Raw genomic sequence first — 72,089 nt, forward strand, 5'->3', positions numbered from 1 at the left:
ATAATCACATCTCTAGTTACCAAGTAAAATCAACTCAATAAGATAGGTATCATGGCCCATACTCATTTTTTTATGAATGTTGAGTTATGTTTTAATTTCTATGACAAGCTCTTATGTATATGCCTTTGTGTAAATTATGCTTGAATTCTTAATTTCTCTCTCTATATTCATCATGGATAACTAGCTGAGGTGTTTATGGTTATTTTATTGTCTTGTATGCTTTGTAGTAAAATTAATAATTAGACTTTGAACCATATGTTGGATATATTGTAAGACTATATCATATATATTTTGTGTTTCTAGAATAAATAATTCGTATTTTATTTATGAAATGGTTGGGTATCCCATACTTTATGATTAATGATATAATGGAAGAAATGACCTATATTTTTAGATTCCCTCTCATTTCTTAATAGTCATGAACTATAAACTTATCCGATTATTTATTTCCTCAGTCGCATCACTATGAGCTTCATTTTAAATTAATTGGTAGTGTGCATTCATTTATTTGGTCAAATTTGAGTGGATTGCATAAATAACCACCATGACTAGGGTGGAGCTTCATGAAAAAATGGGTTATATCTTATTAAAATTGGTTTATGGTCATACCCCTCTTCTAGCCTCAACATTCTAACTGGGTGAATATTATTTCTTGCCCTATTCATGCACTACCAAGTTTTAAAAGCAGAGTTTTAGACATCCATATGGCCAACTAAACTAGGGCCAAAAATAATGCATCATTAATCCCCTAGGAGATTCAATAGGAAACAAAAATAAATAACTTATCTATTGAAAGCCAATACAATTTAGCAAATGATCCTCCAAACACCTTCGACTAACAAAATACTAGAGAATCAATTACCCAAACCTTCCTATATCATCCCTAACCAATGCAAGTGACCTCAATGAGGTGTATTTTCACCCGCAAACAACACTGATATCATGATGAACATCGACCTCGGGTATCATGGGGAATTCCCACCCACAATCCCTTAAGTAAGAGCCCTAGATAATATACCACCATGGTTACTACCTCATAATCAAATGACTGACATGATAAATATGATTAGAACCACACACATAGGTAGGGTAACTAAGCCTGAAAAATCACAAGATATTTTTTAAAGTGAGTTCTACACCTCTCAAAGTAAGCCCCTTGTAACATGCATAATTCAACAAATAGCAATAACTTGAGATTGGGGATGTCAGTCCACAGGTTCTTAATGTAGTCACATGCTTAACTCTTATGCAAGAGGATCTTTCCAAAAATCTTCTAACATGAAAATGGATTTACACTCATTAGTAAATGTAGTTTTAGTTTTAGTTTTATTTCCATGAACAGTGTCCCTCCAAATCCTACTTGAGGGCTCTACCACCCTAGGTTAATGTTGGTTTACTATTATTGGAAACATCTAATAAAATTTACTAAAAATTTATTTCAGCCTATTAATTAATCAATAGTATGGATTATAATTGATATGGTGTGAAAAGAGACTCGATATCAATAAAAATGCAACTATATGAAAGGTGTAATTTCTTTTCTCATTTGATGAAAACTAGCTAAGGAAATGTAAATAATGTCTTTCCTTTTTATAGTGAAAACCAAGCCTTACATTCACTCTCAATAATGTTTTTGATACGCTCTAAATTCATAATACTAATTCATCCACTAAACAACTTATAACACAAAAATAAAAATTCTTAAATAATGCCAATGAAAGAGTACCAACAAGCACTCAAATGCTCACAATTGAGGATTTCTAAAGAAAAATCATGAACTATGGATTATCACACTTGCAAAAACAAGAAGCTCAAACTCAAATAAAGTTTTAATTTGTAGCTTAATCCAGGAACCAAAAAGAACAAACCTACATTGAACTACATGAGAAAATAATTTGGATTTTTTCAAAAACCAAACATTAAAACCAATCACAAATGCTCACTAGACCACCCATATCATGTTTATAATGTCACAAAATCAAATAAACAGTAATTACTACAAGAAACAATTGAACCAAATATGCAATCTTGACACAATCAACCAAAATTACAAAAAAACTAAGAGAACACACACATATAAGGCCAATTCAACCATATCTAGAACATATTTGATTAAATATAGGTAAATGAATACAAACCTAGGGCCCTTTTGGTAGGTCTTGCACTAAGCCCTACTGAAAATTAAATCAACAAGAAGTAGTTGGTGCTAAACAGTGGACAACAAGGGTAGCCAATCACTACAAGGACTATTCCTAGAGAGTGACCATCTACGAAATTTATTATGTAAATCAATTAAAACAAGTTAACAACATCCAAGGCTGAGATTCGAAAGCTGAATTCGATCTTAAAATTCAAGAAAATTAACCTTGTAACAAGCCGAGATAAGGTCCAAATCAGTAGAAAAATACTTACCAATGCGTACAATTTAGAATCAGTATCAAGGACGGAGCAATAAAAAAACTAGGGAAAGTCCCCTATTGGAGTCACTAGTTCTATTAGCTCTAATTTTAATTAGAAACTAAGGATCTATTGCTACAGGTATCTCACCTCTAGATCCATAAAAAAATTCAAATGAATTCTCGAAACCTAATGCAACCATATTCCATTCATCTCATTAATAAAGAAAATAGAGGCATACCTATATCTATCATAGGTTGTTAAAATTTGAAAACCATATAGAAGCTCTAGAGACCCTACTTCATTCTAAATATCCCACTCCAAGCTTCCTGATACAATCCCCTACATGCATACATCATTGAACAAGATGATGTTTTACTTTGTAGAGGGAAAGTTAGCATGCACTAGAAAAATTCAAACCATATTTGTATATATAAGAACATGAGGTATGTAGGAAAAATTTCATGATTTCTTATTTTAATCAAAATGAAAAAACTACATTATACCTTGGTATTCCAATGGGAACTTCCTTGATCCTTCGAACTACCCTACTCTCAACTTACTATAAGATTTCACTCACCACACATGCAAGAAATGTTTTGGCGGAAATCTACCAACATCATGGAGTTATACTCTCTATATATATGTGTGTGTGTGTGTGTGTACATATACATATACATATACATATACATATACATACACATGCACACACACACACACATATATATATTATTTGCGAGATATCCAAACACGTAAGTCCATGAGAAGTTAGGAAAATTCTCTAATAAATTACCCACAACCAACTCAGGAACAAGTGGCTTAATATGATCTCATCAGAAATCACCTATTCTAGATGAAAAAACTTCATTATACCTTGGTTCTTGGAACTACCCTGCCCTCAACTTACTATAATATTTCACCCATCACACATGCAAGAATTGTTTTCGCAGAAATCTACCATCATCGTGGAGTTATACTCTCTATACGACTCCCTTCTTCTCTTAATAGTATCTCTCTCTCTCTCTCTCTCTCTCTCTCTCTCTCTCTCTCTCTCTCTCTCTCTCTCTCTCTCCCCTCTCCCTCTCTCTCTCTCTCTCTCTCTCTCTCTCTCTCTCTCTCTCTCTCTCTCTCCCCCTCCCGCTCTCTCTCTCTCTCTCCTCTCTCTCTCTCTCTCTCTCTCTCTCTCTCTCTCTCCCCTCCCGCTCTCTCTCTCTCTCTCTCTCTCTCTCTCTCTCCTCAACTTACTATAATATTTCACCCATCACACATGCAAGAATTATTTTCACAGAAATCTACCATCATCGTGGAGTTATACTCTCTATATGACTCCCTTCTTCTCTTAATAGTATCTCTCTCTCTCTCTCTCTCTCTCTCTCTCTCTCTCTCTCTCTCTCTCTCTCTCTCTCTCTCCCTCCCTCCCTCCCTCTCTCTCTCTCTCCCTCCCTCCCTCTCTCCTCTCTCTCTCTCTCTCTCTCTCTCTCTCTCTCTCTCTCTCTCTCTCTCTCTCTCTCTCTCTCTCTCTCTCTCTCTCCCCCTCTCGCTCGCTCTCTCTCTCTCTCTCTCTCCCCCTCTTGCTCTCTCTCTCTCTCTCTCTCTCTCTCTCTCTCTCTCTCTCTCTCTCTCTCTCTCGCTCGCTCGCTCTCTCTCTCTCTCTCTCTCTCTCTCCCCCTCTCTCTCACTCGCTCTCTCTCTCTCTCTCTCTCTCTCTCTCTCTCTCTCTCTCTCTTCAACTTACTATAATATTTCACCCATCACACATGCAAGAATTGTTTTCGCAGAAATCTACCATCATCGTGGAGTTATACTCTCTATACGACTCCCTTCTTCTCTTAATAGTATCTATCTCTCTCTCTCTCTCTCTCTCTCTCTCTCTCTCTCTCTCTCTCTCTCTCTCTCTCTCTCTCTCTCTCTCTCTCTCTCCCCCTCTCGCTCGCTCTCTCTCTCTCTCTCTCTCCCCCTCTCGCTCACTCTCTCTCTCTCTCTCTCTCCCCCTCTCACTCGCTCGCTCGCTCTCTCTCTCTCTCTCTCTCTCTCTCTCTATATATATATATATATATATATATCTATATAGATAGATAGATAGATGTATGTATGTATATATATTTATATTATTTGGGAGATTTATAGATACCTAAGTCCATGCGAAGTTAGGAAAATTCTCTAATAAATGACCCCCAACCAACTTAGGAACAAGTGGGTCAATTTGATCTCATTGGGAATTCTCTCTCTCTCTCTCTATATATATATATATAGATAGATAGATAGATATATGTATGTATGTATATATATTTATATTATTTGGGAGATTTATAGATACCTAAGTCCATGCGAAGTTAGGAAAATTCTCTAATAAATGACCCCCAACCAACTTAGGAACAAGTGCGTCAATTTGATCTCATTGGGAATTCTCTCTCTCTCTCTCTCTCTCTATATATATATAGATAGATAGATAGATATATGTATGTATGTATATATATTTATATTATTTGGGAGATTTATAGATACCTAAGTCCATGCGAAGTTAGGAAAATTCTCTAATAAATGACCCCCAACCAACTTAGGAACAAGTGGGTCAATTTGATCTCATTGGGAATGACCTATTCTAGAAATTTGACCTCTATTGTTTCCTTCCTAATTTCATGTAGGGTACCTAGGTGTCATATTTTCCCACTTCAATGGAGTGATGGGTTTCATGATGATATGCTTGTGAAAATAATGGGATGATAAAAGTGCATAGTCAAGAAGGGAGAAGGACGAATTCAAGCCAACAAGTTAAGAGGTTGAGTTAGAGTTCCTATATTTGACATAAGGTGGGAGAAATGGGATATTATATGCCATTAATGATATGGTATTCCAACATGAATAGAAAAATATATATCATATATTTCATGAGATGGTAATCAAGATAAATATCCAAACCCCATAGGGTTTAATACATCTATGCAGTCACCCATAATTACTCAAATAAGAATAATGAAAAAAATTGATATTTAAGGTTTCTTTATTTTTTGCAAATTGTACTAGAAATTTTCAATATAATATTTTAATCTCTCCTCATCCTTGTATTTCATCTTGAAAACTTATTCTTTCATATCCCTTAACTCACAATAATCTTGGCATTTCTTCAAAAATTTGTTTCTCATCTCATCCCAAGTTTTAATAAAACATCCTCTAATCCCCATTAACCAATGGAGTACTACTTATTTTAAGGTGTTTATAAATAATTTCAACTTATATAAATTAGAAAAGTAACCATAAATTCAACAAAGAACATTAAATTTGAAGAGAGAAGTGTATGGGTACTCACTAGTAAATCCATGAAAATTGGGTAGGGAAGATATAATTTCTTCATCTAAACTAGTCCATCTAGATCATGGATAGGAATCTCAAATGTTATTGTATCCTTTTTATTACATCCTTCCACATCTTACCCCATAGTGAGAAATGTATTTATTAAGAGTCCAAGGTATTTGTTTGACCTAGAAAAGAGGTCAAGTTCTTCCCTTGGGTTCTCAAGCTGATCTTGGGTTTCAATATTGTCATGGTCATTAGTATGAATAGTTTCTAAGATACTAAAACCTATAGTTTCCTTGACAAAGTCCTTCAGGGCTTCCTTCACCTCTTGCTTTTCCTACAATTATGTTAGTGACATGGGTGGATCCTACTGCACCATGAGAAGGGCCTTAAGGATTTATAGCTCCTCAAGTCATGCATCCTAAAATGGCATAAATGCACATCATTTGGGTGTAGGTTTTATAGTAAGGTAACTAATGATTCTCCTAGACTACTACTCCCACTCTAGTGTTTTGTTCCCTATACCCATTATAAAAATAAGTAACCTATGTCTTTTGATTCTTCTTCAATAATGACATCAAAAATAATATTGTTCATATATATATTCAATTCAACTAAAAGAAATTGTGGATTTAATCTTATCAAATGAGGATTTTTAGTACTTTTGAGACATTGTGGACTATTTGTGTAGACTATGATTCCTTGTATTGGCTTGCTGGGTTCTGTTATATTCTTTCCATGACTAGCCCACGTACCTAATCAAGGGCTAGAGGGGGGGAGGTCACAGGGGGTTTGAGGGGTACTCGTAACCCCACTTTATGGGGTCTGGGGCAGCGCCTTGGAAAATTTTGATTTTGGACCCTATGTTAGGATGGGCGGACCCACCTATGGTTTTGTGCATGATCTTCGCACATGTTTTTGGATGCGATGGTTTTCGGTCCATGGTATTGGATGTGATGGTTTTTTGGTCCATGGTATTGGATGCTTCGGCATGTATAAATATGTATTATAACATAGAAAGGAAAATAATGAAAAATCAAGCTGGTAGTCCTGGTTTTGGGATCTAGGAGAAAATCTCTGTGTATATGTGTTTTATGTGTTATGCTCTCGCATTGTTTATTTTCTATGTTTTAGAATTCGTATGTAGGTAATTTCTGTATAGGGTTCAAACCTACATTTGGTATAAGAGCAATTTTGGCTTCAAGGGGATGCCTTTGTTGCTGAGGGGTTTTTGCTCGGGCCTGTGGTAGACCTTGCTCAGTGGGAGATCCATGAGATCGATTCTGGTGGTCAAAGAAGATGGCGAGCAGTGGAAAGATAGAGATCGATAAATTTAATGGTTCGAGTTTTGAGTTGTGGAAACTGAAGATGGAGGATCTGTTGGTGGATAAAGATCAGTGGATCGTGGTAGATCCAGGTACTAAACCAATGGGAGTGTCCAATGAAGAATGGAAGAAGTTGGATCGGAAGGAAAAGAGCACAATACGATTGTGTGTCTTAGATTTAGTATTGTTGAATGTATCAGGGGAAGCTACGGCGAAGGCTTTGTGGGAAAAGTTAGGGACTTTGTACCAATCTAAGTCTCTGGTGAATAAATTGTTCCCGTGGAAAAAGCTCTATAACCTGAGGATGAAAGATGGAGACTTGGTGATAGAGCATCTGAACGCATTTAATACTATGGTAAGTCAGTTAGCATCTGTTGATATTAAAATTTCAGATGAGGATAAGTGCATTAGTTTGTTGCATTCTCTACCATATTCGTGGGATAATCTGGTTATTACAATAGGTAGCAATGCAACTACCTTGCAGTTTGATGAAATAGTCTCATCCTTGTTGACGGAGGAGATGAGATGAAAAAATATGGAGAGCCAGAATGGTGATGCTTGGTCCATATGAGGACAGTCCCAGAACAGAAACAAAAATAAGTCATCGAGTGGGAGATCTAAATCTAGAGGGAGATCTAAATCTCCAGGAAAACCTATAAAGGTGGTGTGCTGGAAATGTGGAAAAGAAGGGCACTACAAAATGGATTGTAAATCTAAAGCTCCTGATAAAGGAAAGGGATTTGATGATGCTCCTTTTGTAGAGGCGAAAACCACCTCAGATGAAGGTGGGGATGTGTATTTGGCTTCTTCAAGTACACATGTAGATCATGAGGCATGGTTGATTGACTTAGGTGCATTATTTCACTTCACTCCCCATAGAGAGTGGTTGTGCGAGTATGAGAAATACGATGGTGCTGATGTCTTCTTAGGGGATGACAGGAAGGCTAGAATCGTTGGTTGCAGAAAAGTAAAGTTGAAGTTGTAAGGTGGAAGGGTTAGAACACTTCCGAGTGTTCTACATATTCCTACATTGGCCAGAAATCTGATTTCTGTAAGAAAGATGGATGATGTATGTGTAAAAATAGTGTTTGAGAAGGATACCTGCAAAATGGTTCGGGAACCACTGGTATTGATGTTGGGAGTTCAAATTTGAACTCTGTACAAGCTACAAGGTAGCACTGTTATTGATGGGTGCAATAGTTCTGTGGTTCCTGAAAGAGGAGCAGAAAATCTAGTGGTCCCTAGAGAGAAGACCATGTTGTGGCATCAAAGGCTTGGACATATTGGAGAGAAGGGCCTTCGAATACTTCATGGTAAAGGTATGGTAGAAGGTATGATTAATAGCTCTCTGGATTTTGATTTCTGTGAAAATTGTGTATATGGGAAGCAGAATCGGCTGAGTTTCCCCTCTGGTAGTAAGAGGGTGAAACAGATATTAGAACTTGTGCATAGTGATGTGTTTGGACCTATGAAGGTTCCATCACTAGGTAAGTCTGTGTACTATGTATCATTTATAGATGACTTCTCAAGGAATACATGGATATTTTTCCTTAAGAAGAAATCTGAAGCTTTTGACAGGTTTAAAGAATTTAAGGCTCTCGTGGAAAATCAGACAGAGAAGAAGATAAAGGTGCTGAGGACAGATAATGGTGGAGAGTTTTGCAGCAAGGAATTTGAAGAATTCTGTAAGAAGTGTGGTATAGCACGACAGAATACTACTCCATATACACCTCAGTAAAATGGAGTTGCATAAAGAATGAATAAGATGTTGATGGAAAGGCCAAGAAGCATGCTCAGTGGTGCTAGGTTAGGACAAAAATTCTGGGCAGAGGCGGTGGAGATAGCATGTTACCTAGTCAACAAATCACCTTCATCAGCATTGGAGGATAAAACTCTAGAAGAGGTATGGACTGGTAAGAAACCCTCTCTTTCACATCTGAGGGTATTTGGATGTGATGCATATGTACATGTTCCAAAGGAGAAATGAACCAAGTTGGATAGTAAATCTGAAAAGTGCATTTTTATTGGGTATAAGGACAGTTTAAAGGGTTATAAGCTTTGGAACCCAGTAACAAGGAAGGTTGTGTATAGCCGAGATGTGGTGTTCAAAGAGGTAAAAGATGTTATTAAACATGAAAGTCCAACCAAAGGAACCTGAGAAGATAGAGTTTGAGCTAAAGGAGGAAGAATCAGACTCTACAACAGAGGAGGAATCAAAAGATGAAGTGCCACAAATTCCAGGTGTGAGAAGATCAGTTCGAGAAGGAAGGCAACCAAAAAGGTATATTCCATCTTCTTTCTGTTCAAATTTTTCTTTATCTATTACTGATGATGATCCCAGAACTGTGAAAGAAGCAGTACATTCAGAGGATGGAAAACTCTGGAAAGAGGCCATGGTTGATGAAATGGCATCTTTGCACAAAAATGAGGCTTGGGATCTAGTGGAGTTGCCGGCTGGAAGGAAACCCATTGGCAGCAAATTGGTGTTCAAGAAAAAGACAAATGCAGAAGGAAAGGTGAAGAAATACAAAGCTCGGTTGGTAGCAAAAGGTTATTCCCAAGTGCCGGGAATTGATTTTGGTGATATTTTTTCTCTTATTGCCAAGTAACTTCTATTAGATTACTTTTATCTATTGTTGCTGCTTTTTATTTTGAGGTAGAACAGATGGATGTGAAGAAAAGGAAATATACATGAAGCAACCTGAAGGCTTTGTGGTGAAGGGTAGGCAAGAACTGGTATGCAAGTTAAAAAAGTCTCTGTATGGGTTAAAATAGTCACCAAGGATGTGGTATCAGAAATTTGATACATTTATATGGGGACTTGGCTTCACCAGAAGCAAAGAAGATCACTGTGTGTATTTTAAATTAATTGGTGACCATGTTATTTATCTGGTATTATATGTGGATGATATGTTGCTGGTTGGAAATGACAAAGAAATTATCCAGGATTTGAAGACCCAATTGTCCTCCAAATTCGACATGAAAGATCTTGGTGTTGCAAACTATATTTTGGGCATGGAAATTAAAAGAGATCGGGAAAAGAGGAAGCTTTGGTTAAACCAAAGGAAGTATGTTGAGACAATATTGCAGAGGTTTAATATGTAGGATCGTAAATCGGTGAAGGTTCCTATTCCTGTAGGTGTGAGGTTATTTGTCGAACAGTGTCCCAAGACACAAGAAGAGGAAGAGGACATGTCTGGTGTTCCATATGCAAGTGCAGTCGATAGCTTGATGTATGCAATGGTCTGTACTAGACCAGACATTGCACATGCAGTGGGAGTTTTGAGCAGGTTTATGTCAAAACTAGGGAAGGAGCACTGGACAACAGTGAAGCGAGTTTTCAGGTATTTGCATGGCACTAGTGATTATGTTTCGTGCTACCAAGGAAGACTAGGATTGGATATAATGTTGTATATTCATGGATTTGTTGATGCAGACTGGGCTGGAGATCTGGATCAGAGAAGATCTACAAGTGGGTATGTGTTTAACCTATTTGGAGGTGTAGTCAGTTGGATGAGTAAGAAACAACCTATAGTGGCACTATCAACTACAGAGGCAGAATACATGGCAGCCACTCATGCAAGCAAGGAAGCAGTTTGGTTGCAGAGATTGTGTTCAAGTATGGGGTTAGTACAGGGAGCTATAAGGATAGACTGTGACAACCAAAGTGCAATTTTCTTGGCAAAGAACCCTACATATCATTCAAAGACAAAGCATATTGATGTTCAGTATCACTTTGTGAGGGATATAATAGAAGACAAAAGGTGTTGCTGGTAAAGGTGGACACTTTGAAGAATATTGTAGATGCATTGACAAAATCTATGAGCTCTGATAAGTTGTCTTGGTGTAGAGAAACAATGGGCATTGTCGGGCTGGATAAATGACTAAGCTCTGTTGTGGCCCCTTGTGGAAAGAAAACAACAAGTGGGAGAATGTTGGGTTGTGTTATATTCTTTCCACGACTAGCCCACATACTTAACCGGGGGTTAGAGGGGGGGAGGTCATAGGGGGTTTGAGGGGTACCTGTAACCCCACTTTATGGGGTCCGGGGTAGCGCCTTGGAAAATTTTGGTTTTGGAACCTATGTTAGGATGAGTAGACCCACCTGTGGTTTTGTGCATGATTTTCACACATGTTTTTGGACGCGATGGTTTTCAGTCCATGGTATTGGACGCGATGGTTTTTTGGTCCATGGTATTGGATGCTTCCACATGTATAAATATGTATTATAACATTGAAAGGAAAATAATGAAAAATCAAGCTGGTAGTCCCGGTTTTGGGATCCAGGGGAAAATCTCTGTGTATATGTTTTTTATGTGCTATTCTCTCGCATTGTTTATTTTCTATGTTTTAGAATTCTTATGCAGGTAATTTCTGTACATGGTTAAAACCTACATGGCTATCAAAGTGTGTTCAACTATAGTATGACTAATTCTAGAAATGAGGCTTTCCTAATTATATACTAGAGAATGTTAAATACAATGTTGTAGGTGAAATTCTATTCTATTATTATAAATCAATGACACTACTATCAAGCTCCTTGTATTGATAACTTTGATCTTAAATCAAGTTTAGGGCTAGTCCCGAAACTCATATATATCTATATCTATATATATATATATATAACAATATCTATAGGAGTCATCGAATGGGTGACCTCCCAAGAAGTCTTGGTTACTATGTGCAAGCCCCAAAGGTGATGATTGATGTTGTGTGAGTTTTTTTGCTACTATCAATCCCACTTCTTCACCCTTGTGAGCATCACTCAATGCAATGAGTGCTCTGTGTACTATTCAAAATCATGAGAAATTTGGTCAGCTGAAAACAACACTCATGGATATGGACATAGTTTAATGACTTACTCTACATAGTTAGTTAATCTTGAAAATTATATCTAATATTTAATATATCAAGTTATCATGAACAAGACTAGAAAAGTGATTAATATATTAATTGATAAAGGAAATATATTATAAATTCTAAGTTAATAAATAAAAAAACAAGAAATAATTATATGCTTTAAATGGACAATTGCAAACAAAGGAATACATCACACATAGGAAAACATATATATACATCAAGGATGGAAGCTTAGTACTTATGGAGTTCTCTATGACTCCCTACAACTAGGATGCCTAAAAGCATTGATTAAATTCAGTTAAAATATTCTTTAAACTTGTCACAAACTCAATATTTGATTAACAAAGTGATTTAATGTTTTATAATTTTATTTAGTAGTAAAAATGCATGTTTAGATCAAATTTCAACTTGTCACAAACTCAATATTTGATTAACAAAGTGATTTAAGAGAGAGAGAGAGAGAGAGAGAGAGAGAGAGAGAGAGAGAGAGAGAGAGAGAGAGAGAGAGAGAGATTCCCTTTTTAGAATAAAAAAATAAATATATGAGTTTAAAACTAGTAGCAAAGAATATTGAATAAACACCCCTATCTTCTTATTATATTTTCTAGTGTTAAGAGGTTCAATTGGCTACCATAACCCAATCCACATTTTCTAGACACAATTTAGTTGTATCTAGTTCAAGTACAAATTGAAAATTGCATCAATATGCAGAGATCAACAAACGAGTATCTAGACTCCTTGTATAGTTATTACAACCAATGTACATGATTATTATGGAGTAAACAAATGGTTATAACTATCTAAAATATATTTCAAAGCTTCCTAGTATTAGTTCAAACACTGTAGGTCACATACCTCTTTATTAACCTAATCTCTAGACCATGGATTAATTGATAACAAGGATCCATTTATTCTATTCCCAAAAATTAAGTCCCACACTTATTCACATCCTCCAATACACTATTATAAATCCTAAACAAAATCAATAAAGAGAAGTCCATCACAACTAATAAGCAAACTACCAATAATTATCCATTTTATAATCAATAAGTGGTCTTTTGTAGGGTAAAACAAGGCCTTTAATAGGTTAAAATTGTACCATATGGGAATCCCATCACTAACATCCTAGTAACTTTTCATTTTTGGGACCTATCATTTCAAAACTATAACCTTAATTGGTAGTGAGGAATCAATTCCAATCATGTAAGTACATATGGAAATATCTGTCCAAGACATGGAAGGAGAAAGAAGAGCTAAACGGTGCCATAAATTTATGAAAGGTATTATTCAATATGGCAAACCCCTTCAACTCTACATAGAAAGATAAGAACTCAAGATGAAAATGAGGCCTTGGAAAAGCTTTAGAATGATGCATCTAGAGGAAGAAAGAATATCTAGATAGAAGAAGCTAAAAGAAGATGAATAATAGGACAAGTGAAAAGAAGGGGAGGAAAATAAATGAGTAGAAGAAGAAGAAAGAAAAATAAAAGAGGAAGAAGAGGTAAAAAGAAGAGAGGAGGACCTAAAGGTGGAAACAAATTCTTAGGAATAGCAATAGATCAAAGTTGAGAGAACAATGCATGTTAATGTAGTAAAAACATCATTCCCAACTATCACAAGAGGAGACCTCCCTCTACACGAAATGGGAATCACTTTTACGAAGTCTCCAAATTTATCCTATAAGTTGTAGAACTTCTTCAAATGAACCACTGATTTAGGAATAACATTTTTAGGTTTTGGTTTAAGCTCTAGAGAAGACACATTAATTGTTTACTATGTTGATGCTCATTAGTGATGTACCCTTTGTAAGTATCCTTGTATGTAAGGAATTTTATAAATTTTTCATCATCATTAAAGGCCCTCCAATTTGTGTTATTTTCCAGAGCCAAGGGGCTCAAAATCAATTCAACATAAAATCTATCAAGATAGATAAAATATTGAAGTAATTTAGAATAAATGTTTACAATAAAGTAAGAATAAACATTGTAATAATGAGGTACTAAAATAATGTTAAATGTATCAAAATTATGGATAAAGTTCCATGCATCATGCTAATACTTTTCAATTTGATTAGACATATAATGTCTAGAATTTTTTACATGTTTTAATATAATTTCATAATCACCAATAACTTTCAATTTTTTAATTTTAAAATCATTTTCATTTCTAAGACTTTATATGAGTCCCTCATACTTCGCAACATGCAATGAAAATCCAATATGTATTCTATCATAGTTTTAGTTTCTTTAGGATATTGGAGGACACATTTCATTCTCTATTTTAATGTACATGTATAATACTTATACTTCCTCATTTACCTTCTTTAGTTTATGATATTTTTCTTCTTATTTTTTTATTCACACACGAATTAGATAACTAAAGATGGGATTCTACCTATGTAGAATCTTGATAAATCACAGAAGTGTATTTTTTTGTAGTATGAGTGAAAGTAGAGAAGTTATTGTCCTCTTGTGGTGATATTTCTCTTTTATTTTCAACAGTGAAAGGTGACTCCTCCTAATTGGTATACATAGCCTCTATATAATCATATAAAACTTGTTGGTGCTCACTAAACTCAAGTATTGATGCAGTTTGAGGAGTAGATAACTTGGTTCTTAGTCTTTTTGTAACTAATTTTGAAAACACTTATTTCTCTTTTTGGTTATTTTGTTTATTATTTTTACTGAGCCTTTTGGTCATAGCTCTAGTGAGTATCCTCTCATATGTAATCGTTTCCTTTATATGCTCTATATTTTGTTTTCTAGTTATTCTTCTTGGCTCCTCTAGTTGTATAGATATTTATTGTATCTCTTCTTTAGAATTTTCAGTTGTATATGTTGTAGTAGTGTCTATGGAAACTCCTTCAAAAAAATTAAATGTTTCCAATATACTACTCTTTTGAAGCTTTTGCACTATGATCATTTTTATTATTTCATGATGGTAAATAATTACATCCTAATTTTTGGGATAATTTTAAATGTATTTTTCCATATTGGTTAGTATTCCTAACAATTAGTAAGGAATATGGATAATGATATATAAACTATGGTGGATATTCCAATAGATAGTTCATCACAATATATCTGTTAAATTATAATCTAAAATCTACAGTATGAGAGTTTACCTCTCTTTAAATTTCTAGATATCTAAATCACTATGAATTTAATATGCATGAAAATTATAATTATGCATAAAATATAGAATAGTGAAATAAAAAATCACAAACCATGATTGACCCAAGATATAACCTAAGAAACCCTTTCAAGCAAAAATCCAACTGGAAGGTGAGGTTCTTTTTCTCTCTTTCTCTGAATAGAAAGTGTCTATAAGTATAAATAAGTAAGGAATATGGAATGTGTGCTACTAAAATGAAAAAATATCCTATATACACTATCTCCCTATCCCTATTTAATAATATACTCATCTATGGAACAAATTCACTTGAAAATAATGTAACCACTTTTCCTCCTAGTTGCCCAGTAATAACGCAACCCCATAGCCTACTAGTGGTTAAGTTTGACTTCTTCAACTCTTAACTTAAGTTAAAACACTGACTCTTCTTGATTACTCTTCATTATTGTCACATGGATAGACCGTTTTCCATGAGTATGGGGCTAACATAGCATCCTATCAAACTATGGTGGCTAAAACAATAAGGTCAAAATTTGAGTGGCATAAATTTTGCATTCAAACTTAGATTGAGGTGATTCTTGTGTTGTTGTAAATGTATCTATGTGTAAAATATGAAAATTATGTGTGGATCTTAAGAGATAGATTCCTCCCCCCCCCCCCCCCAAAAAAAAAAAAACACTATTTGATGCCTCAAAATGCTCCTAGAAGGTTTCTGAGCGGAATTTGCCAAATTGGGTCTCGCCGATAAAAATGGCCATGTAAGATGATTGCCCCACTTTTTTTCCTTTAAAAAGATTGTTATGGATGAAAAACAATACCATTATCCAATGTGGATTACACCTACCCATTTTGGAAGGATTTTGTCCCTAAAATTATATTAAATGAGGTGAGGAAAATGTTTCTCCATCTTTTCTGGAGTGTACCATTTTGTGTTTCCAAGAAGTTGTCCTTTCAACATAATCTACCAAATGTCATGTTTCCCTCATCTTGTAGTTTTTGACCCCTTCTGTAAAATCAAATATTGTGTCAACTCTGCCTGAGCATATGGTGTGAAATCCTCTACATAAGGTATGGCCTATTACTCTTATAGATCTAGCATGGAAGGCTCATAGACATTTAGATTATTTACATTCACAATTGAGTAAATGGGCATGTAAGGGGGTGGACTGATTCTATATGCATTATCTCCCACATTCTCCAGTATCTTAAAGGGACTGTACCATAGAGCCTCTATTTTCTTACTAGGATCCTGTAACCTCTCCTTGTTCAACCATAACCATACTTTGTCTCCCACCTTGAACTACTTATCTATTATGTGCTGATCATGCATGGCCTTGCATCTTTCTTGTGACTTCTACAATGTCTCGTGTACTTATATATGTATTATCCTAATATTTTCTAGAAATAATTATGCCCTTATTGCATCCCATGTAAGGAACTCCATCTCTCTTCCTTAATACCCATATGAAATATCCGAAGTTAAAGGCGGAAAATACCCAAAGTTTCAAATAGGGACTCACCTGTAGAAGTGTGGACTACTCTAATATAGGAGTGTGGTATATATATATATATATATATATATATATATATCACAGGTCTTAGGGTTCTTATAACTGTAACCCCTCAAAATATACACCAATTTTTTGTTGACTATTTTTATATACCAATCTATTTGTAGATGGAATGTTATCGACATCTTCAACTTTGTGTCCATCTTCTCCCAAAATGTAGTCGAGAATGCACTAAGAAATCTTGTGTCCCTATCTGAAATTATGCTCCTTGGTATCCCAAAGTGCACCCAAACCCATCCAAAGAACAAGTTTGTTTCTTCCTTCCAATTGATGTTCTTTTTATAGGTAGTCATGTCCCTTCTTAAATATTGGTAAACCTAACACAAATTCCATGGAAATGTTTTCAGAGGGATGAGTGTGTACATGTAATGGATGATATAGGACCTATTTCTTATTAATAGGCTTGCTTGTACAACAAGGAATGCATCCTCTTATGAACCTAGATATTTGTTCTTGCATCTTGGGACAATACACATATTTTTGCAAGTTGGGAACTATTTTCCCTACACCAGAGTGTGTTAAACCTTGGAAGGAGATTTATACCTTAGCGAAAGTTGTGAATAAGTGGAAGCACTATCTAATGGGAAATGAGACAATAATCCACACATCATCAACCACTAGAGTACCCACAGACACATAGTAAGCTATAAAAAACTAGGCACTACAAGTGGATGGGGTTTCTAAAATAGTTTCATTTAGTGATCAAGTACAATATGGGAAGCACAAACATGTTGGTTGAAATTCTTTCAAGGAAAACCACATAAAATATCAAAGCATTGGGAAATTTGATTCACATGGAGCCATTCACCAATGATTGATACAAAGAGGCATATTAAGAGGATGATGACTTCAAGGGAATGTTTCAATAGATGTAGAGATAGAATCATGTGCATGATCGTGACAGCATCACTGACTACCATCTCTAGGATGGATTACTATAAAATCTATTAAATTTATGTGTTCCTAAAGGTGAGTGATTGCAGTTCATTAGAGAGGTTTTCAGAGGTAGGGTACTTAAAAACTTCTCCATGAAATAATTTAGAATGGTAGGATATAGGCCTTCCTCCCTGCATGAAGACTTATCGCATAGCATATGCGCTTGCATCTATCTCCACTTGAAATGGTTTTTGCAAGTTCGGTAATGTAAGAATTGGTGCTTGACTGATATTCTTGTTTAGATATTTAAAGGGCCTTTGCTAACCCTTTCCCCACTAGAAACTCTTGTCACTTTCTATTATGGCATGGAGTGGTGTTACTACCACTCAAAATAAGGCTATGAATTTCCTTACGTATTATGCTTCCCAAATGAAACTCTTATCATTAGAAACTTTAGTCGGAACCAGTAGCTTCATGATGGCATCCATCGTGGTAGGATATGTTTTCAAATCTCTTCCAATTATCACATACCCCAAATACACCAAAGGTTGTTGTCAAAATTCATAGTTCTTTAGATTTACTAGAAGTTTGTGCTTCTTTGAAGTCTCCATCACTTGCATCAAATCTGAGATGTGCTCCTCCTAGGTAGAAAAGTATACCACTATATCAACCAAATAGGAAATAAAAAATGAATATATAAAAGGATGAAATACAACATTCATTAACCTCATAAATGTAGTTGGTGCATCTGATAGGCCGAATGACATGACTAACCACTCATACAAACCTTGCCTAATTTTGAAGGTAGTCTTCTAAGTATATTCTTCTTTGACTTGAACCTAATGATATCTGAACTATAAGTCCATATTGGTGAAGTATTTCACATGCTACAACTAATCCAACACATCATTTATCGTAGGTAGGGTGTACCTATTTTTTATCATGATCTTGTTCAATTCCCTATAATTGATACACATATGCCAAGTCCCATCCTATTTTGGCACTATGATGATTGGTGAACCACATGGTGATGTACTCAGATCAGTAACACACTATTCCAGAGTTTTTGCAACTTCTTATTCACCTCACTTTCTTCTATAACATACTATATTTGCATCCCAATGTTTGGAAATCAAGATTCCACCAATAGTTTTATATCATGCTTCACTTCCCTCTTCAGTGGTAACCCTTTGGGATCTTGAAACACATCCTTGTACACCTATAGAAACTCTTCTAGTTTTTGTTTTTGTTTCTTAGTACACTTCTCCAAGGATTCCTTTCATAGTACTAATTCTTCCACAAATAAATTCTATCTCCAAAATACTAAAACAAACTTCATGCTAGAACTCATCAATTTCCTAATTTGGTTGGCACTTATCAGCAAATGTTTTGAATTAATTTATCTGCATTGATGGTAAACAATTTTCCATCCTTGACTAGGAAATATAGGTTGGCTCTCCACATGAATAATGCATCCAACATGTAGACATAGGAGCTTCCAAACACCACCCCACATACATCAAGAGGAACTACATCTAGTTCTACGTCATTTATAAAACAAACATTGATAACAAATCTAATTTCACACTATTTTGTTATCTTTAACTCTCTAGATTTATCTACCCATCCCAATTTGGTAACTAGCTCTATTGCAATGATATTTTCTACATATCCTAAGTCAAATAGAGTATCAATTTTTTTCTTCTTGACCTGTATCTTTATACGGAATAGTTTGGTCATTTATTTATCTTCCTCTTGTTGAAGGCTAGTATTGTGGCATGAAAACAAATCTCAATTTATGTATTTATAAAAATATATAATGGGGACCCTTATGCTTTCAAAAACTTTCATGTCATGCTTAACCTTTTTGAGCTATTTACTTTTGGGTCAAAACCTTTACAATAATTTGATTCCATATATATATATATATATATAAGCCTTAATATGTGGTCTATATGTTCCATTCCTTTATTCTAACATCATTCAATCTGCACATCCCTAGTGAATCCACTAAAGTTACATCACAAATATACCCAGATCGCACAACCAAGAAATACAAATCCCTATGTTAAGTGTAAAGAGCTCTTTCTTCAATTGATGGAAATATTGTCATCGCATCCATAGGTCCCCAACCATGATCCTCCAAAATAAATTTTCAAAGCTAGCCAGGGTTGTGAAGTTGAAGTTGTTCAGTCCTCCAACAACTCCATGAAACATTCCCATTGGTAAATGAAAATATTCATGTTGCATCCCTGACTCATTCTCTTTTCAACATTTGTTTTGTTTAGAGTAGTCAAACCATGCATTACATATGTCCCATGTTTACCGACTTCTAGTTCTTCCCATCCTATAAAATGTGACATCGTAATCTTCTTTGGGCCCCTAACCCATTATCATAATTAAACTTCATGCATAGCTAGGGTTGTGAGACTAAGATAGGGTTTATCACTAATAATCCAATGTAATTGATAATTAATCAAATAATTATGGATAATCTTAGTATTAAAATTCCTTCATGTGAAGCTCTCATTGAAATGCTAGTATTTTCATTTTGATAACACACCACTTTATAAAGTAGAATCAAGTTGTTTCGTAAGCAATTATCATTAAACTAATAAGTGCATGTTCGGATTCATCAAAGAACAATTATTACTCTTCAGGATCTCATTGGTTTTCTTGCTTATCAATTCCATTTTTCTTACAAGTATCGCATAGAGAATCTTCTTTAGAAGCTCATATCATGTGGATAAATGCTAAAAAAATTACAAAATCCCAAGTAAATGGAGGCAAAGTCCTCATAGATGGAGGAATTGGCTGATAAGAACCCAAGAATAGCGATATTCTCTCATAGTACATTCATATTTGAATCCAACACCCTATCATGGAAGGATTTATACAAATTTTTTAAAGAATAAGGCCAAGATGAGTTTGTATAAGATTAGGACAAGATCGGAGGAATTGATATCAATTTGCATGACAAATATATTTCATCTCTCCATAGAATAGTGGCTAGAGCTAAAATTATTTCCTACATAGACATGGTTCAATGAGCACTAGAACATGATGACCTACCAATAAGGACCATATCTAACCAGAGGGGTGATAATTTTGATTCCTTTAGACTAAATGACATTCACAATATGTATCATCTCCATAAAACCAAAATTATTTATAATGTTGAATTCCTTAATAAGTTTCTTGAGGATGAATGTGCTCAATATGAGTTGGATATGCATCAATTAATAAGTTAATGGTGGGAGAAAGAAAGAAACATTAAGGAAGAAACCTCCGAACTATATCTTATAGCCCCTTGCAATCAAGGACCCGAGTATGTTGCAATGATGCTATGTAGGTTATTTGGAGAGAAAGATTCTACTCATTTCAAACTAGATTAGGTATGAATCGTGCATAGAACCCTTACCAGGTATGTCTTAAATTATGGAAAATTTTTATCACATAACATTTATAGGAAAATTGAGACCTATAGGAAAGTTGGGTCTCACTTAGGGATGCCTCCTTCTATATGTACGCTTATATCTTGGACACCATTTGCCTTTTCACTCCATTTACTCAATTATGTTTTCACTATACCCAGGAGATGCAATAGCCTATCCATATATACCACTTAATAATAAGGGAGGATAATGTTGGAGAAAATTTCTATTAGATTTTTCAATTTGTAATGGACCCACTGTATCAACATCTTTTTAGTTGCCTCCTAGGTTTTACCAATAATCGAAATAGAGTATTGGGCTAGTTGTGGATTGATATGTTGAAGAAACGTTCTCTTATATTTGGGTCTATGGGTTTTAGTCCCCTCCTCACGCCCTTCCCTTGTATGCATCGGTTAGGCTAATTTGTATGGAAGTGGCTTATCAAAAAAAAAAAACATATTAATATAATTATCTAAATAACGCAAGCATATTTGGCCATATTCCCATATAGGTTGGCCCATATTGTATTTCTAATATTTTTCATGGTGCAAAATAATCTGCAACCCTCTCTTTTCTTAAGTTGTCTTGTATTGATTTTAAGGCTCATGGCCCCTTTAAGATTTTATCCAAGCATTGTGTACAAGTTTACATTAGAAAGTATGTATATGAATACTCCCCTTTTGATGACATATTCAAAAGAGAAGATACTTATTTAGAATTCTAGCAGAGGATCAAAGAACTCCCTAGGAGTCACTATCTAAGTTTCTAAATTTTCAAATAAATCAAAGAATATTTCTTCGTACCATCTTGCAAAACCAAGGTATATATCAGTCCAACTTGAAGTTTGTAGTTTCTTTACTGATCTAATTATCCAAAATATTCCTAAAGAAAAATATTTATGAAGTTTCGTAATAGGTGTCTTCTAATTCTAAGGAAATTGTAAAGGGATTTCTAGTCATTGTTGAGCAAGTTGTAGAGGAATTGGTAGAAGAAATACTAAATAAATCAGTTGTTGACAAATCCACCATTGTGGTTGAGAAGGTAATATTACAAGATGAGTGGCTACATTTTGAAAATATGCAAGTAGATAAGGCACAAGAATATTTTCTTCATCATAAAAATGATTACATATAATTGCTCCTATCATTAAAACTCCAATATGTCTACACAATTCTAGAATTTCCCCCTTAGGAGTTTTGTCCAAAACTCTTCTTATTTCAACTCCAAGTGACACACCTTAATATAACATCATTGTTTCTTATCTATATCCAAATAATTTTGAGGAAATAGCCCCTTTGGACTACTTCTTAAGTATAAATAGAAGAGTCATTATCAAGGGGAAGTAGACAAATAGGAAAGAAGATAAACTAAAGGAACTACAGACCCCACACACCATAGTCTAGGATGGTTCTAAGCATAATTATGAATAAATGGCTAGGAATTAGTTGATACAATGGGTGATTTCGGCTCAACTAATTTGTTCTTTTTCAATAATTTGATGGAAATACTTAAGCTTAAGAGTGAAAAAATTGTTCACTTACAACAACAATTGAGAATAAAAGAGGACATATGCCAAGAAAAAGAAAGGCTAAAGTCCTTTAATGATTAATAATGACAACGAAAACAATAGTTCAATAATCAAATTGATAAGATTCAACATGACATTATAATTTATGATAAAAGAAAGGATGTGTTGGGTAGCGGAGGCCCCGCGTAACAGTTTTGGGATCCAAAGTCCACAATTTTGGGGAAAAAGTATGGTAAAGACTCCATGAAGTGCGCAGAGCACGAATTGTAATGAGTCAAGTCAAAGGGTTGTCTGCCAGAGAATAATGTAAAATAATAAGAAGTGAGTCAACCTACCCATGGTCCGCGGACCATCGGAATGTATAAATAGAGCAAGGCCCTATGGATAGAAGTTAGTTTTGGAGAAGTATTTGTCTTGGATCTTGGTGTTACGGTTGTGTGAAGATAGTATTATCTGCATCTGTAAGTCCGAGTCAAGGGTGTTGGTAGATAGATAGAGTTTTTGTAGCTTTGTACGCAGAGGCCTGGTAGAGTCTGTAGCTGTGTGCATGGACCACTGCAGCTGAGTGTGCAAGGCATATCTAGTTGTATTGGTGAAAGATTTTAATAAATATAAGTGGTTTCTAAAGTATCGCAGATCTATTGTGTTCTGATTTATGCACATGTTATATGAGTTTATATCTTTTTATAAATGGGCGCACTGGGTTTTATTGTTAAATGTTTGCTTAAATACTATAATCAGAAGATCAGATATATAATAACATCATTAAGAAGGACATACTCCTGCGCGGATCTTCGCGGAAGACTGATAATAATCCAGAGTAGTGCGAGGCCATAGAATGGTTTGCAACCCCTCTAGACCACATCAAGACATCCCAAGGGTGTGGAAACCTCGTTCCAGCACCCTCCCCTACTACCTTGAGTGAGACCTCAATCCATGCTCTGTGGACTATTGCCGAAAGGGCGAGTAGCCGTAGGATTTTTTTGGCTAATAACTCTTCTAGACCTAGGTCAGGGCCCAATAAGCCAACAAATGGTTCCGTTGCTAGGACTGAGATCTGCCTAAGGGATGTCTGATGTCAGAACATTGGAACCCTACAAAGAAAGAGCTTGAAGATTGGTTAGATCAGAAACTTCATGAGTTCATGGTAAAAGAAAACAGAAATCCACGGATATCTGAGGAAAGGTGGTTAGATCACTATATATACATAGAAATCCACGAAATCTTCTTTGCATCGTTCTCGATAGAAATGTATGAGTGGATTGCAAGGCTAGCTGACAATCTGGGAAGGTGCAAACTTGATCACCCAATAATGTGGACTCCAGAGCTGGTGCCAGGCTAGAAGCATATGAGGATAAGATCACGAGGAAGGTAGATCATTGGCTGGATCGGGTAATAGGAGGGTTCATCAATGAGTTCACGATAGACACCACTATAAGTTACAACAAAGCGAAAAGGTGTTTCCTCCAAGGACCGCAGGGTAAGTACATCAAATCCTTGAATACTTGGGCTAAAATGTTGTTATGTGAGAAATGGGTTATGTGAATCCATTGATGTCTAGGGTAATGCGAAGCGGAAGAGGATACTAAGGGATCAAAGGATTAGAAAACAGTCCCCTGATTTCACAGTCAAGAGAAAATGAAGAGGAGCTCGCTAGGTTCTCCCCAAGAAGGGCAGTCCAGTTGATAAACCAGTGCATTCCACTATTACCACATCCACCCACACCATCGCCCACTTCACCTATGTCAAGCCTGCCTTCATCAACCACCTCTCCACCTACCCCACCCCCACCACCTCCAAGGGTTGGAATGGTGAATGTGATCAAGTTTCCTGTATTTAGGGGCATAGGAAAAGAGTTGCCAGATCAATACTGTTTCATGGCAAAGGCAGTATGGGAAGCCCAAGGCATTACGAGTGATAACCTTAAAGGACCCACTTTGGTGAGCGCACTGCAGGATCGCGCACTGACGTCGTATATAAAATACTCTAGTGATCACCCGAATGCGAGAAGAGATGCGATTTAGGATGCGCTGAACAAAGAATTTAGCCAACCAAAACCGAAAACGCAGTCGATCATCGGGTTCAAGGAGATCGCGATGATGCTTGGTGAAACCCCGTGGGATCTGGACTAGAGATTGAAAAGTACAATCCATGAGGTGAACACGACGCCAAAGGATTTGTAGCACTGCGCATGGTTCGTGGCGTCATTGACACCAAATCTAAGGACGGTGTTATCCCAGCAAAAGATCTCAACCCAAGCTGAAGCACTGGAGACAACGATGAGGTTGCATGAGACTCCAATACAGGATCCAATGTTGGGAGTTCAGCAAATCCACATGCAACTACAAAATCTATGCTTGGAAATGAAAAGCTTAAAACAAGAAAGGGCACCCCGACCGGAGGAACGTACAGAAGTAGGATGCATCAAATGCAAAGGTCAAGGGCACAACAAAGACCACTGCCCCATATTCACGAATTATTTTGCGAGAGGGGGGTCGATGCCATTAAGGCTGGAGGTACAAGCAAGACCAAGTGTGGCACCTGCCCTATGGTGTGTGATTTGTCAAGTAGGAGGAAAGCACACAACAGACAACTACCACTTGTCGTAGAAGTATACCCAGACTTCGCAGCAGTTGTACTGCAACTTCTATAAGTTAGTAGGTCACAACGAGCGAAGTTGTCGAAGCTACAAGCTAATGATGGAGAGGACCCCAGCCTATCGAATGAAAACTGAGGCACGGGATTTCAACCCAACCACGGGGCCCCATGGGGGATTCGAAGGACGCGGACAAGGAAGAGGAATGGGGTCTAGAGGGGGCCACAGGCAGCTAATCTATTATAATTGTGGCGGGTCAGGGAATTACGCTCATGGTTGTACTAACCCTATGAGAATCTCATGTCCATACTGTGAGCAATTTGACCATGAAATGGTAGACTGTCCGATGCTAATTGCCTAGATGCATGAAAAGGGGTATTATAGACCACTCCAACTCAAAATTTCCAGATGATGAAGTCAGAACTGCACGAAGAGGACCCCAGCATAAACATGGTACTGAGTGACACAGCTACAGGGGGAGATGCATGGAAACAGTTTGTAGAAGATGAGAGGGGTCATGATGCCCCTACAAGGGAACCTGACTTTGAGATGGAATAGATGAAGAAGACGGCTAAGGAAGCTTAGAAGAGCTTCACGAAAGTCTCTACTCCAGGTAGAAGGGATCTAATTGAGCCGGGAATGGATCCCTCTATGCTTACCACCTTTTTAGAGACATGTATGAAGTTGCTGCGCAATAATGGAGCTGTTAAAGGACTGCAAGAGCTAATCACTAAGTGCGAAGGGTCAGGGGAGTGTAGCATAGTCCGGAAACTAGCAAAACATGCTCTATGCACCGAATGGGAGATGCGAATAATGGTGAAAATCAGCTAGTACGAGATGGACTAGGTCATTCTGGATTTAGGGTCGGATGAAAACATGTTGCCTAAGCAAACGTGGGAACACATGGGTAGGCCTACACTATAGTGGTCTTCGATTCAACTACGGATGGCCAACCAGCAGAATATCTTACCGATGGGAAGATTGCAAGGGGTGACAGTGGACATCGAAGGCGTCAGTATGCAAACAGACTTTGAGGTGATAGAAATTGTTGATGACAACAATCCCTACCCTGCGTTGCTAGGGATAGATTGGGCCACGGACATGAATGGGGTCATTAACTTAAAGAGACGAAAGATGACATTCGAGAAATAGTCTCTACGTGTAGTAGTTCCATTGGACCCCGCTGAAGGCATGCGCTACACTGAACCTGTGCACAAGGAGGACAGCGATGATGAACTGGACTGCATCTACTAGATAAAAACACAAAACCAGGACACGGTGAATCCAACAATGGTCGAGAGAATCTCATGGGAATGCGACAGTTTTTGCACCTCAAATTTTGATGAAGAAACTAAGCGATGGAAGAACTAATTGCAAGAGGTCACGACATTAAACTGTAATATGATGATTAGATCACTGCGACACGTAACATCCCAAGCAAGGGAACTGCCAACTGATGAGGGCACCGTGCGCATGGAGGAAGCTATAGATCACTGTGAAGAGATGCGACTGGAATGGACATGGCATGGTGCGCAACTAGGGGCGCTGCACGCAACAACTACACTAGGGTGGAATACACATCAAGAGACTTGGAGGGCTGGGCATGGATATAGAAGATGGATGCATGTATGAGTTAAAGGACAAAACATCCACCAACCGCAGGGGGTGCAGATACATGTTGTGTGAACGCCCACCCGACCAAGAATTAAAACTTTGAGTTTGCCATGACAGCAGGAGAAGTGACACATTCCAGTTGTTCGTGCCAATGCAATCGGGACAATAGGGGGAAGCATGCGTAGCATTCGCACAAGAAGACAAGCCCATGAGAACCTGCACATGACAAGGGTTCGATGGAATTATCAGACCAACAGAAAACAAAGGAGGGCAAAGGTGATGAGATGGGATGAAACCGAGCAGACTGAAGCAACTTCCACGATCATAACATTTAAGAAGGTTAGGGATGAAGCAATTCAAGGGTTGCTTGAATTCATTCGGCATGGCAGCAGAAGGCTTCGTGAAATTAATGAAGAATGGGCATGGCTAGAGAGGAAAAGCGCAATGCTGGATGAGGAGATTAGCAAAATACAAATGGTAGTCACACAAATAGGCAGCGCGAATGTGCGAATAAGGAGCCTGGACCTGGATAGCCCTCCTATGATACTAGAACACGCTATAACCCTGCTATCATGGTTGCCACCACACCCTACTCAACAAGGGAGCACGGAACGTGTGGCGTGACTTGCTTCAAAGGTACGCGAAGGGTGCCTGCAGCTCGGGCTAGCAGGGAGACGAAAGGCTCGCACGTGGCATCCGACCACCTGACTGTCTGTAGGAGGCCCAGTCTTAGTGCTCCATGCAGTTGGAAGAGGGTGTGAGACTATAAAGAAGTCTGTAGACAGGTTGCACAATTCGGACGTGGCACACAGGGATAGTAGGAAGCAAAGAACGTTTTTGCGTACCAGGGACTATGCCACCACGTGGGACAGATGGAAGGTGACCATTGCAGTTACTACTCATGATAATATGTCCCATTTAAGACACCGAGGAGTGGATGACGGACAATTAAGGAATAGGGGTAACCACCAAGATCGCATTAATGATCGACAAATAGGGCGAAAGGCCGAATTTGAATTCAAAATCGTATATAACAAGCAAGTGAAGGGGCACACAACAAAGCTTGGTCTTTCAAAGAATAGGACACCCTAGGTTCAAACTGAGCAGAGCAAGATGAATGAAAAATTGATGAAAGAAAACCCATGGTTTCAGGAATTGCTAAAGGAAATACAAGATTTAATACACAGGTCGATAACCTCCACCAAGGAGGTTCCACAGAATCCTACACCACAGGCAACCAAAATCCCTAAATCACCCAAGACGTCGCAGACCAAGAAGGACCCCCAGATACCAGGACCAGTAAGGATGTTGCTGCAAAATCCACGATTTAGAAAGCTCACAGTGGAAGAAAATAGCAAATCTGTTACTATTGAAAGCAACGAGGAGGACAAGGGACCTCTGACCTATTTTTGAAGAAATAGCACCAGATGAAGAAGGTGAAGAAGATATCCAACCAGTAAGATGACCCAAGTATGTTCCTCCAAGAAAAGGGAAGGCTAAGGTCCCTACAAATTTGGATGACGTTGACAACATACTCATCACCCCGTCCCTTCCTAAAGAGGTACCGCTTGAAGGATCGGTGACCGGCCACGTCGCGACTATGAAGTTTGAAGACTGGGACCTTGCAGATACTGATAAGTTTCCCCATTTGGCAACCAATGAACTAATGAAACAAAGTGTGGAGGGAACTATTACGACACTTCAGCCAAGGAAGTGGCTGCGAAAGGTGGAGGAAGCTGGGTTACTCTGTCTCCTGTCCATTCCACATTTTCAATGGCCCCCCATCACAATATTGGCCATCCAAAAATTGCTCTGTTTAGTACATGATGGATACTTATGGATAACAAACCCATTCCCATCACGGTTGAACTTATTCACAAAATCATGCAGCTTCCCTGTGAAGGTAGGGACCCCATGGAAATAGTTGCTATGAGTGGCTATGTGATGATGACGGAAACCTTGAAAAAGAAATACAATTTGGAGAATAAGCAGCGAGGGTATGCTATTGATAGTATTCTAAACAAAGGGGTTCGTGTTGCTACCCAATTGTTGGCAGGAAAAGTGATGTGGAAATTTCATGCCAATGAAGTCCCACCAACAGTCGTCGCGCTAGCGGAGCAATGCACGGAAAGGGAACGATTCAATTGGGCGTAGTTTGTCCGCGATGATTTCCTGACCAATTGAAGGGAGGTCCAAGAGGAGTGTAAGACTTTCCACTATGCATGGTTGTTGTTATCCATCATGTTGTTTACAAGTGAACTACCCGAAGACAGCCAGTTCCCTTCCTTGGACCAGGATTGGCTAGAAGCTGCCAAATATGCGTCGCTCTAGGCGATGAGGGACACTGCAAGAATCTGGGGCATCAAGATTTTCTGGATACTAATGGAAGCAAATGTCCGACAATGGATCAACCAACAACCCTGTCTGTCTGACGAGACATATGACAGTGTAAAGAACATCGTCGAGTTTAAGGCAGACATGCACTATGTATACATTCAGGCGCACAAGGACCCAGACTAGACGTGGTCCACACTCCCCTTCATTGCCATTGACAAGGCTGTCTTTGCGGTATTGGATACCTGGCCACCAGAGTCGCATGGACCTGACGCAGTGGGGCGTGATGAGACCACCATCCAAAAACAGAAGGCTTAAGCTAAGCATGTCACACAACAAAAGAGGAACAAACAACATGCTGTAGAAATACAAGTAGCCCAGGAGGCAGCACTGGCTTCTTCAGGTAAAACACCCGTAGAAGGGGCTGCAATGACCAAGGACACAAGCGATCTAAAGGTGCCCACAGGGACCACCACGGATATAGGGACAGAAGGAATGCCTCCAACCACCACGGGTGCACCCTTAAAATGGTCACAGCTGACAGAACAGACAAAGTCGCGAAAGAAGGCCAAGGTGTCCAAATGGGATGGAGAACTGACCACATTGACTGAGGGCGACCTAGGTGACATAGGGGACATAGTTCACGAAGCCACCCAAGAAGCAATCGACAAGGCCATGTCAGAGCAACAGATTATGTTGGGAGCACTCTGCACGTAGAAACAAGAACTTGGGACACGGGCCTCGTAGCCGGGTACCATCACTACTCGTGAAGTTACGGGTATGTAAGCGACTGAGCAGCTACTAAAGGCCCAAATGGCTAATACTATTGTGATCCCAGCAGGAGTGTTGATAACAAAAAATGCGCGGACACAACTGTGGTGGGCTGGCTTACGGGGCTTGGATTAAATTTGGCTACCCTCCCACGTGAAATCTTGTACCAGCTCCAGGACAACACAACAATGGAGCTCCGTGCCAGGGAAGGATGCGTGGAGTAGGTACTCAGTGAACAGAGAATTAATTTAGAACATTTGAGCCTCCAACAGGACGAAGCAGTCACACAGAGTCAGCAGTTGGAGCAACTGGTATGGGAAGCATGTTCGTGTGCCCTTGAGTTGGAGATTATGGCCGAGTTGCCTGTTGGCATACAAATCCACAAGCTAGCTAGTGGGTTCTGCGAAACAAAGGAGGAGGCCATGAGGATTCAGTTGGCTCTTATCTTGCAGATCGCAAAGCTGAAACTCAAAGCACAACCTTCTACACCACTAGAGGTTTCTGAACAATGCAGAGGCATCATTTAATCCGAACGAGAAACAAGAACATGTGCTATGTAGGAGTGCTCCGATGTGTTGTATCAATCACTTATTACGCTCACATCCTTACACAAGGATCCCACCTTAGAATAGTTGGAAACAGAGGCACGGGAGCTACAACAAGCCTATGATAATTTCTGGGGGACCACGCAAACGGTTGCTATTACTCAGCATTTGGCTAAAATGAGGGAGGCTCAAGCTCTTAAGATATTGGCCGACGCCGCTCGACAGAAAGCAATAGTGATTAAAGAATGGCTCTAGCATTGGCTCAATAAAGTATTCGCGGTTTCCACCACCATCGAGCGAAAGGTGGCCCACATGCAGGCAAAATATGCAACCAGAGAGGCGACTAAAGCAAATACTTATGCATTGTTGGCTCGTGTAGAACAAGTACAACAGATGGCATATGAATTTGTTGCAAGTGCAAACAAAGCACAGAAGTTGTTGCATGACCTTCACAAAAAGGTTTTTGTACCATCTGAGTGACTCGGGAGTAGTCACGTTGATTGTTTTGGGGGCCTGTTGGGTAGCGAAAGTCCCACGTAAAGGTTTTGGGACCCAAAGTCCACAATTTTGGGGAAAAATTATGGTAAAGACTCCACGAAGTGCGTGGAGCACAAATTGTAATGAGTCAAGTCAAAGGGTTGTCCGCTGAAGAATAATGTAAAATAATAAGAAGTGAGTCGGCTTGCCCATGGTCCATGGACCATGGGAATTTATAAATAGAGCAAGGCCCTATGGATAGAAGTCAGTTTTGGAGAAGTTTTTGTCTTGGATCTTGGTGTTATGGTTGTGTGAAGACAGTATTATCTGTGTCTGTAACTCTGAGTCAAGGGTGTTGGTAGATAAATAGAGGCTCTGTAGCTGTGTGCATAGAGGCCTGGTAGAGTCCTCAGCTGTGTCCGCGAACCCCTGCAGCTGAGTGCGCAGGGCAGATCTGGTTGTATTGGTGAAGGACTTTAATAAAGATAAGTGGTTTCTGAAGTTGTTATAGCTCCAAACCTCACTCTTGATTTTTTTGATGCTGCACTCATGGCCTAGGGTAACCCCTCCTTCCAAACCTGGTCCAAAATTTAAAAAACAGTGTTTTATTCCCTATACGTGACATTTCCCTGAGCTAAACATGTGTGTATACAGGTCTGTGTATATCCAACCCACGTATATGTCTTAAAACACTTAAAAAGATAAATCTCCTTAATTTCGGGCAGAGATCATGGGTTTTACCTGCTAATTACCTATTAGTGCCCATGGCCCAACTGTTCCCAATGAATTCCCAACTAAAAAACTACTTTGGGAGAAGTATAAAAAGGCTTCAATGGGAAGGCCTAAGGGAGGAGAGAAGAGAGAGAAAGGTTACTATGCTGAGATTTCCCTGACTAGGTCTGAAGATCCTAGTGCCTCCTGCACTTCCCCCATTTACAAGAAACCCTTGTTTCCTTATGTGATGATGTCTATCTACTACTTGAGATATCATGGAGTAAGTCATGGAAGGAGTTTGTTAAAGGCTTGAGATTGGATGAATCCAAAGGATGGTTCCACTTGGAGCAAAAGGAACTCCAAGAGGGTTTGGACCCTGGCAGGATCTTCTCAAACAGAAGTATCACAGATCTATTGTGTTTTGATTTATGCATCTGTTATATGAGTTTATATCTTTTTATAATTGCATGCACTAGGTTTTATTGTTAAATTTTTTCTTAAAGACTGTAATCAGAAGATCAGATATATAATAATATCATTAAGAAGGAAGTACACTCACGCAGATCTTCACAGAAGCCCAATAATAATCCAAAGTAGCACGAGGCCACAGAACGGTTCGTAACCCCTCCAGACCACATCAAGACATCCCAAGGATGCGAAACCTAGTTCCAGCACCCTCCCCTGCTACCTCGGGTGAGACCTCAGTCTTCACCCCACGAACTGTTGCCGAAAGGGCCGGTAGCTACGAGATTTGTTTGGCTAATAACTCTTCTGAACCTAGGTCAGGGCCCAATAATCCAATAGGATGCTCAAATGAGTGAGCTATAGATGCAAATCAAGAGTGTGAGTGGTAGCTTAATAAACATTTAATTGTTTAAGAAAGAAGCTCAACAAGTAATGATCAACTCCTCAATGTTAACATTAAGTTTTATGGGAATTTAATCTTGGTACAAAGCTAGCACAAAATAATTGACATGGTCCTACATGAAATCACTGAAAAAATATCTTCAAGAAAAGAGCCAGAGGAAAGTATATTATAGTTGGTTTCTTAGTGGGTCACAACCAGCATTCAAATTTGAAGGTTTGCTATTAATTTTATTTGGAAGCATACATATTCATCTGACCATTCAAATATGAAAGGTTATAAAAAAAGTTGTGCCTCCATTGAAAAGTCTATATTAAATAAACCCTTCATAAAAAACTTTCCAAAATGAAATAATGTCCTTTTAAATCTTTTAAATCTTAAAAATTTAAAGAGTGAATACATTAAAATGCTATTCACACTATCCTTTAGAAGCCAAAGAATATGCACAATACATGTTACTTGGAAGAAGGAAATGTCGAGGGGAGATTTTATAGCTTGTGAAAGAAATCAAAGTAATTGTCACAGTGGTCCATGGGGTCTTGGATAGACTATGATTGGGTGTTCTATTAAGGCACTCATTGATGTGAAGTGACTAGTTGAATTCTTTGCCTCGATCGAGATGATATATTGGATATGATGGAGACGTAGCTTACAAAAAAAAATAGATTGGTCACAATGGAATTTGTAGCCCAAGGTAAACATGATAATGAAACAATGAGGCAGAAAAAAATCAACCTTTACTACATATTACTTAATTGGAGGATAACAATTCATGAAAATTACCTTCTGACTAATGACCTTTGTTATGGAGGAGTAGTGAGAAGAATTTGAAAAGGGACCAAAGCTACAAGGACTAATCGCCTCATTGGAAATAGTTAGAGTTATTTCCTAAACACCTCCCATATTTGAATCGATAAAAACTAGATGAATGATCCTAGTGTTGACGGAAAATTTTGAACTGTTAATGACCCAGGTTCAACCTAAGTTTGCAACAAAGGAAGACATTGTAGTATATCTCTTCATTGAAGTTTTCACTCCATTTTGCAAAGTAACATCTCACCCAAGGTGAGTCAGAACCAATATAAAGTGAAGGGATTCTAGATAAATATCATAATGTAATTCAAATCAAGATCAACTATCATCTATGCAACTATGTGAGGAAGGAAACATGTAGTTCTTACAAATGAAGTCATAACAATACTTATACAAACAAAAGTAAAAAATTAAAGGGGCCCATTCATTCATCACATCAACACAAGATCAACACATAATCTCCAAAACTCCATTTTATTATTAACTTCAGTCATTACATGAGAGATCAGATAGATTTGTGGGACCCTATTACTCAAAATATTACATCAACATCTAAAAAGCATATGCTAGATGTTCTGCACAAACAGAAATATCTATGGCATAGAATTCACTGATACAATGACTCATTTTTTATGGAGAATTTTTGTTGTATTATCTCCTTTATGCTTTCCTTTTTAGGAACACTCGCTTGATATGGTATTCTTCGGTAGCTTTTTGATCTTGCGTAGATTTGGTCCCTTTTTCCAAAAATCCTTGAACCATTTCCCCTTTTCATGTTGATTTCTTCAAACTGATTCCACTTTTTGGCTTCTGCAGTGTACTTCCCTATTTTTTGGCTATGCAAGTTCTAATAATTTATTTCTCTGCCAATTTTATACTCCCAGTGATCTATTTTCGATCACTTTTTTCATTTTCCTTCTGAAACTATTGTTTACTACATTTTCCAAAAGCAAAGGACCCAGAAATCCCCGACCATAATCTATTGACTCATTCTTAAGTCTATGCACTGCTAATACATCCAACTCTTGGTTTTCTTGTGCTTCATTGGATGGAATTGTTTCTCCTTCAAATGAAGGACCAATTCTGGTACTGACTGCATCACATTGTCCTTGAAACTGGTGTATACGAAAATGACATCATTCCATGTGTTCAATATTGTGGAAACCTATCTTGCAAACAATGTATTCGCTTCAGTGGTGAACTTAGTGGGTTGCAACTAAAGGAGCTATTGTAGTTGTTCATCCACAATGGCTATAAGGGCACTCAATATAAGACAATGGCATAGTGATTATGGATAGAGACCGCAGAGTACTCGCTTGGTGACTTGGGAAACATCCTCTAGTTGGTTAACCTAGTCCTCAGGTGTATTTTCTTGCACCCAATGTGTTTTCTTCTGATCTAGCTCTGAGTTATTCATTGGCCACAAGAAAATCTATTTAAGCTTCTCCCAGAGTGGATAAACAGGTTGATTTTTCTTAGTGAAGACACTGCTCTAGTCACATACCTCACAGAAAATGTCTTGGGAGTCCTGCATAAGTTGAGGAATCGTGTCCTTTAGGGTTGATGTGACAGGGATCTACCAAGAAATTTTCTCATGATACTGGGAAGATGGATCTGGAACTACCTGGGAAAGCGTAGTTACACTAATCTCCAATTCTTAGTGTTGGAATTATGGTACAGGTGTTTTCCTCGATGACAACTCACATATACGATAACCAGATGTATCCACGGGTTAGTTTAGAAATGAAAGTAACAGAGTAATGGCACAGAAGAACAGGATGATGGGACAAAGGATTACATATCAAAATCAAGAAATTGACGAAATAGAATGTTTTAAGTTGTATACATTGTTTAACCTAGTCCAAGTCACGTATAGATGCAGGTTCACATAACAAAAGTCGCGTATATGTATTCATGCAGTTTCATAGAAGGAAAAGTTCATATGAGAAGAAAAATTATGGTTAAAGAATACCAAGGGTCGATACCATGGTATTAGCCCACAATATTAAGAAGAATAATGGTTACTTGATCCCATGTAAGAATACCATAGGTTCTAAGTGTTGTTTTGGTCCATGGTATTGAAAAAGGCTCTAAGTATATAAGGAGGAGAAAATAAAGGGGCTAGATGTGCAATTTGTCAGAAAATTATATATTACAGAGCAATGGAACACATAAAATATATTGTAGAAATATAAACATAGAAAATGCATAAAACAAGAGAGACATAGATATACATGGTTCACCCAATTTGGGCTACCTCCACGGAGAAACAACCAGTCCTTCCTTTTATATTATCCAGCAAAATGAAGAGATACAAAATATCCCCTGGCGACACACATTTATGGGTAGCGTTGCTACCACATTACGAACTAGGGTCTAATGTGACGACCTCTGAATAAAGAAGATAATCAGGCTCCACACCCAACACAAGTGAAAGGATTTTTCATGAATACTTCTATCTGAAGTATAATTTGAGTTGTAACGGCTATGGTTATGATATAGATCTGAAACATCTTGTGCACCCCTAGATACAATGTTGGATCAGGATCTTGTGACCTAAAATGACTTATCATTGTATGATCTGATAATGGATAGGCTAGATCTGAGTGCTAATGCATGTTTTATCCTTTAAATACTATGATCTAGGTATATCTGAAGTCTTGAAAAGCTATGAAGTTATAAGTCATTATTTGCATATCTATACGCAGGTTCACCTCAGTGAAGGTGTGTATACAGATAGATTCGACACTTCCAATCAGTGTTGTGTTTTATTATTGTTTTCCAATGATGTCTTCATTAGATATGAAGTTAAACTAATTATATAAGAATAATGAGTATGGCTTACTGATTGATTGAGTAACAAGAGTGATCTTTTCTTCTATCGGTTTAGAACTTTGTAATATGACAGTAGATCTTTAGAATGTCTTTAGTTAGTATAATTTTATGTTTAGAAGTTTTATGGTTCAGTATCTTTAGAGGTATACACAGGTTGGGTTACATAAAGTAGCGTATACATGTAGGTTGTCCTCATTGAAGTAGTGTATACATTCTGACATAATATTTTTGAGGTTGCAGTTGGTTCTGGTTGTTGATGTAGTGTTCTGGGTTCAACTTTGTGTTTTGGTGACATTGATCTGACTATTCAGATTGATTGATTGTGTTTTTCTTTATATTTGATGGGTTTTAGTGATTGGTTGATGCAGTTGTGTTTGATGGTTGTATTGCAGTGGTGATTGATTTTGAGCTTCAATGTTACTGATGGGTCCAGTCTAAAAATTTGATGAAACATGGCCTACATATTGTGTTGATGTGTACCAAGAGTATCCAGTCTGAAAGTTTATGAAACGTGGTCCCTGAAGAAAGAGTGAAGCTGGTAGCCTTCTGTAGGCCACTGCCTATGTACTAGTAATCATATCAGCCAGTACAAGAGTTAGGGTTTTGGAGCTCCCTTCCAGTAAACTAGAAAATGAGTGAAGGCTGGAGCATTCAGTAGGTAGATTCTTGTGTATTGGAAAGAATATGCACCAGTACAAAACTTGTAAACACTTTTTAATAAGAAGATTGAATACTGAGACGACAACGATGGCTTTTCTCACATTGGGTTTCCACTTGAAAAGCCATGGTGTTCATGTGCATTCCGTATGTGTGTTGATTTATTTTGTTCTTACTACATCTGTTCACTGCCTAGTAAATGCATCACCCTCTGATTTAAGTTCAAAAGGAAATGAATTAGTTGTTTTACAAGTTTATACATTGGTTTAATTCATTATAGTGGTGGAGATACATTGTTTGGTTTCTGTAAAATCGCGTATAACGTTTGAAAAAGAAAATTATTATTGTGAAATTTTAAATAATGATTCGCACTACCCCCCCACCCTCTCAGTAGTTTTCCCAACAATTGGTATCAGAACAGGTCCTTCAAAAGAAGCTTGATATCTTAAAGGAAGATCTCTTAAGATGAGAAATCAAGAAGGAATGGCATCTATCAGACCACCAATATTCAATGGAAGTAACTTAGCATATTTGAAGATAAGAACCAGAGCCTATCTTCAGTCACTTGGAGCTGCTGTTTGGACATTTGTGGAAGGAGTATACTAATATCCAATACCAGTCCCCATAGATCCAACAAAAAAGAAACCATATGAAACCAATGCCAAAGTTGTCAATGAATTATTAGGAACTCTATCAGAATCAAAATTCGTCAAAGTCATGTAGCTCAACATAGCCAAAGAAATATGGGACACAATTGTTCAGAGCTGCGAAGGAGACTTCCAGTTAAAATGTGCTAAAATCCAAACTCTCATAATTTAATATAAAACTCTCAATATGCATAGTGATGACATTATTGCTGGTTACTTTTTACGAGTACATGAGATTGTAAATCGTATGAACAATTTGTGTGAAGAAATAAAGGAGGCTACTATAGTAGAGAAAATTTTAAGATCTCTATCTTCTAAATTTGAGTCAAAAGTATCTGCCATTGAAGAAAAGTAGGATCTACAATATATTACTATTGTTCAACTTCATGGAATTTTAACTGCCTTTGAAATGAGGAAAGGAGGTCCATCAAAAATCAGAGAAGTCGCTTTCAAAGCCTCTGCAAAGGGAAAATAAAAGGAAGATCTCAAGGAATCAAGATATATATCAGAAGAAGACGAGGTAAAATTTGTGAAGAAACTTCAACTGGGTTTCGGAAGATTCAGAGGTAAGATTCCATTCAAATGTTTTTCTTGTAGTAGAGTTGGTCATTATGCTGCTAAATGTCCTCATAAAGATAACCATGACAAAGGAAAGGATTCTGCAAAAGGTAATAGGAAACAATTTATTAATAGAAGAAGTTATTATACTCATGAAGATAGTGATGGCATGTCTAATAGTGATGAAGGTGAATCTGATCAAGATATTAAACTAATCATGGCTTATGAAAATGATAAGTTTATGGATGCCTTAGAAGAATAAGATTTTCTTGAAGAAATCACTCAAATCAAAATCTGCTTGGAAGAAAAGAATATAGTCATAGACACTTTGACACATCAACTCATGGAAAGGGAAAAGCACAATGAAAAATTAGAGTGTGAAGTAGTGAGTCTAAGAAAGGAACTTGAGAAGACAAAATCTTTGAATCTTAGATTTGCTAAAGGATCAAAAACCTTAGATGAAATCATCAAGGTTTAGCATTCTCCTCTTATAAATATTGGTCTTGGATACACTAGATAAATATCGCAACCAAAAAAGTCTTCAGCCATCACCAGAAGCTCTCTTAATGCAACAAAAACCAATCAACGATGCGTCAATCCTTAGCAAAAGCCTAAAAGTACTCCGTAGGTGAATCATGCTCATTTTACTCTAAGGGTGAACATCAATAGAAGCACTAACCAAAATGTGAACAATACCAAAATATTTTATGATCCCAAACTTATTCTTTAATGGAAAATGCTTTTCATGCCACAACTTTGGTCATAAGGTTGCTTAATGTGTTGCTTACAAAACTATCATGACTAAAGAAGCAAGAAAACAAAGGAGCGTGAGAAGAATCAAGAGCTCTTATAATAAATTTTCACCTCTTGAAGATGAAATTGAATGTTCATTTTGCAATAACTTTGGTCTTGACGACTGTGAATGCAGGAGAAAATTTTGGCCAACATATCAAAAGGAGCAAACATCATAAAACTCCAAGGAATGGAAAAAGAAGGAACTACAAACAGAAAGATGTGGATGTCTTTGTTTATAGAAGGACAAGAAAATTAGTGATACATTGATAGCAGATGCTGAAAACACATGACATGTGATAAATATAAACTCATTTCATACTATGCTTTAGAAAAGGAAAAGAATGTCTCTTTTGGAAATGACACATTGGTTGTCATTAAGGGTAAACGTTATGTTTATCTAAAAGAAAAGGTTAAAGCTAGAAATGTTATGTATGTTGATGGATTAAATCATAACTTATTGAGTGTTAGTCAAATGTGTGATCAAGGAAATGGATTTGTGTTTCGATCAAAATAATGTGTGGTTCATGAGCTTGACACGGGAAAAACCATAATCAAAGGCACAAGAACTCTACTCAATCTATATATACTAAAAGGATGTCAAGAACAATGTTATCTAAGAAAAATAGAAGAGAATTGGTTATGGCACAGAAGATTGGGGCATCTAAAATTTTATCAAATAAGAAAATCATGCAAGATCAAGGCTATTCGTGATCTTCCAGATATCATCATCCCAGAAAGTACCATCTGCAAACCATGTCAATTCGGTAAGAAAACTAGAGTTCAATTCAATGCCAAAGAAGGATCAACATGTAAGCTTCTTGAAATCATTCATATTGATTTGCGTGGACCAACAAGGAAAAGTTCACCTCGTGGAGAAGAATACAACATTTTATTCATTGATGAGTTTTCGAGAATGTGATGGATTGGGTTACTAAAACATCAAGATGAAGCATTTTAAAAGTTTAAGGTCTTCAAAGATTTAGTTGAAAATGAATTAGATCTAAAAATAAAATGTTTGAAATCTGATCGGGGAGGAGAATTCATATCAGATGAATCCTTGACTTTTGTGAACAACATGGAATAAAGAGACAGTTCTTTGTTACCAGAACTCCTCAACAAAATGGCGTGGTGGAAAGAATGAATAGAACAATTCAACAAATGGCTCGAGCTATGCTTGATGAGTCTGGAACTTCTAACACCTTCTAGGGTGAAGCTCCACATACTGCAGTAAATATTCTCAGCAAATCTCATGTACATGTAAATAGTGATAAAACTCCATATGAACTTTGGTATGGTAAGCTCCCCCCTATAAAACACTTCAGAGTTTTTGGAAGCAAATGTTTCATCAAAAATAATAATGAAAAACTTGGTAAGTTTGAACCCATAGCAAACAAATGAATATTTCTTGGTTATTCATCTAGAAGTAAAGGATACAAATGTTATAATAAGAGACTTCAAAAAATTGTTGAATGCATTGATGTTGTAATCAATGAAGCATGCATAAATCCGAAACAGGTGACATCAGCAAAAGAAGATGATAATAATGAAGATGGCGAATTCTTTCGCATATAAAATCGAAATGATATAGAGGAAGAAACCAATGAATCATCAGAAGAAGATACATTTGCCAGGGAAAAGGATCCATCCAGGTATGTCCAAAAGAATCATCCAGAATCTCAAATTCTAGGAGAAAAGGGGTCTATAGTACAAACAGGAAGAACTCTTGTAGGATATTCTAGTTATCTAGCCTTATTATCCTCCATAGAACCAAAAAAATTAAATGAAGCTAGAAAATATTAATGTTGGGTTAACACCATGGATAAAGAACTTGACCAAATTGAAAATAATGATACTTGGGAATTAGTTCCTAGACCTCATGATAAAAATGTTATAGGGACAAAATGGATATTAAAGAATAAGTTGAATGAAAATGGAGAGATAATTAGGAATAAAGCAAGGTTTGTTTGAAAAGGGTATGCACAACAAGAAGGTATAGACTTTGAAGAAACATTTTCACCTGTAGTTAGACCTGAAGCCATAAGAAAGTTTCTTGCTCTTTCAAGTTTTTGAAAATTCAAAGTTTATCAACTGGATGTAAATTCTACATTTCTTAATGGAGATATAGAAGAAGAAGTATACGTTCAACAACCATAAAGATTCATTCTGGGAAATGATGCAAATATTGTATGCAAAATCAAAAAGGCTTTATATGGACTAAAACAAGCTCCGAGGGCATGGTATTATCATCTCGACAAATATCTTCAACAACAAGGATTCACAAAATGGTCTGCAGACAACAACTTATATAGAAATATTGAGAATGATAAACTTCTAATTATTTTTGTTTATGTTGATGATATCATCTTTGGCAGTAATGAAGAATCTATGAGTCAAAAATTTGCTTCTGTTATGCAGCAATAATTTGAAATGTCTTTACCTGGAGAACTAACCTATTTTCTTGGTCTACAAGTGCAACAAAAAAAATATGACATCTTTCTCTCACAAACTAAATATCTCAAGTAGATTTTGAAGAAGTACGAAATGGAGGATTCCAAACCAGTATGTACTCCAATAGTAACAGGATGTAGTCTCAGTTGTAGTGATGATTCTCCTACAGTGAATCAACCAGAGTACAAATCTATGATTGGAATTCTAATTTATCTAATAGCTACCAGACCAGATAGCATGGATCCAGTAGGAATTGTTGGAAGATTCCAAGCCAGTCCGAAGTAATCACATCTTCCAGTAGTAATGCAAATATTCAAATATCTCCAAGGAACTCAAGACTTTTCTCTATGGTATCCTAAAGATACATATTTCACCCTTCACGCATATACAGATGTGGCTTGGGTTGGAAATCTTGATGACCAAAATATCACTAGTGGAGGTGCATTTTATATGGGATCACGATTGGTATCTTGGTTCAACAAGAAACAAAGTTCAATTGCCTTATCTACAGTGGAAGAAGAATATGTGGTTGTTGCATCTTGCTATACACAACTTCTTTGGATAATGCAAACATTACAAGATATTCAAATTAAATGTTCTCCACCCATCCCCATCCGATGTGACAATGCAAGTGTGATTATTATTTCAAAAAATCCTATTATGCACTCCACGACCAAGCACATGCGCATTAAGTACCAATTTCTATGAGAACAAGTGCTTGAAAAAAAGATTAAATTAGAGTATGTTCCCTCCAAAGATCAGGTTGCTAATATCTTTAGCAAACCTCTTCCTAGAGAAGCATTTGAATATATCAGACAAAAACTGGGAGTTGTTTCTACCTCATGTTACTGTTAAAAGTAGTTTGCTTAGATCTAGAGGATTGTTTGCTATACACAGATTTCATGAAGCAAAGTCGTGTATATACACGAGTTTCTATGCCGACAGTAGTGTATGTGTTTTTTTGATAGAAAAAAAGTGGCTAAGACTCAAAATCAGTTTCTGACATGCCTGTTCAGTCTGATGTTGATCAATATAGTCTACTGATATGTTTTTCTCATTGATGTTTATTTGATTGATGAAGATGCTTTGATGAATGAATTGTTGATAGTGTCCATGTAGCACAACTTCAAGGGGAGCATTAGCCTTCAAAATATTATGCATAGGTTGGCATCATGGTTAATGAATTCAGCTATGGTCTTAGTTATTAATTTCATTTGATGAAAACGTCATTAAAGACCTATAGTATAATGATATGTCTCTTTCTATCATAGTCTATTATGGATGAATCCTTTTGGCCACATGATGTAATTTGTACCCCCATTATGTGTTAGAAAATTATATATTACGGAGCAATGGAACACATAAAATATTACAGAAATATAAACATAGAAAACGCATAAAACAAGAGAGACACAGATATATGTGGTTCACCCAGTTTGGGCTATGTCCACGGAGAAAAAACCAGTCCTTCCTTTTATATTATCTAGCAAACTGAAGAGATACAACCTATAGCAGATCCGTTGTAACACCCTCTTTGCTCTCAATCTCCTCTCTCTTCCATATACATAGACGCAATACAATTCCCTCATATATAATGAGGGGTTGCCTTCTAGGGCAAGAAAACCCTAAATTAAACATAACTACTACCGTCAAATCATCCACCTAATGAATGGCCCAGATTGACTAGAAATTACTAGACTTTTACAAGGCAATTTTACATCTATTTTTTTTTAGCTTCGGGGGCGCTGCCCCTGAACCCCCGCAGGGGGGACAAGTCCCCCCCACATGGAGCGGTGTACAGTCTTCCCGGGGTATACATCCGGCTAAAACCTTTGAATACAGAAGATAATTAGGCTCCACACCCAACAATATCCCACTTGGAAACTGATTATAACAACTCTGCCACTGCTTCATTTGCTAGAAAATAACTCCACTTTGGACCTGGTTGTTTCTCATCTTCTTCATCATACTTGAAGACCAATTGAAACTGAGCAGATTCTTAGTTTCTCCCTGATTACAACTTTTGTTAACATATCTACAGGATTTTGGCTAGTGTGAATCTTTTCTGGCTTCAACTGTCCATCTTCCAATGTTGACTATATGAAATGGTACTTGAGTTGTATATGTTTAGTCTTGGAATGAAATGCAGAGTTCTTTGCAAGATGTATGGCACTCTAGCTGTCACTGTATAACCTGCCCAACTCCTGCTTCTTGTCCAATTCATCCAGAAACCTTTGTAACCAAATCATTTTTTTACTAGCCTCTGTAGCAGCAACATACTCTGCTTCTATTGTTGAAAGTGCAACAACACTTTGGATTTTCGAAACCCAACTGATAGCTGTTCCACCTACAGTAAACACATACCTTGTTGTGCTCCTCCTGTTATCTCTATTACCTGCCATATCTACATCAACATATCCTTGTAGAGCAATGTTTGAACCACCAAAGCATAATGCTTGATTTTTGGTACCTCTCAAATACCTGAGAATCCACTTCACTGACATTCAATGTTCTTTTCCTGGATTGTTCATGTACCTGCTTACAACTCCCACTGCATGTGCAATATCAAGCCTTGTGCAGACCATTGCATACATTAAGCTTCCAACTGCTGATGCATATGGAACTTTAGACATATGAGCCATTTCTTCCTGAGTCTTGGGACATGCCTCCTTACTTAATTTGAAATGGCTGGCCAAAGGTATACGAATTGGTTTTTCATTCTGCATATTAAACCTTTTCAACACCTTTTCTATGTACTCACTTTGAGACAATGTTAATTTGTGATTCTTCCTGTCTCTAGTTATTCTCATACCAAGGATTTGTTTTGTAGCACCCAAATCCTTCATTGCAAATGAGTTTTCCAATTTCCTTTTGAGCACATTTATTTCCTGCATGTTAGAACTTGTAACAAGCATGTCATCTACTTACAATAACAATATAATATAGCTGCCATCATTTTGCCTTTTGAGATAAACACAATGATCAGAGTGACATCTAGTATAAGCTTGTTCAGACAGAAACTTGTCAAATTTTAGATACCACTGCCTTGGAGCCTGTTTTTAGCCATACAAGCTCTTCTTCAACCTGCACACTAGTTTCTCCTTCCCTTTTACCTCATATCCTTGTGGCTGCTACATATATATCTCTTCCTCTAAATCCCCATGGAGAAAGGTTGTCTTTACATCTAACTGCTGAAGATGCAAATCTTCAGTTGCTACTAGACTTAAAATAGTTCTGATTGAAGTCATTTTAACAATAGGAGAAAATATTTCATCAAAATCAATACCTTTCTTCTGTGCAAACCCCTTCACCACAAGTCTAGCTTTGTACCTCTGTTTTCCTCCATCTTCTTCCTTCAGCCTGTAAACCCATTTATTTTGCAATGTTGTTTTACCTGCAGGCAACCTGACTAAGTCCCAAGTCTGGTTATGTGCTAAGGAGTCCATCTCTTCTTTCATGGCTTGCTCCCACTTCTTCCTAGTTTCTACCTGCACTGCTTCCTCATAACATTTTGGTTCACCAGAATCAGTCAACAATACATAATATAATGAAGGAGAGTATCGTTCAGGGGCTCTACTTATCCTGGTAGATCTTCTAACACCACTTTCAGGTGTTTGAAGTGCTTGTTTCTGTTGTGGTTGTTGTTCTGGTTGTTGATCATTATGATTTTCAGTCACCATCACTTTTCCTGTGATATCATCAAGCACTGTGTATTCTCTTTTTTCTTTTTCTTGTTTCTTTTCCTGCAACTGATTCTTATCCAAGACCTTTTCATTGAATATTACATCTCTGCTCCTAATGATTTTGTGATTTTCATAATCATATAAGCGATAACCAAAATCATTAACACCATATCCAATAAAGGTACATTTCTTTGATTTTGCCTCAAGCTTTGTTCTATTTTCTTTTTTAATGTGGACAAAGGCTTCACAACCAAAAGTCTTTAAAAATGAGTAGTTTACCTTTTTACCTGTCCATGCCTCCTCTGGAATACCATCATCCAAGGAACTTGAAGGCCCTCCGTTTATTAGATAAATAGCAGTATATACAACATCTATGCAAAAATTTAAAGGCAATCCTGCATGCAATCTCATGCACCTTGCACGCTCCATGCTTTTCCTGTTCATCCTTTCTGACACACCATTTTCTTGTGGTGTTCCTGGAACTATCTTCTCTCTGCAAATTCCATTCTTTGAACAGTACCTATCAAAATCTTTGTTGCAATATTCACCTCCATTATCTGATCTGAGACACTTCAACCTTTTCCCTGTCTCATTTTCAACCAAAGCTTTCCATTTCTTGAAAGTATCAAATACATCAGATTTATTTTGAATACAATAAATCCAGGTTTTTTTGGTTGCATCATCAATAAAAGTAACATAATAATGAGAGCCACCAAGAGATGATACCTGAGCAGGTCCCCATACATCTGTATGCACAAGCTCTAATTTTTCTCTCTTCTTTTCTTTCCCAACTCTAAGGAATCTGACTCTCTTATGTTTTCCATAAACACAATTCTCACAGAATTTTAAATCAACATGCTTCAAACCTGGTAATAAATTTCTTGAGTGAAGAATCTGCATCCCCTTCTCACTCCTGTGCTTGAGCCTATGATGCCACAATGTTGTATCTTCTCCTGTAGAGGTTAAAGCATTAACAAAATTAGAAATACCATTGCATAAATACAATGTACCAACCTTTTCTCCTTTCGCTATTACCAGGGATCCTTTAGTGACCTTCCAGGTTTTATTTGTGAAAGTAGTTACGCAACCTTCACCTCCCAACTGCCCTGTTGAAATTAGATTTTTCTTCAGATCTAGAACATGCCTTACCTTCTTCAATAGCCATTGATTTCCATTTTACTGTTTTATGAAAACTATACCCATTCCAATGATTTTACAGGGTTTATCATAACCCAATCGAACTTGTCCAAAATCTCCTTGAGCATAATCATGAAAATGTTTCTTATTAGGTGTGGCATGGAATGAGGCCCCTGAATCTATCACCCAAGCATCAATAATATTTTCTAATGAAATAATCAAAGCATCTTGCAACACATCACCTGTTACATTCGCTTCATGATTAGTTTCTTGCTGCGCATCTCCTTCTTTTCCCTTTCGAGACTTGCAGTCTTTCTTCAGGTGTCCTTTCTTCCCACATTTCCAACACACTATCCCCATTCTGTACTTGGATCTGCCTTCTCTTGACTTACTGCAATATCCTGGGCTCTTTCCTCTTTCCATTTTTCTTTCCCTACTCTCTGCAGTCAAAGCATTACCTGATGTCTCACCAGAGCTTTTCCATCGCATTTCCCCGCTAAGGATTGCACCAACAACATCATCAAACTTTAAAGTACTAGATCCAGAGACAGAGTTGCTAATGGCCATAACTAAACCATTCCAACTTTCTGGAAATGAGCATAGAAATAATAGAGCCCTAACTTCATCATAAAAATTAACCCCTACAGAACTTAACTGAATTGTAACTGTATTAAAATCATTTAAATGATCTGCAACAGATCCACCTTCTAACATCTTCATATTAAATAAATGCTTCATGAGAAATACCTTATTTGAGGCTGAGGGTTTTTCATACAATTTGGCCAATGCCAAAATTAAACCCTGTGTTGTCGTTTCCTTTGAAATATTAAACGCTACCGACGCCGCTAGGCACACTCGTATCGTTCCAATTTCCTTTCTGTCTAGAATATCCCATTCTATGTCTATCATACTCGTCGACTTCTTTGTCTTTCCACTCAATGGTAGGTACAGATCTCTCTGATACAGATAATCTTCCATCTACATCTTCCATAGCTGGTAGTTTTGGCCGTTGAATTTTTAAACCCTAAACCTACCATCTTCTGCCATTACTCCCACTCGAACTAGGAACCCTTCTCTCCTGCAAGTTTATCAACCAAATAGACCTTCAGCTCTGATACCAGTTGTTAGAAATTTATATATTACAGAGAAATGGAACGAATAAAATATTGCAGAAATATAAACACAGAAAACGCATAAAACAAGAGAGACACAGATATACGTGGTTCACCCAGTTTGGGCTATGTCCACCGAGAAACAACTAGTCCTCCCTTTTATATTATCCAGCAAACTGAAGAGATACAACCTATAGCAGATTCGCTGTAACACCCTCTTTGCTCTCAATCTCCTCTCTCTTCCTCACTCAGAATACAAATATACATAGACGCAATACGATTCCCTCATATATAGTGAGGGATTTCCTTCTAAGGCAAAAAAACCCTAAATTAAACATAACTTCTACCGTCAGATCATCCGCCTAATGAACAGCCCAGATTGACTAGAAATTACTAGACTTTTACAAGGAAATTTTACATCTATTTTTTTTTTAGCTTCGGGGGCGCTGCCCCTAAATCCCTGCTAGGGGACCACTGGCCCCCGGACCCCCACAGGCCCCCCCTGCCACCCGCGTGGAGGGGTGTATAGTCTTCCTGGGGTATACATCCGGCTGAAACCTTTGAATACAGAAGATAATTAGGCTCCACACCCAACACTATGCTTGGGAAGTATGATGTAATAATTGCAATTTTCAGTCATGTATGAACATTTGATGTATCCCCACTTAGTTGGATGATTGATGTATGTATGAGTCATTGGTGATAAGAAGGTGATACTCACATAGTTGAGATATAGAGTCATGTTATTCTTTTGAAAAATATTTTTTTAGACTCTGCATGTGCTTAGGGGGAGCATGTATTATATAGTGCATCTTAGCATGTACTAAGGGGGATAATATCTTGGTCCACCTTTTTCCCTTGATGTCAAAGGGGGAGAGTATCTTGGTGTTGTTTGATATAGACAACAAGTTCTATAGCTTGAAGTGAAAAAAACCAATATGGTTTCCATCAATTCCAAAGCGGGAGATTGTTGACATTATGGTATAGCTGTTGTCCTTGATGGAAACTCACATATATGATAACCAGATGTATCCACAAGTCAGTTCAGAAATTAAAGTGATGTATGATGGAAAAGCACATTGTAACACATCAATTCAGAGGTAACAAAGTAATGGAACATAAGAACAGGATGATGGGATAAAGGATTATATACTAGAATCAAGAAATTGAGGAAAGAGAATGTTTTAAGTTGTATACGTTTTTTAACCTAGTCCAAGTCAAGTATACACGCGAGTTCACAAAATAGTAGGGGCATATACATATGCAAGCAGTTTCACATAAGGAAAAGCACACATGGGATGGAAAATTAAGGTTAAAGAATACCAAGGGTCCATGCCATGGTATTAGCCCACAATATTAAGTGGAATAATGATTACTTGATCCTTTCTAAGAATACCATAGGTTCTAAGTGTTGTTTTCATCCATGGTATTGACAAAGGCTCTAAGAATATAAAGAGGAGAAAATCAAAGGGCTACATGTGCAAGTGAAAGGATTTTTCATGAATACTTCTATCTAAAGTATAATTTGAGTTGTAAGGGCTAAGGTTATGTCATAGATCTGAAACATCTTGTGCACCCTTGGATACAGTGTTGGATCAGGATCATGAGACCTGAAATTACTTATCATTGTATGATCTAATAATGGATAGGCTAGATCTGAGTGCTAACACATGTTTTATCCTTTAAATACTATCATCTGGGTATATCTAAATTCTTGAAAAGCTGCGAAGTTATAAGTCATTATTTGTAGATCTATACGCAGGTTCGCCTCAGTGAAGGGGCGTATACATGTGGATTCGGCACTTCCAAGTAGTGTATGTAGAGAAAGGGCTTGTTGTTCAGAAATGACTAATCTATTTGATCAGTGCTGATGTTTTACTGTTGTTTGTCAATGTTGTCATCATTAGTTCTGAAGTTAAACTAATTGTATAAGAATATTGAGTCTAGTTGACTGATTGATTGACTAATAAGAGTGATCTTTGCTGCTATCTATTTAGAACTCTGTAATATGACAGTAGATCTTCAGAATGTCTTTGGTTAGTACATTTTTTGGTTTATAAGTTTTATGATTCAGTATCTTTAGAGGTATAGGCAGATTGGGTTACATAAATTAGGGTATACATGCAGGTTGTCCTCATTGAAGTAGCATATACATTCTGACATATGATTTTTGAGGTTGTAGTTGGTTTTGGTTGTTGATGCAATGTTCTGGGTTCAGCTTTGTGTTCTAGTGACAGTGATCTGACTGTTTAGATTGATTGATTGTGTTTTTCTTCAGAGTTGATGGGTTTTAGTGATTGGTTGATGCAATTTTATTTGATGGTTGTATTGTAGTGGTGATTGATTTTGAGCTTCAATGTTACCGATGGGTCCAGTCTGAAAATTTGATGAAACATGGCCTACATATTGTGCTAATGTGTACTAGGAGTGTCCAGTCTAAAAATTTATGAAATGTGGTCCCTAGAGAAAGAGTGAAGGTGGTAGCCTTCTGGAGGCCAATGCCTATGTGCTGGTAATCATATCAGGCAGTACAAGAGATAGTGGGTTGGATCTCCCTTCCATTAGGAGTTGGAAAATGAGTGAAGGTTGTATCCTTCAGTAGGTATATGCCTGCGTATTGGAAAGAGTCTACACCGGCATAAAACTTGTAAACACTTTTTAATAACAATATTGAAGACTGAGATGACAATAGTGGTGGCTTTTTCCCACATTGGGTTTCCACCTGAAAAATCTTGGTGTTCATGTGTGTTTCTTATGTGTGTTGATTTATTCTGTTCTTACTACATTTTTTTAATGCTTAGTAAATAAATCACACTCTGATTTAAGTTCAACAGAAAATGAATTATCTATTTTACAAGTTTATACATTGGTTTCATTCACTATAGTCACAGGCATATGCTGTTTAGTTTCTGTAAAATCGCGTATATAGTTTGAAAAAGAAAATTATTATTGTGAATGTTTAAATATTGATTCACCCCCCCCCCCCCCCACCCCCCAATATATTTCCCAACACTTGGTTCTATGCAACTAATTTGATACATGCCTCTTCAACATATGCACAACATTCAGCAGGGGAACAAGGGGAAATATTCTTTGGATGCTCATCAACATATGTAGCAACAGTCAGCCACATCATCTATAATTTGGTCCCTAACTCTGATAACTGTTGCTCCAACTGAGCCTTTTCCTTATGGATTTGATCATTCTCTCTTGTAACTATAGTGATTTATTGTTGATGTTGATTACATTCTGCTAAGAGGTCGATACACCAGGATTTCATCTATGTGAGGCAACCTTCAATTTGTGAAGCAGAAGCATGAATACACTGGAAGAGTTATGGGGTAGACCATGTACTAAGGGAATCTACCAAAATTGTATCTAATGTTGAGAAACTTACCTATAGAGTTTTTCCACTAGAAAATAATTTCTCTGCTTGGCCCTCCCTAGGGAGAAGATTCTCACTTGTAGTCATGCTCCTTGGATATCTCTTGATGAAGCTACAATAGAACTGGTGGTGCAACAAATGGAATGATATCATGTTTCTAGGTTGAAAGAGAAATGAATGGTTCATAATGTTGAGGCTCAATTAAAAAATTTCTTAAATCTAGATCTGCGGGAATTCAGTGACATGATGCCCTTCAACTTGGTAGTGTGTGCACCAAACCTGAGGTTGCATGTGTCATGCAAGAGCAAGATTATTTAGTCATTTATTAAGATTGAATATTTGATTCTAAAGTCCCATAATAGTATGTTCAGATGAGGGAGCACCCAATTTATAGTCCTGTGGATATCCTGCAATTGCTTCAATCTACATTTCTTGTTCAAAGTATCCTGCAATGTAGCAATCTTTTGTTAAGATAGCAGAATCCCAGTCATAGATAACAAATATTTAATAAATAAATTCCTCTGATGATGAGGATCAATGGGATACAATAGTTTATTGATAGCATCTTCGAACCCTTGCATGCACTTCCAAGTGGATTCTCCTTCTCTTTGACAAATATCAAATAATTTTGTCAAGCCTTGATGATTCGGCTCAAGTAACTTGAAATCTTGAAGAAATTACTGTTTGAAAACATCCATAGTTGCATTATAACTCTCATCAATCCACTTAATAAACCATTGAAGTTCTTGATCCCATAGGGTAGTTTGGAAATCACCCAATTTAATGGCATATGGAGTATGTCGAGTCCTCTAGAAAACTTCCCAAATATGCCAATGATGTTCAACATATTCACCACTTCGTCCTGAAAATTATGGATATTGGGTAAGAGTCCCGACCATATTTTTAGCCATGATTATTTGTCCCAGCTAAACTATTATAAATCTTTTGGAATCCAGCTGAAAAGTATTGACTGAATTGGACTGAACACCACTACTAGTACCACTTACTCCACTAGAGCTACTAACACTATACCTAGATTGTACTTGCTAATATTTGATATATTTACTTAACTTAGAAATGAAATGATGAAAGTTTTGATACAATACCAAGGGAAGGTTACGAAGAGGAGTTGTAGTGGTATGTTGTGGGTTTTTTCTACTGGGGACTTACTCATCTTCAAATAATAACGATCTCATCCCAAAATGCATGTCATCATCTCTAGAGTATGCTCCATTGACATTGTTATTGGCTACATAGGTGGATCTGGTGCATGCAATCCTTCTGACTCTGAGTGGGGTCTATCAATCCCTATTGAATTACCCTCAAAACTATTGTTGGTGTCTTCTACTTTTCTAGACCAAATTCTGTCATGCTTTCCACTTCTATGCAACTCAGGACTATCCATGCTATACTTCAATGATGATGAACCTATCGCTGCTTTTCCTATCCTCTGCAACTCTCTCCTCCTACACCTTATCTCTTTCAAATTCATTTCTTTCCACTCATCATCTATTATTTACCTTCCAATTCTCTAAAATATCATGCCTTGCACATGTCGTCAGGATCCATCACAACAGCTCCTCATTCCCTTAACTGGAAAAAATTCCTCCCACTAGGTCCCACCCCTAGCACCTAGGGTTTTAAGAAGCCATTGGATCTTCTTGGAATGATAAAAAATATTCTTCAACCATCAATACCTTGATCCACAAGGGAATTTCTTTCAACAATCTTCCCCGTAACTCAAAGATTAAAACTGCTTCTACTCCATGGAGGCTTCACTCAATGAAGCTATAACATATCATGTGTGTTCAAGGCATAGTAAATAGTACCCTTAATTTGACTACATATTGGAAAATACCTCTAAGAATCACATTATTTAACCCCCTACCAATACAAACCAAATATGGCTTCCCAATTAAAACACCCCTACTTTCTCTAGATATTGTAGGTGTCCATTTTTTCATTAACATTATTTATACCCCTTTATATTTTTTCATTAACTTTGATATCTATTTTTTATACTTGCCAATATAAAAACCCTCTACCCCCTATATATCCCCCAATATATATCCCCTAATATAAACCCACGTGGTAGAGTATTTCTCCCCCAGTGAATCACCTGTGTTATGCTCTATGAAAGGACTAATGATCTTCGACTGCAAATTCAATAATATAACCTGCTATTGTCGTATTTACCCAAAAATCAACATCCCTTGTCAGATCTCTATCCAAATAGTGGAGGTCAACCATATTAATGGTCGACTAGTCTCTGTGTATTTCAGGCCAACTTCCAACACCTACCTTGATTCACAATCATTTTATCCAATCCTATAGCTTATCAAGAAATTCACACCAAAATATTTCATATTGATCACAAGCAGGTTCAACATACTTAACTTTTGACCAAACCCATTCTAGATTCTTCTCCCATAGTTGAGATTTTTTCAAAATATTCTCATGCCATCAATTCTGAATACCCTTAGCAAAGATTATAGATACCATGATCTAGATCCCTTTTTGAGCTTAAGGTCTCAGCAACAACACCATTTATTGGTGGAAATTTTTGAATAATTAATAACCCATGTTCACCCTAAGTTTCCAACAAAGGAATTCTTCATAATCTAGCTCTTTGCCGACATTTTCACTCCCTTTTGTAAAGGAGCGTCTCACCCGAGGCAAGAGAGAACCAAAAAAATGTTAAGGGATTTTAGATAAATAGTAGAATGTAATTCACATTAAGATCATCTATCATCTATGCAACTATGCTAGGACAAAAACATGCAGCTGTTACAAAAGAATTCATAACAGTACTTATACAAATAAAAATTAAAATTTGAAGGGGCCCATTCATTCATCACATCATCACAAGATTATCACATAATCTCCAAAACTCCATTTTATTATTAGCTTCAGTCATTACATCAGAGATTGGACCAATTTGTGGGACTTTGTTACTCAAAATATCACATCAACCTCTAAAAACAATATGCTAGATATTTTGCACAAACACAAAGATCTGCAACACAAAATTCATTGATACAAAGAATCCATCTATATGGAGAATTTCTATGGAATTTGATCATCTATACTTTTAGTTATAGGCACGCTTGCTTGATCTAGTCTTGTTCAATAGCTTCTTGATGCCACGTATATTTTGTCCCTTTTCCCCAAAATCCTGGAACTGTGTCCCTTTTTCCTGTTGATTTCTTCAAACTTGATTCCACTTTCTTTCTTTTGTGATGCACTTCCCTGATTTTCAATTGCACAATTTCCAATACTTTATTTCTCTATCGCTTTTATACTTACAATAATCTATTTTCGATTTCTTTTTCCATTTGCCTTCCGCAACTGATATTTACTTCATTTTCCAAAAACAAAGGACCTAACACCCGGTCAGCATTGAAAATTGAGCACGTCCTAACCCTTCCTTAGGCTTCTAGCACATCCCAGAAGGGCTAAAAAAATATTCCCTTCAAAAAAAATAATATCGAAATCACTCGCTAATCATGAAATATAAAATAAATATCTATATTTCAAAGAAGGGTACTATTTTTAATAACTTGTGAATATTTTTTTAAGTTGTTTAAATTTAATCATATTTCTATACTGAAAATAACTAATAATAGAATAGTAGCTCCTCTTATTTACTTCCTTCTCATCTCACACATTCGTTCTTAATGCGATTCCATCTACCCACCTACCATCGATAGTAGGGTACATAGGAAGACTTCAGACAAAGACCTCAAATGTAAGCATGGTTGCAAGGGGTTGAGATATATGTTAAAAAAGCGTACCCAAAATATTATGTCTTGATCATTATATATGTAGTTCAATAATTATATTTTTTGATGTGGTTTTGGGTGCCAAACATTAAACTTATAGAACTAGATGGAAAACATTAAGTCGCATATAATAAACCATGTTGGACCATATACTTGATTGCAATACACAAATATATGTGTGTGTGTGTGTATAGATATGTATATAGATATGTATATGTATATATATATATATATATATATATATATATATATATATATATATATATATATATATATATATATATATGTATGTATGTATGTATGTATGTATGTATGTATGTATGTATGTATGTATGCCCTACAAAAAAAGAATATCAAAATCACTAACTAATCGTGAAAGATAAAATAAATATCTATATTTCAAAAGAAGGGTACTATTTTTAATAACTTGTGAATATTTTTTTAAGTTGTTTAAATTTAATCATATTTCTATACTGAAAATAACTAATAATAGAATAGTAGCTCCTATTATTTACTTCCTCCTCATCTCACACATTCGTTCTTAATGCGATTCCATCTGCCCACCTACCATCGATAGTAGGGCACATGGGAATACTTCAGACAAAGACCTCAAATGTAAGCATGGTTGTAGGGGGAGACATATATGTTAAAAAAGCGTACCAAAAATATTATGTCTTAATCATTATATATGTAGTTCAATAATTATATTTTTTGATGTGGTTTTGGGTGCCAAACATTAAACTTCTAGAACCAGATGGAAAACATTAAGTCTCATACAATAAACCATGTTGGACCATATACTTGATTGCAATACACAAATATATGTGTGTGTGTGTGTGTGTGCGTATCCAAAACATGAATGTGAGCTTTTCCATCTCGATTTGATACATTCGGTCTTCCTTTAATATTTGTACTTTGTCATAAGAATAATATGGCTAGCAATTTCATGGCGAGGAATAAAAAAATATTGGTTGCTAACTTCTCACGTCACTCATATTATTTTGCAATTGTGATCCCAAAGGCTAGATTAAGGAGGCCACTGTCACTATATTTTTTTTTTTTTCTAAGTATGATTAGTCTATTAACAAAAAGGAGATAAAATTACAGCGATACTGAAGTCTAATACATTGCCCTGAAGAGAGGCAAAGGTGTCAAGATAGACATGGAATGTGATTGCTCCAGTACAGGGAGCTCAGTATTGAACCATTTTCTAGGTTTAAAAAATACAAAAAAGAGCTGAAATTCTAGTTCACCATCTGAACAAAAACATGCCCAATAGTAAGGGCCGCCTGTCAAACTATCATGACATGAAAAAACAAGCTAAACATCAGGAGTTTCTTCAATAATCCGGCACCAACCTATATCATAAATGATTCCTTCAGGAGCCGCTGCTGTGTTGGATGGACTAGGGTCATCCAGTGCCACATCCATGTTCGGAGCGCTGCTTGCTAGTGCCTCAGGAACTTGCAAAGTCTCTCTGCCAATCTCCAACTAGATATTCGATGTCGGAACAGAAACAGATCTAGGCCCTCCCGATGAGCACTCGGTTTGCCCTCTTGGGATTCTTCCTGGAAAACCACTGAAATATGCTCCGTGATTCTTGGTCGATTCAGCGTGCTGCAGAAGGTGAAGATCGTAGAGCCATATGTGGGACGCCCTCTTCCGCTTCGCGTGCGCGGGTAATGCCCAATAGAGAAGTCGCTAGAAGGGGAGGTCGACTCAGTGGATGGGCTGGAAGGCACCCTCCTAAGCTGACCCCGACGAGACCTCATACGATGGTGACGACGAGGCATCGGGATGACCAAAGTAGTGGTAAGAGAGCGAGGCGGTGTAGCGATGAAGACTGAGCTAGCGGAGTGCGTGACCACAAGGACCAGGCTAGCGGATAACAGGAACACTACAATTCACAGGCCTGGTGCCCGAGAAAGAAACCAAAATGAGGACGAAGGCAGCTCTGTCATGCGACCAGAGCTTGGAAATAGAGTCGCCTCTCCGTTTATGCCACCATATTCATCAGGGAGGATGAGACTCACATAAACTATGCCAAACTCAGAACTCTAACTAGGTTTTGGAGAATTTTGTGACTGAGTCACTAGGATTTGCACCCCCGCTGGCTCATAATTGAGCTTTAAAACATCAATCTCCTTTAGGTCTTAAGAATCATCCAATTTAATTGCCACAGTAAATGTAGCCAAGGTTTGAATCGAGCCAGCGTGTACGAGCACATGAACCATGGTGCCAGACAGGGATGCTGGATCAGAGCCGATGAACAACGAGCAAGTGAACTCTGCATATACCAAATTCCCAGACCCTTCATTTATTTGCCTATTGATTATGTTGTACCATCTAGGCAAGTGTCGTGCCTCCTGGCACCACCTCTGTCCCATCCTGAGTGTTAGCTGTCTAAGCACCCGCATCCGGGGTATCTGCATCCTGTTGGACTAGAGTTTTGCATTCCTGTTTTTTATCATGATTTTGGATTATGTCCAGAGTTCCAGTGATCAGAGTGTATCCATTTTCCACCCCTAGGTTGGCTAGAAGATCAGTGACCTTGTTGCCTTCCCATTTCACATGGTTGCAGGTGAGGGCCCGATGAGTGTGGAACAGTTGTTCGATTGCATTCAATCTGTCTTCGAGTCTCCAGCTGTTGGCTATTTTCTGCGCATGAGCCCCGTTGAGAAGTTGATTGACCATGGTGATGAGTAATAGGGAGTCACCTTCGATTTCCAGTGGTTGAAAGCCATGTCGTTGAGATAGGAGGAGGCCTTGCCAGAGTCCCTCCAGTTCAGCCGAGTTGTTGGTGTCCCAACCAATGTTTCCATAGTATATTAGGAGGGGCAAGCCCTGATGATCTCTGAAAATACCTCTGAATCCAGCTTTCCTAGGGTTTCCCTTTGAAGCCCCGTCAAAGTTGAGTTTGAAAGTGTGCTTTGGAGGGGGGGTCCATGGGTGCTTATTTTTGCCCTTGCCTTCTGGCTGCCTGAGATTGTGAGTACTTTGTGGGAGTTGAATGTTCCAGTTTTCCCATATGGCTTTCTCTTTTGCATTGGAGGGGAAATCCTCTGGGGTCCAGATTTGGAGCGCCAGGGTTTCTTTTAGATTGATGCAGAAGTTGCTCCAAAGGATTTCTGAAGGAGTGCTTTGATCTTTGAATATGCGTTTGTTCCGTTCCTTCCAAGTTGTCCATAGAAGGAGTCTGGGAATCAGACTCCATAGGTGGTTTAGGAGCTTGCTTTTATATGGATGCTGAGGCCAATGACGAATGGAATGGATGATATCTTCAGATCCTTTACATCTTTTTTGGCATCGGAAGCTGACTTTCTCCCACATTTGATTGGCAAGAGTACAAGAGTCCAAGAGATGTTGTAGCGTTTCTTCCTGAGAATTACAATTGGGACACCTAGAGGGCCCATGATAGGTTTTTTTCCTGAGATTGTCCAATGTAAGAATTTTCATGTGCCCAACAAGCCAGAGAAAGAGAGAGACTTTGGGCCAAGTACCCTATGTCCATATTCTATCCCAGATCGGATCCAGAGGTGCTGTATCTTTGCTCACAATGTTGTAGGCCTCTTTGGTGGTGAACGTGCCTCTGGGGGTGTATCCCCATCTTAATATGTCTCTGCCTTCTGAAAATTTGATGCGGCGATTTAGTAACTCCCTTTCCAAGTTCTCCTTAATCTGGTCATCTGCGTTCCTGATCAACCTGTCAATCCGCTTCCATTGTCTGTATCCCTGTTCTATTTCCGGAATCCATTGTTGCTTGACGGTTGCCTTTTACTGCTCTTCCCAGTCTTAGCAAGGAGGCTGACTGAGGAGGCTGCTAAGATTTGGAAGTTGATTCCATGCCTCCGTCCAGAATCTGGCAGTGCTGTCGTTTTTTATTTCCCAAAAACTATTTTGTTGGATCAGCAGATAATGTTGTTTCACATTGTTCCATATTAGTGAACCATTGTCATGCGGAATGAATCTTATGAGCTCCTCTGATGGTCTATGGTTAGCATATTTCGCTATCCATATTGCTGCCCATGGCTTAGTGGGATCAGAGAGCCATTTCCACCATATTTTTGCTCCCATGATTGCGTTGCTTTGACTGGGGTCTTGCAGCCCTATTCCCCCTTGTTCTTTTGGCTTGCAAACAATGGTCCATTTTACTAAGGCCCACTTGCGATTTGTACCTGTTGCGCCCCAGAGAAAATTGTGTTGAAGAGCTTTGATTTTTTGAGGATGCATTTAGGCGCTGCCAAGATTGAGAAGAGGCAGAGAGCCATTGCCTGAAGCACTATTTTGATCAACACTAATCTACTGGCAATGTTCAGGGTCCTATGCGTCCATAAGGAGAGGTGAGATTCCAGTTTTTCAAGGAGCAAGCGCCATGAGGCGTGCTTGATGGCGGAGTCTGTGAGGGGGGCTCCAAGGTATTTGGAAGGAAGGGAGGCTATGGAGAAGCCCAGGATACGAGCAATGGCAAATTGAGTAACAGGGGGAGTATGATAGAAGAAGATTTGCGATTTGGACGTGTTTACATTCATGCCTGAAGCTTCAGAGAAGTCATTCAGAAGGGATTTGTAAAGGGAGGCTTCTTGAACAGAGGGGTACCCAAAAAGAATATTGTCATCAACGAACTGTTGATGAGTGATGGCTGAGGAGTTGTGGATGGATAAACCTTTGAGGCGATGGGAGATGAGGGCTTGCTTGATATGGCGTCCCAAACCTTCTGCCATTAGAACAAAAAGAAAGGGGGAGAGGGGGTCCCCCTGTCTTATACCTCTGGAGGGACTGAAAGGATGAGAGGGGATGCCATTAATGAGAATGGAGAAGAAAGTAGATGAGATTAGACTCAGAACCCAACGAGTCCAAGTAGGGGAGAAACCAAAGGCAGTTAACATTTCTTGCATGTAAGACCAACTCAACTTATCAAAGGCTTTGGAAAGATCAATCTTAAGAATCATACCTGCCTGTTTGGAGTGCTTGAGGGAGTGTATGATTTCATGTGTGAGAATGATGCCATCCAAGATTTGTCTTCCTTATACGTATCCAGCTTGTTCAGGCAATATGAGCAGGGGCAGGAACGGCTTCAACCTGTTGGCAATGACTTTAGATATCACCGTGTAAATGACATTACAAAACAAAATTGGTCAAAATTTATCCGGAGTGCTAATGTTCTCTTCTTTCGGTATGAGGGCGATGAAAGTTGAGTTTAGGGAAGGCAGAAGCCAATGAAAGGACTGTGATTCTTCCACCACTTGCCATACTTCTTCTTTTATGAGGTCCCAGAAGGTGTGGAAGAAAGTAGGGGTGAATCCATCCGGACCAGGGGCTTTTCCCTTCTTGAGCTGTTTCATTGCCATGTCCACCTCCTGAGGCATGACTGGTCACAAAAGGAGTTGGTTGTGTTCTTCTGTGACAATTTTCGGCATATTTTGGGTGATCGTTTCTATGGAAGGAAGTCTATCAATCTGGGGTTCCTGATGGACTTCCTGGAAGTGATTGATGAACTCCTGTTCAATCTCTGCATGATTTTCCACTCTTTCCCCTCCTGGTTTTTGAATGAAAGAGATTGTATTGTGCATTCTTCTTTGAATTGTTGTTCTGTGGAAGTATTTGGTGTTCCTTTCTCCTTCTTTCAGCCATCTAATCCTTGATTTTTTCTTCCATAGGATTTCTTCCTGTTGTCTTCTCTCCTCCAGTTGATTGTGAATGTGCTTCTCTTGCTCCAAAAACCCATCCTTATATCCCTCTATTATAATTTGTTGCTGTAGATCTTTCATAGCTTTGTTTAGATCTTGTTGAGCCTGGAATATGTTGCCGAAAATCTCTTGATTCCATTGTTTGATTCGGGATTTCAGGAATTTGAGTTTCTGTTGAAACTGGAACATTTTGGAACCTTGAGGCACCTGGAAATTGTTCCAAGTTGAATTGATGAAGTCTTTGAAAGCAGGGTGTGTAAGCCAGAATGCTTCGAATCGGAATGGACGCCTGATCGAATTTCCTGGTCTTTGCCATTGAATGGCGATGGGCCAATGGTCAGAGCCTGCGAATGGAAGAATTGAAGCCGTGATGTCGCCCCCCAGATGCACAGCATTGTCAGAGATGAGAAATCTGTCTAGTTTGGAAGCAATGTGGTGCTTGCCCGCCCTGCGATTGCTCCATGTGTGCATTCCATTGCAAAATTGAAGATCGATTAGCAGGTTATTTTGGATGAATTCTTTAAAGTGTTGATTTTCCAGGTCCAGCTTGGCGCGTCCTCCCCGCTTTTCCTCCAATTTGGTGATCATGTTATAATCGCCGCCCATGATCCACAGTGGATGGTTTCTATTGAGATTTAGCATTTGCATTGTATCTAGAAGAGCAATTTTTTTCCCTGTCTCTTGTAGGAAGTAAACAATTGTTAGATGACCGTGAATGTTGGTGCCAATTATATGAAAGGTAGCCTGAATGATATGATGGGAAGCATGAAAATCTGAAAGCGTTATAGCTTGTGTGTTCCAAGCAATAGCCAGTCCTCCGGAGGCCCCCAAAGCATCCACCACTACTGATTGACAACCCGGCCAAGCTCTGGAAAGAATGTTGCCCAAAGTGTTGTTGTTGCATTTCGTTTCCTGCAAGAAGAAAATTTGGGGCTGCTCCTATTTTATCATGTTTTTTATCATCCTGAGTTTCCCGGGGCTGTTGAGACCTCTTATGTTCCATGAGGTGAGCTTCATGGTTCACTATTGGTGGTGGATATGTAGTACTTAGTCAGCTTAGCATATCTGCCTGAGTCTACCAAGATTTTACCTGTTGCTATAGTTCTTTGAAGATCCATCTTTCTTCCGCGTTTTTTGGAGTCTTTAGGAAGGAAGCTGTTATAGACATTTTTGGGCACTGCAACCCCAATCATAAATTTCCATAAACCAAGGGCTCTTAAGTCCCTAAAAGTGTTGTTCCAACCTCTAAAAGAACAAGGTCAACTGATTACATCTTCTCCCAGAAGTTCTCCATGAAAAACTACTCAGAACTGGTCAAAACTGGACCATCTCACCTGCTCCATGGTCAAAGTGCGCTGCATCCCACCTAAATACACACGGGAGGTGCGATGCATATTGAAAAGCCCTTCTATGGGGTGCGATGGGTGAGTGTGGACAAATGGAAGGGTCAATCTGCAAGGTGGAGGATCATGGAATCTTCCAGAAACTTCTCCTGTGACACCTTCCTCTCTGCATTCGCCCAGGGATGAGTAAGAGATCATCAATCTCCAAGTGGAATCAAGAACTATCAGAGAGAGGACACTAATCAAATCTCAAAAGCTGACTCACCCCCCTTGTAAACATCTATATATGGATCCCTCATCCCAGAGATCTAGGGGCTGGAATTTTGTATCTTGTAAGGAAGTGTTGCTGGTTTCTCGATGCAACATCATAGTGTTGGGTGATCTAAGCTTTTCATGAGGTGAAGAAGGGCTTTCTTGATGAGAGGATGATGTTGGGTCAGAACAATTGGTTGTAATCCTCTTCGCTATTCTTGATTATTAATAAAGCTATTCAAGTTTTCCTCCACATTCTTGTATAATTAATGATATATGCATTTGTGTGGTCAATATATATCTGGTCCTATATTGTTTATGATAATAGATCTATGTTCTTGGATAGTGTTATGCTACTTTGATTCTACAGGTGCTCTTTGAAGCTGGGTAGACGAGGAAGCGAGTGGCAAAGATCTATTAGAAGGGAGAGGAATCAAGCAAGGAACCAAGCGCAAGATAGAGGTTGGTCTCCTTTATTCCCCTCTTATCTATTTCTCATAAAGGAAAATGAAAGTGGTTTTAGTTTGTTTGTTTCTAAGGTAGCTACCAGCCTTAGTGGGACTAGAAGCTCTGCATAGACACTAGATTTCCCCATAAAAAAATGGCGACTCCACTGGGCAACGAATAGATTGTTTATTTGTCTATATTTGTTTACTTTATAAACTTATAGACAGAGCCTGAAGTCAAGCCAGCTAGCCTTCGAATTGCATTTGCTATGAAAGTGAAAAGTAGATCAATGTTGCTTCAGTCTATCTCCGGGTTTTGTTTATGAACTGAACAATCGATTTACAAGCTCTCTAATTTCCCTTGTGGTGGCTCTAGTAACCTCTTTAGATCTACCCCTGTGATTGATTTACTGGTTACCACTTGCTCGGCCTAAATCCCTGAACTGAGCTGCAAACTATGACCCGGAACCCAATTGAAGTCTCGTCCCTGGACCATCGCACTATCTCTTCTTTGGATTCTAGATGCATCGCACTTCCCGGGTGTAGTAGGTGCGTTGCATCTCTTTTTCCTTGTGTTACAGGTGCGCTGATCAGACAAGGTCCCTTCTGCTCTTAGATTTTGGTTTCTGTGTTCACTCTTTTCAGATCTATTCAGGAGTTTTGCTGTCTGTAGTCAGTATACCTCTGTTGAAACCCCCTTCCTTTTCCGCCTCCATTTTGCAATGAACTGTAAATGTTTTTATGTATTGTGATGCATTTTTACTTCTCTTTACAAAGAAGTAGCGTAATTGAACCGTCGTTTCTTGATTTGAAAGTGTCGCAAGTGTCGTTTTCAGTCATACAAGAGAATCTGATTGTTCTTGATAGTCGATTACACTGTTACTCTTGTATTTGATTTGAATTAGTAGTTTTTCAAGTGTTGAAAGCGAGTTTTCAATTCCAAATCGCAAAGTGTCATCATTGTCTTCATTTTTCCTTGAAAAGAAACTTGTTAGTAATGTCGCTTTGAAAAATAATTCAGATTTGTGCTTAGCTTTCTTTTTATCATTCACACATTAAGAAGGCTGAAAACAAATACATGCATGTGCGTTTGCATTTATACTGTTTGTTGGTTTGATTTAGGACAGTGCATATAGTGTGTGCTCTCTGCTCTATGTTGAAAGAATATCATCTCTCTTTCCTTAGTAGCTAGGATTTTCATTGCAAAAAGAAGATTAAACGATTGTTTATCATCTTAGATTGCATTTTAGGAATTGTACATCTACATCATGCAGTGAACCTGAAAGGAAAATTTCTTAAGCAAGATCAACTGTAAAATAAATTTAATGAACCTAAAAGCGCTTTGGAACCTAACGCACAACATTTAGAAGTCTAGGCTAGAGACGTATTCCGGCGTCGTAAAGCCTGGTAACTGTTGTTTTCATTGATGGTTGGGTGATTCCTCCACTTTGAGATGATAAGTGCCAATACAGACTTGTGCTCCCACGTACCATCGAGTATATATTGGGAGACCACAATAGGCTTTATCCTTTATCCATAGGAAGCCGTGTCTGCCGCCCTATCGGTCGCAATGCACTGAACACAGCATTCGGGAAGATTGACTGCCGTACCGTAAAAATTATTCTGGAGTTTTGCGATTGGTTTGGTAATCCCTCTGTCTAGATTTCCAGAGTAATCTCTTTCATTCCTTTTCAGACTCCTTAAAGGAAAAGGTCCATCTGAGAACTTGTCACTTCAGGCTCATTAAAAATCGAAGGCGACTAGAGTGATCTTTTGTTTTTTCTCAACTCTTAAAAATTGAAAAAGAAAGTTGTGTCAAAGCGTCTAAAATTTATTTTAATCGGAATAAATATCACCTTTCCTACATTGGTCTTAGGTTGAGAAAAATGGAGTCCACCAACCAAGGAGTTCCCCTTGGGGGAAATCCTAGTCCCTTCTCCTCTTCGGGAGATGTTGGTGCGCCCCATATGGCCACATTGTCGCTTTCAGGATTGACAATCGGCTTGCCCTTATGGCTCTTCTCAACCTCTGTCGTTCAGAACACCTTGATTCCTGAACAATCAAGTCAGCAACTAAACGATACCAGAGTTACCCCCCAACCTTCTACTTCGTCCAATTCTTCCTCTCCTCCTTCCTCTTTGCTTGATGAAGCTGGTAAAGCCAAAAATCAAGTAACCGAGAAGAAGAAGGAGAAGAAGAAGAAGGAGCCAAAGGCAAAAAGGGGCGACCAGGCATCGTCTAGCGAAAATCCACACACTGCACCATCCAGGCCTAAATCGCCATGTGTCATTTGCAAAGGAGACCACTATCATCGAGATTGTCCTTTCATCCCTCGAATCTTAAGGGACTGGTCTCCTCGTTTGCGCAATCCAGTGTCATCAACCTCTGATGATCATGTTGAAAGTACACCATCAACTAGTGAAAGTGAAGCCCCTGGACAAAAAGGAAGATGTAAATTTCCTTGTAAACTGTGTGAAGGCAATCACGTCGTCCATCGTTGTCCCTTCTTAGGCGAGGCTAAAAGAGTTTTGGACAACCATCCGGTTTCACCGTTACGACTTCCTCCTAGGTATAAGAAGCTCTTGCCGACTCCGTCACTAGTTGAAAATCCGGCTGACACGCCCTTGTGGTTGGCCAAAGAATCTGTCATTGAAGATAAACCATTTGAATCCACACCAGACGAAAGTCAAAAGGTCGAGGCGGCAGTTGACCCGGTCTTGCCTTCAGAGGATCCATCTTCAGATGATACAGTCACCGAAGAGAACAAGAACGACACCATTCAAATTCTCTTCATAAGCACAAACTCCGATGAACATGGGGGCAGTCTACCCATTCCTTTACCGCAGGAAGGAAGTTTGTCAGAGTCATATCCGGCCGTCTATTCGGTCCCACCTCCAAGCAACTTGGTTGTTTCCTTCGATTGGAATCTGCTAGGCAGACCCCATTTACCAGCTAGTGTACCATTTCGAATCATTGGCCAAATATATAGAATGGTCATGGTTGGTACCATCATAGATGAAGGGGCTTCTGTGAGTATCCATTCCTCAACTGCTTGGAAAGCGCTTGGTTCGCCATCGCTTTGCCTGAGATGAGAAATCTAACAGGCTTTGACAAAGGAACCAGTCGACCGTTAGGGATCCTTCCCAATGTGCCGATAACATTGAGAAGGAAAATCGTTCACATGAACGTAATGGTAGTCCAAGGACCCCTGGATTATAATCTACTCCTTAGATGCGACTATATTTATTGCATGGGAGCCATTGTCTCCTCACTCTTTAGAGTAATGTGTTTTCCGCATGAAGGAAGAGTGGTCAAGCTCATAGACCAACTTTCATTCCCCGGTTCACACATAGCAAATAGTCATATACTAACCCTGAATGGTCTTTTCACGCAAGGAATGTCTCATCAATCCCCAGTCCGTCCTCCTGATGAGCATGAGTGATTCGGAGGATATGACTGAAACCTAGGGGGCATGCACCCTGGCCTGTTTCAACAGGAAAACCTTGGGTATAAGGTAGATTTCTGCGGAGGATATATGACTGGCTGATACACCCGTCCATTTAGGAAAATGGGGTTATATCGAAATAAGATACCTCTGTTATAAGGTAGGCCTTTCCCGATAAAACAAATGTTTTTTCTGCAAATTGAGGGGTAACCTGGGAACTCTACTTCACTATGCCTGGGGTCATGCAAACCTTTTGGCATGCAAGCGAAGAGCGACCATTTATTTTTTAAATTTTTAGGTCCTCTAACCCTTTAAACTTGTAGGATTGGTCGTTTCCTAACTTGCATAAAGAAAGGATGTGGGGCAAAGCTTTGAAAAAATGTTGTTTTTATATGAGACATCCTTATTATACGACTGGATCGAGCAGTTTTAACGCGAAATTCAAGCTCGTTAAAAAATAAACATAAGCAATGAGAAAATGTTCCCCCAGAGTTCAAGCTCATTAAAAATGAACCATTTTCCGGTAAATAACCTTTGTGAATGTATTATCATCAGCCTTTGAAGCCTTGGTCGTGTTCTCATCATCACCTCCACTCTGTATTGGCCGATCATTCACCTCCATTTGATTGTTTACCCTTTTGAGGAACAGTTGCGAAGAGTGATCCTGTTAGCCATCCTTGTGACACTGCCATGATTGGGAAAATTCCAAACCTTACCTGGAATCAGCTGCAACCCAAATTTATCACTCGTTCCTCAAAAAACGAGTCTCCTTTAAGCTCTTTTCAACTGACTTGTAAAATATGAAAATATTGCTGAGCAATTGGCCTCTCCAGCTCGTTAAAGGGACTGGAAGTGCTATCCCTCCTTTAGATTTTAATCTTTTTGGACTTGAGGGATCATCACACAAAAAGATCGAGCGCTTGTTTTGTTCGGCTCGTTAAAAGTACTGAAAATTCATCCCTTTTGTATTGTTTTATACTTTTTCGGACTCAAGGGATTATATGACGAAAAAGGATTATTGGAGTTTTCTTTACGTCCCTTTTTCAGACTCTCTAAAATTGAAAAGGGCCGAGTTATCCTTGTCGTTAAACTCGTTAAAGCCGAATAGTGACAAACTTGTCCATACAGACAAGAACGAGTTTCACTATCGCTTGGCTCGTTAAAACATAGCGATGGGTTTGCCCGAAGGGCAAATTATAGAACAAGCATACATTATCCTCCTCAATCTTGACAAAAATAAAGAGGTACTGGTCAGCAATGACTGGGGAAAAATTGGGAAGAAAACTTGAAGAAACTTTATTGGTAGCAAGTCACTCTTGAACATGACACTTTCACTCTGCATCCGAGTCGGGTTGGGTTGTTCCGTTCACTGGTCATATCACCATGGGTCCATCACACCATCCATATTTGGGGTTAACGCTACCAATCCATCATGTCAGTGTCACCGATATGTTCAAGAGAAGTCACTCAGAGAATTCACCTGTGTCTCACCCACTGCAATACATTTACGCTCCATTCGTTCATGACCGCCACCCTGAACCTTATATCACTAGATCGTTTTCACCTCCATTAAAATCATTTGCTCCGTTCCGTGTCATTGATGTGGGATTCACTAAGGCCCTCCTATGACGGATCGCTTCTTGTCGACATCAGCTCATTATTCAAGAAGTCGATCTAGGAACAACCCTTTTAGTACTTTGAAGCTTGCATGCCTCAATGGCAAGTTTCTCACTTCCGGCGACAGGATGACATCAATGGCCTTCGACCGAAAGATTTTGTGTGGTGTTCGATGCCAAGTCCCTCATTCACACCACGTGAATTGTGCTGTAGTACCTTGAGGGTCATCATCATTATCGGTGATTCCTCTCGCGCATGTTAACAACTTACATCATTGGCTGGTAATCAGGAGATGTCTTTCCATGTTCGACTCTAGAACATCTCTCACATGGATCGACTTGTACTTTGAGTGAAGATCGAACGAGATTGAAGACCCCAGATCTAGTTTCATCCATCCGGGCTGCGATATATATTCAAGAAAATAAAGACATCAAATGTACATCATTACTGCACAGATAATCATCCAATCCAAGGGATGATGGCTCTACCAGAATCATCAGTCTACACTCAGACGATTGTCTGTTTTATGTACATGAAAATGAATTAAAGTTGAGCATGGGAATGCCCGCCTGAACTAGATCATGAAAATATTATGAAGATAATGTATTGTACTGTATCTTATTACAGGTCGCCTTCCAGCTTGAAAAAACTTCAGATCCTCATGATAAAGCATTTCACCCGACATCAACAGATTAACGACCTCATGCTTTAGGGGGCAACTGTTATAGACATTTTTGGCACTGCAACCCCAATCATAAATGTCCATAAACCAAGCGCTCTTAAGTCCCTAAAAGTGTTGTTCCAACCTCTAAAAGAACAAGGTCAACTGATTACATCTTCTCCCAGAAGTTCTCCATGAAAAACTACTCAGAACTGGTCAAAACTGGACCATCTCACCTGCTCCATGGTCAAAGTGCGCTGCATCCCACCTAAATACACACAGGAGGTACGATGCATACTGAAAATCCCTTCTATGGGTGTGATGGGCAAGAGTGGACAAATGGCAGGGTTAATCTGCAAGGTGGAGGATCATGGAATCTTCCAGAAACTTCTCCTGTGACACTTGCCTCTCTGCATTCGCCCAGGGATGAGTAAGAGATCATCAATCTCCAAGTGGAATCAAGAACTATCAGAGAGAGGACACTAATCAAATCTCAAAAGCTAACTCACCCCCTTTCAAACATCTATATATGGATCCCTCATCCCAGAGATCCAGGGGCTAGAATTTTGTATCCTATAAGGAAGTGCTGCTGGTTTCTTGGTGCAACATCATAGTGTTGGGTGATCTAAGCTTTTCATGAGGTGAAGAAAGGCTTTCTTGCTGAGAGGATCATGTTGGGTCAGAACAATTGGTTGTAATCCTCTTTGCTATTCTTGATTATTAATAAAGCTATTCAATTTTTCCTCCACATTCTTGTATAATTAATGATATATGCATTTGTGTGGTCAATATATATCTGGTCCTACATTGTTTATGATAATAGATCTATGTTCTTCGATAGTGTTATTCTGCTTTGATTCTACAGGTGCTCTTTGAAGCTGGGTAGACGAGGAAGCGAGTGGCAAAGATCTATCAGAAGGGAGAGGAATCAAGCAAGGAACCAAGCACAAGATAGAGGTTGGTCTCCTTTATTCCCCTCTTATCTATTTCTCATAAAGGAAAACGAAAGTGGTTTTAGTTTGTTTGTTTCTAAGGTAGCTACCAGCCTTAGTGGGACTAGCAGCTCTACATAGACACTAGATTTCCCGATAACATAATCTTCCATCCCACTGACTGCCTGGTTGTATGCCTAGTTGATTTTGCTGGTAAGCCCTTGAGATAATGACTTCCAGTGTACTGATCTGGTGCTCTTGTATCTTGTCGTAGTCTTTCTTTTTACAAGCTTGCTCAAGCTCAAAGATGTCAAGTCCTCGCAGATCTATGCTTTCTGGCTCTTCATCCATGTGTTGCGTCTGACTGCTTTCTGCGGATGTGAGAGTTAGGGGCGGGAGTTGGCTGGGGAGTCCATCAACATCCATCTCAATAATTTTTCGATCAAGATCCTTGCAAGCTGTCTCAGGAGTTTTAGGAATCTCTTTTCGAGGCAGGGGTTTGGGCGAGGAACTCGACGGTGGAAGGGATGAGGATGGGATGATCAACTGGAGGTTTGGCTGAGAGATCTGGGGATTATCTTCAGAAGATTTGGCTAGAACCTCAAAGCTGTTGCTTGTAGAGGGGATGGAGGTTTCGTTCAGCATGGGTTTCTTCCCAATGGAGGGTCTTTTGTGCGATCTCTTGCGATGGATAACTTTGGTGAATCCATCCTGAGCCATTTTGTCTGAGGGGTCAGCTGCTTGGGGCTTGACATTTAGAGGGCAATCTCGGAACAGATGCCCGTGGGCATGACACTTGCGACAACGGAAGGGAACATGTTCATAATCCAAAGGCTGTATCCATTCATAGTCATCATGGAAGAGACTTACCGAGTCCGGGAGGGCTTGATCCAGGTGCATGAAGACACAAATACGTGCATATGATGTGTATCTACTCAGCTTCATTTCTTCAGCTATTTTTACAAACTCCCCCAGCCCCTTGCCTATTTCTCTTAGCGATTCTTCATCCCAGTGTTCTAATGGGAGCAAGTACATCCTAATCCATACTGGTGCCCAAATGAGATCCTCCTTGTTAGGGTTAAATCTCTCTACCCAGGACCTTAAGTACAAACCAGCTGAGTTGAAGAAATAGGGACCTTCATCCATGATCCTGTTCCGATCTTCAATGCAGAAGAATATTGCTGTGAAGAACCCTTTTGGTCCTAGCTTCAGGGAGATGTGTCCCTTGGGTTTCCATTTGGCAGAGATCCATCTTTGCAGAGCTTTTTCAGTCAGCCACAATCCAATAAATTTTCCAATGAGCACATGGTCGTGCATGTACTGGATGCATTCATTGATTCTATGGCTGGGAAGTTCTATTTTGGGTCTTTCAGCGGCTATGGGCTTGCATGTCGCTGAGGTGACATTGGGCGGTATCTGTTGCCCTTGCTGTTCTTCTCATTCTGCACTGCATTTGTCTGTCTGTTCTGTAGGGGCTTTTGTCGTCTCTTGCATAGGGGTATCTTTATCATTAGAATCTTGATATGGATCCCTTGGCTTTGTCGTATTCTCCGGTGGCGACTCCTTTACAAGTGACGGGGAGGGCTTTGAAACTCCCCCCCAATGGTAATCCATTGCCAATTTGGCTTTGCTAGCTTTCTTTTGCTACAGTATGGAGGGCAAATGGAGGGCGTCGGCGGAGATGGTTAAACTTCTCCATTGCAGGGTATTACAGAAACCCTAGGTCGTAGAGCGTAGCAAAGCCTTCACCTAAAAGTGCACCCCATTGTCACTATCTTTACAACATATGGTGAGAATTTTTAAATTCTAGGGTTCCTACCATTGAAATAATTCATTTATTTTTTTCCTACAATTGAAAGCCATATTAGGACATTCTAGGATGAGGAATTAATTTTTTCATCCAATGAGTATTCCTGCTTGAAATTTGAGTAAATCCTTAGGGAGATAAGCTGAAAATACAAGTTGAAAAAATATTTTTATTATTTTATTATTTTTTAGTTTTTTTACTTGTTTATCCCAAAAATGGTGAATCATCCCCCATGGTTGACATCATCATCTTGAATCCTATTAGTTCTTATTAAGTTTATTTTGGTTGTACATTTTTCTTAGGAGGCACATTTTAGACCTCAAAATTCCCCTAATGATTCTTCAAATTCATGGTATTTAGATTTAATTTATTATTTATCTCATGGTTCTAATCCACCACATTTAGCTTTTAAAAAAAGGTCGAATTTGAGATTGATATTAAACTCCAACCAATATTAATTAATAAATGGAGTGGTGATTGGAAAAAATTATGATTTGATTTTACCTAGATGTTTAGAAGAATCAAAAGTCAACACAATGTTGCATGATTTGCATGATGGACCTGTAAGAGGAAAGTATGGTGGAAATACCACCACCCATAAAATTATACACACAGGTTATTACTGGCCTGCTTTGTTTAAATACACAAATACATATGTTTGTAAATGTCAGGTCTCTTAAGTAGCCATAGGAAGGGGCAAAACATTAGCCTTACCACTGCACCATCTTACTATTGAATAACCATTTTAGTAGTAGGGTATCGATAGTATAGGTGAAATCACCCCAAGTTAGTGTGAGTATCATAGGTACATTTTCAAAATAACTGATTATTTTACTAGATGGGTGGAATCCATACCTTTACAAAAATGTTCCTTCAGAACATGTAATATCTTTTATTGAGCAGTTTATAATCACAAGGTTTTGCATCTCAAGAACTTTGGTCTTTGGTAAAGCTACTTATTATTTTTCTTAAAACTCACTAAATTTTCTATAAGAAAATGTATTAAACTAAAATATTATGCTAATTATTTCCCTCAGGGAAATAATTTAGCAGAATCAACAAACACGAACCTTTTAAAGTTCATTAAGAAACCAAATATTGATAATTACAAGAATTGTCATAAATCTCTGGCAAATGCATTACAGGAAGACAAAGTAACATATATAGCCTCAATAGGAAATTCACCTTACTTATTTTCCTATGGCAAGGAAGCCATTATTCCACCTAATGTGCCTTTACCTTCATTATTTTAGTCTAGTCAATCTAGAATGAACCTTACTCTAACATGCAACAATGTACAGGAGAACTACTTAAATTAGAAGAAGTCAGAGATAAAGGCAAATGAACTCTTTCACATCATTAAAATATTATTACAAAATGGATTGATAATCATTCAGTGGGTAATAAAACTTTCAAAGTTGGAGATTTAGTTTTGAAATGGAACAATGCCCACGAGGAAAAAGGAAAATGTGCAAAATTAAAAAAATTGTAGTTAGGTCCATTTGATATCTCCCAAAAGATTATCCCATCCACTTTCCTATTACAATATTTAAATAGGGAAATGTTAGCCTCACTCTTTTAGATATCAATAATAAATCCAATTATTAAATTAAATAAATAAAATCATGAGAATTCCTCAAACCAAGGATTCTAGTTTGGATGACAGATTCTCTCCAACTAGCTCTCCTAAATTAGTGTGTAAGTTGAGAAATTG

The sequence above is a fragment of the Pinus tabuliformis genome, chromosome Q (assembly GCF_031772625.1).
Source record: "Pinus tabuliformis cultivar Carrire ecotype Pingquan chromosome Q, CPIR1, whole genome shotgun sequence".
NCBI classification, from domain to species: domain Eukaryota; kingdom Viridiplantae; phylum Streptophyta; class Pinopsida; order Pinales; family Pinaceae; genus Pinus; species Pinus tabuliformis.